We start from the raw sequence: 72,089 nt of genomic DNA on the forward strand, positions 1-72,089 counted from the left end.
AACGGCGACTGGTGCGGCGCGGAAGGTCGCCATATGCGTCGCAGAAAAATTAAAAAAATATTCAAAAAAATATGTAACCTATTATTTTTCGAATTAGGGATAGAAATTATGTATTTTCTGAATCTGAGGCAATAAAATGGGTAGATCAATTTATTAAATGGTGTGATATTTTGTTGGTCAAAACAAAAATTCTGTCAATGAAAGGTTGTGATGTCTGTTTTCATCATTTGAAATTATTGCAGTGTAAAGGCTTTATTTCTTACAAAAAATTTTGCTTTCTTTTTTGGCTTATCTCATTGAGCATACAGTGCTTTAAAGATAATGCAGCTATGAGGCTAAGGTCCTGTAGCGCACCCAGCATGGGGCTAAAGGGGCTCAAGCCCCCCCAAACCTGCCACTAAAAATGAAGTTTTTGTATGTTCCCCATTCATACCTTTTGCTTACAAGTTAGATATAAATAACATAAGACACAACAATACAACAGGGCTGAGCATTATAGCCTAACAATATATTTTACATATTTACAAATACTTTTAACAGTCGAGCGTTTCCGGCTTAACTTAAGCCCTCATCAAGAACCTGAAAATATTAATAAAAATGCCATAAATTTCAACTTGAGGGTAAAATTACATTAGGAAAAGCCAACTACATAAATAACTACAAAAAATTTGTACCACAGGGAACGTGATACATCATGAATGTTGAGAAGAATAGACGCGCCTCCAGCAAATAATTGTTTGTTTAAATTTGGGTTGTAAGTAGTGTTTGATTAACAGTGCTTCCTGAATTTTGGTGTCAAATTGAGATTTGCCTTGCGTAAAAATTTAAATGAGTCAGCAGAGAATTTTCGATCTGTACAAAAAGAACACTCCATGATATGGTCTTTGATGACACTTTTCTTTAACTCTCTAAAGTTCAGATGCTCTCGTGGTCAAATGTCTGGTGGACATACCGATGTACCTTACGTCAATGCCGAATCACACGGACATGTAAAACTGTATACGACATTTGAGCAGAGAGACGAATGCGTCTGGGACTTTAATTGAAAATGCGAACTAAGTTTGAATGTTTTGTAAGTAGGAAAAACGTCCACATCAAACTTGCTGCTTACAAAATTAGTGTTTTGTTTCAAAGTGTTTTCGTGATAATTGTTGTTATCGCACTTATTTGTGTTAGCAAACGGAAAGCTAATTCTATTTTGTCATACATGACGAAACAGTCGACATCTATAAAAGATTGTGAGAGTGGACGTAGGGATGAGGATGTTGATGGTGCTAGTAGCATGGGGTTCACTAGGCCAACTTCTAATCTGATTAAGAGAACGAATCCTGATGTATCGGCAACCGGTGGGTTGTGGGTCGTGAGTGCCATTAAATAGGCTATTAATCAAAGGGATGGCCTATTGTCACTGTCACTATTGTCGCAAATCATTCGGCCGACATTTCTGAATTCGCCCCCCCCCCCTAACTTTTTTCTGGGTGCGCTACTGCTAAGACCTAGCCCTATGCAATAAAAACTTGCAAGCAAATCAAGAAAAATACCGGTAGCCTATATTCAAATTTTTTTTGCGCTCGCCATCACATTTTGAAAGGTCTGCAACTACGCCCCGAGGTAAAAAAAAGGTTTAGAAACACTGAGCTAATGAGTAATGACACAAAGCAATGCTACAGTTTAGACCTACAAAACTGGGTGCGGAGCTATTAACGTGCTGAAGCCACGTTGAGCAAACGAAAACTTGTCTTCTTATTCTACTAAACGAGAATTGCCACATTTTTGGTTATTTTTAGTTATTTGTTTGCCAGAAATTTTTTATAAACTAACTTCCAAAACTCGCTCTTTTCCAAAAACAAAAATGCTACGGAAATCTTTTCTCCTTCACCTAAAATATAAAGTCCACACCAAGTGTGATGGGATTGGATGCCACTAGGCTACATTCGACATAGTAAACATTTCATCACAAAAGGGTATTTCACTAAATAATAAGTATCGGCGACAGCGTTCTTACAGCAAGAAGCACCCGTTGACTGATGTTTAAATTACAATAAATAAAAAAATGATAAAAAACACACCGTGCTCATCAAACCTCGTCAGCAAACAAAACTTTTACATTTAGCGATTAAAAAGTAACGAAATAGCGTTTTCTTTTGCGTTGCAACGCGTGAAGTTTTACACGCTTGACTAACTTCCGTGACAGTTTTACATCTTATCAAATTCCACAATCTACGGAAGTTGTTAGAAATAAAGAGTAAACAAGGCTACAATTGGCTAAGACCACTGTTGATTGACAGATGGGCAAGAGTCTCGACGTACATTGAAGTAATAGACGTCATTATGCAAAGAATTAAAAGGTGATGCTAGTTCAGAAACATGAAATCACTTCAAAATTTAAATTTCTCGCTTTATTTTTTTAAGCTCTAAACATTCAGTAATACACCTTCATATATAATACATATCTGAGTGAATACTGAAAAGCTTGAAAAGATATATCTGAGCCAAGAGATATACCTGTGCATGGAAAGACGCAAATTTTCTGCAATGAAGAAATGACGTCTTAATTGAAACAAGGCTAATCAATTGAAGCACGTTTAAATTAGTTAACAAATCACTGCAGGCTGTCAAACAATGAACAGCTCGATTTAGTGCATGGTCTCATAGGCTATAACATTGGCGTTATAGCGAGGTCATAACTTATGCAGTGCCGTATTTATTCTTCAACAACGGTAGCTTCCAGAATCTAGCATATCGTTATAGCCTACCAAAACTTCAACTGAGCTTATCCACCATCTAAACTAAACACACGCACCAAAAGACGTTGCGTTAATAAATTTGACGAATTTTTACTATATTAGCCTACCAAGTCCAGAAAAAAGTGGTAGATGAGCTATTTTTTAATTTATCCTCAAGTCTTCTACGAACAACTTAAGCTTTTGCTCCCTTGGCTGATTTGATATTGCCAAAAAAAAAATTCAATATTCTATGGAAAAAGTTCAAAACAAAAAATCTAAGGTAGACCATATTGCGTTAAAAAGGTGAAGGTGGTTCCATTCTTGATTCCAAGTATCGGTAATAGAAGATGAGGTTCTCACTGTGATAAGCCTTCGGGGCTAAGGAGCGTAGGCCACTTCATGTCTCTCGGTCGCCTTGCGTCACCTACACAAAATAATTCCGGCGGTGGTGACATTTTCTTTCATCAATTCAGTTTGCTGATCAACTTTGCTTCGAACTGCCTGATTAATCTACAGCGGCATCTAGCGTACAAAACTCGTAACTTAATTCAAGCTTTGGTAGCCTATTGAGCAAACTGCAAACCAAGTGGGTGTTTACTGTTTAATGCCTGCTGAAAAAAGTAAACACCCAAAAAAGGTCACCGTACGCCACTGCCATTTAGTAATAGAAAAGTTTTGCTCAATGGGTAGTGAGTATAATGATTAATGAGACAGTATTAAAAATAACACCGGAGCCATTGAGAAAATAATTTTGACCAGGCACCAAAAAGATCACTCAGCAAGCAAGACACCCAAGAAAAAAAGCAATACAACTCCAGAGAATATGCGGTGTTTTATCTGTTCCTGGGCTTCCAAGAAAGAATTCGGCGAGAAATTCAGTTTAAACGAACTTGGACTTTGTAGGCTATATGTTTTTTTTAATAAAATCTAAAACACTTATGAAAAGACCTTTTTGGCACAATAAGCAAGCCTGTATTCGAAATTGGCTATTTCGTTTACCACCCAAGTAGCTTCTAATCCTGTTGTGCGACAACCGAACCTGTAAATTGCACGTTGCAAAACAATGTCACAATTTTTTTTTTTATTAATGTTTATTTTCGTGAGAAGATTAATATTTAGCTGACAACGATATAAACAACGATCAATTGTTTATAACTTATACCATGCGCTCGAAGTAAGACAAATGAAATTCAGCTAAAGTAGTTAAGAAAAAAAACAATGTCCACAAACTTTCAGGATAGAAGCGTTTGTAAAGCTTGGTAAGACAATTCATATTTCTCTGTTAGTTCAACATCTATGGAAAGTTTTAGAGTGTTTCATATTTTCGATTTTCAAAAAGCCTGGGCTCTGATGTGGCATGGTTTTGGGTAAAACTTGACACCTAAAATATTTTAGCTCGTTATGGCGTCGTAAAGATGTGAGACAAAGTGTCGATTTTTACCCATAACCCTACATCAGACCCCGGGATTTTTAAAACTCAAAAATGGTGAAAATATGAAACACTCTAGTAAGTACACAGAATAGCATAATGAAACTGCCAAGTAACTGTTCAAACATCATCATCAAAACTCAATTTTGTCTCCACCAGTGGAGGTGGCCGATTCTTTTCTTGCAGCGATTGCCTTCACTTATATTCTCCATCTCATTCTATCCATCGCATCTTCTTTCTTCAGTCCGACTTCATCTGTCTCAACAACGCTTTTAAAGTGATGGAAGACAACCCAACGCAGATTCAATCGAATAAAAAAAAAAAAATTGAAAAGAATGGTCATCATAAGAAGTCTTTGACAAAAACCTTCCTCCGAACGGCGTTAGTTAGTCCTTCGTTGTAGCGAAACCAGAGTTGGCTGTTTCCAATGCCAGGGTCTTTCACTTCCAGAGGCTTTTTCGAGACTGATAAAAATAAATAAAATTTAATAACCACTCTGCATCAGGAATTTCTCTACGTCATCGTGACGTATCAACGACGTTTTTTTACACTGAAAACGATTCATACAAACTGAGACAACGCCGCCATTTCAAACAAAGCAAAATAGCAGCGTTCACATTTCTGTAACAGAGGCAATTGATAACCATTAACCACGTAAACTAAGAATATCAAGGGTAAAACACGTTGGGAAAGATATACGAGGAAGTAGGACAGTGTTGAGTGGTTCATCTATCATTGGAGCCAATTATATCTCTAATTGGCAAAATTTCCCGCCCCATAGTTCCGCACCGCACTGTCTTCGCCACTCGTGAGAGTCCAGGCTACCGGTATAAGGTAAAAAACACTTCCGCATGCGAAGCTGGGTCAAGCTTCATGCTGTTGAAATACAATTGACAGAGGATAGAGAAGATTTCTCACGACTCACCTCTCTCGGCGCCATTTTGATCCAGTTTCTTAATTTTCGTGAAACGACTGAAGAAATTCACAACAGGCTGAAAAAGTCATGAGTCATGGTGACAAGTCGCTACCAAGAGATTTTCCGTATAGGGAACGTTCAAATATTACGTAACGCCTTCGAGGGGGAGGGGGGGTTTATGCAAAGCGTTACGTTAGCGTCACATCGGGGGGGAGGGGTTCAAGCAAAACGTTACGTAACGCTTTCGAGTACGGGATGGTAGTTTTTTGTGCTGAATTTGTAGTGAAAAAGCGTTACATGGGGGAGGGGGGGGTCAAAAATTCGAAAAAAAGCGTTACGTAATATTTGAACGTTCCCATACCAAAAAACGTCTGGTTACGTTGAATCGACGTAAAAAGGGCAACTTTTGTTTGCTGGACACTTGGACAGTTTATCGTTTAAATAAAGCATACAGAAACAGCGATGTCTATTTATAATGTTAGTCGCATTTAAAACTTCTTTCACCATGCATCCAGATACACAAGGGTAGATTACAGTATTTAAAGTCACTTTTGTTTTGAAAATGGTCAAGTCCTACACGATTACTAGATGAGTGATAAGACGATCTTACTGTTAAACAATTGCGAACACCACCGAAGTAAAATAAACCAATTTCCATGTTAAAAAAATGTACATGATGTGACGTCACCACAAAATGCTCCAAAACTAAGTTTATTGCAAATTTAGACCAAGCAGAATTTCACAGCAATTCAGTAGACAATGTAATATGGACAGCAAGTTGGTTGTTGAATGAGCCTAGTTCCTAGGTTGATGCAGAATGATTCATACAACCTTGAGCGAAGTATCAGTGACTTGGCTTTGACGTTATGGGGGATACGAAAAATTATTGTATATTAAGTTGAAATTAGCTTTAAAAAAAACAAACTTTGCTTACCTTTTCACGTGGGACTGAAATCGTTTTTAAATTGTTTTCTAATCGCTTCTTGTGATTTGGGACGATAGCCGTGGTAGCGGGTTTCATCTTCTTCTCAGCTTTATCACAGTTCTGAAAAACAACATCGAATGACAGTTTTTTGTATTGTTGCCAACCCAATGGACTATATTTTATACAAAGTGTGAAGAGGCAAACTTCGCTGTTCACAGGCAGACAGACAGGCCACTCAACATGAGAGTTAATTCATGGCCTGTATAATCAAAATTGGTTGATGATTACAGTCAGGTTATTTTTCTTTTTATTTCAAATCTAACCACTTGGTTGTCCCCCTCCAGTCTTCCAGTCATTAGCCTCTCGCTTCTCCGCATCCTCTCCATCTCGACCTCTTTCGATATTATCTGCTTGATGGCGTAAGGCAGCTGCTTTCGAGAACTTTTTTCTTTGTCGATGAAATTGCACACTTCACCCATGTCCCTGCAAAGAAGTTACCGTTCATGAACAAATCAGAAAACGATAAATTGAGAAAAGATTCCTACCACTACAAGCCACTGCGACGTCTTCTGATATATTGCGCTGCGGTCAAGTCTAAAATAAAGTCTAATGTCGTAACATTGCTTTCTCACCTTAAGGAAAACATGTACAAAATTAATTAAACTTAAAAATATGCAAATAGCGTATACGTTCATGATAATGCGCATTGTTCATTGTTTTGGTCAACTTTGAAAACAAACACTGTAACGCAAACGAACTTACGGTTCAAGAACATAACTGAATTGACCTTCTTGATTTCTTTCCTGTCTGTAAGTTAGGTTGTAAGAAAGCATTGACAGCACCAGATCTGATAGCTGCTTCTTCTCAAAAGGACTATAGAGTTGTTTGTTGACCTACATGTAAAGAACAGATTAATAATTAATATATCAAGAAAAAAAATTTGGATTTTTGTTTAATTTTTTTACGGTCATATAAAGCAATTTTGTTGAAAGTTCGACAGAGCAGATTGATCCAGTCCTGCCATAACGTGAGTTCAACTAGTATGACAGTTTTGAGGAATAAATTTGATACAGCTCGCAAACATTCGCACTTAGCCTACAGCACGAGATAACTTTGTTATACAAATTGGTCACTCGAAGTTACAAAAGCAAGCAAATCTTTCCATCGTCTCCACTAATTACAGGAGTTCAAGACATCTACAGAACCTTTACGCTCTATTTCTACCTACCGGACGAAGATTTGGCGTCATGATGGCCAGCAGGTAGGGCACTACATCCAACACAGCAACGGTTTGGGACGTAAAGCAACGGACTAATGGAGACATCTCGGAGTGCAAAGTTGTTAGTATGTTTTCACTTTTCTGAAGGTTTTGCCTGTTCTGAAAAAATAGCACAAGTTTCAGAAAAAAAACGTTCTTTTGACATTATTTTAGATCTTTTTTACGTATTGGAAATGTGGAAATTGATAAATTAACATTATAAATATGACATCCTGTTTAAATACAGTAAAGTGTAATTTATCCAGCTTATTCGCCGACTGCGTTCTTTCTACTAAGTGTTTCAATTCACAAATTAAGTTTCACGCAAACTGCACTTTCCTACCAGTTCGCCTTTTCTTTAGTTAACATTGAATCAGCGTCTTCAGTGCGCTTTACATCATGTTAGCAGTTTTTTGGTCTGACCATGGCTACCTAAAGATACGGACTGATTTTGATTTTTGCTAACTTTGGGAGAATGTTTAAATAAAAAAAATTTTAAATTATATTTTTACACTTTCTTTACTGTTTTCCCCAGATGACGCAATAGGTTTTAACATCATCAGATGCTGAAAAGCAAAGAAAATTTGATTTTGAAGATTTTAGTCAGACTGTTAATTTTTCATTAACAGTCTGATTGAGCGTTTTTCAACTTACTTTTTCTCATTTTCTATTGCTTCCCCAAGGCAACAAAAATCTTTTATATCATTAAGAGACAGCAAAAAGTAAAAAAATCTCAGAAAATGTCAGTCAAACACTAGCAGTAGCTGTAATCAAAATCTGCAAAATGTGACAAATCAGGCCGCATCTCCAGGTGGCCATGGTCTGACCTAGTATGGGTGCTGTAGCGGTGACTTAGTGAAAACTCTACTTACATGAGATAACATGAAGCAAAACACAACACACCTCTTGTGCTTTGTGTGGAAACTGGATCCTGGGAGGAGAGAGGCAAGAAAAAAGCAGATGGAAGTTGACAAAGAGGTAAGGAACGTACCGCATCAGGACCCACTCTTGGTGGCTCAATGTCTCCATGGACAAACTGTCGTACAGGAGGAGCCACTCCATAGCATAGTTAACCACCTTCATTCTGGCATCTTTGAATTTCATAAAAAGGAAGTTCTCGTGCACTCCCTAAATGAGATGAGGGTTTAAGTTTGCAAACGTAACAATGAAAGCCGAAGTCAAACTCAAAACAACAACAACAAATTTTAAGCCAAGGCTTTTCCGGAATTATATAATTTTCGGTTTACAGTTGTTTTTCGTCATCAAAATTTTCACTTGAAAACCATTTTTGAAAGCAAGCCGATGTGAAATTGGAACTAGGTAATGTTTACAGCCTGTTTTCATCACTATCAATCAAAAATGAATGCTTTGAATATATAATAATTTGAAGGTTGTTTAAATTATCAAAACTATTTCTTGTAACACTGAATCAACTTTTTCATTTTGTAAATATATTCAAGAACGTACAAGCGTAATGTACATAATAAAAACGCAAAATTACATAATAAATTACATAATAAAAACGCAAAAGAAACTCAGAAGACTTTTTACTTCGACTACGAAAAGCCGGTTTTTAAATGCATCGCTGATTCACGTGTATTGGTAAAATTCATAATTGATTCCAAAATGTCTTGCACGAGTGTTGAGAAACGTAAAATTTTGAAGACGTTTCATGCAAAACAAGTTTCAGCGAATTGTATATTCTGGACCGACCACAATCAAACCTGCAAGGTCTTTTCGTATTCCCCATTCGACAACACTATGTTCAAGATGTGATAGAAGCGAGCTGAATACTGAGTCATTTTCTGACCATCCGCCAAAGAATGCTGCAGGGCTTGGGAGTCTCGATCCATTTTCCTGAATAATTGGAATTTTACGCAAAAATTTTTGTGTTTTGTGTAGGTTGTGTGCTAAGGCTGATGCATCAATTAATCTCATGGCATAAGAGCGTTTTCGCTCTAAATTTTAAACAAAACTAATTGTAGGTTACTACGTTATGAAGACTCGCTTTTGAAAAATATGTGACGCGTAAAAATCGAAGCCCGTCTTCTCTTATTCAATGACAGTGGTATCATCAAGTAATTCAGTTAATACAGGAAATAAATCCGCTATAAGAAACATCTTCAATTAACTGATTTTGCTGCCAATCACCCACCTTTGGTCTTTCGGTTGTTGAAACAACTCGTTCCAGACGTAGAAGATCGACTTGTGTTGGTCCTTTTGACCAATCGAAAGGTTTTTTATCGTCCCAAGATCCAACCTGCAAAAGTTGCACAATTACCCGCTTAACCCCAGGCATCTCTGTTTGAGTGCATACTACTGTACAGGTGTGTTGTATACTAGTTTTAAGAGAGTTTTGAAAAAAATGCTATAACCAAATGTACGGTTTAACCCAAAATCCCACACCCTCCCAATGCAATGGGATAAAACCTTTGTTGACAAACTGAGGTTTAAAACTATTGTGTGTTGCTTGACTAGTCATTGAAGCGCTGTAAGAGTAACTACAAAGCCCATTTTAAATTGGCCAATAAAAGCCATTCACATACCCCTTTTTTCCTTTAGATTTCACAAACTGCAAGGTGTTGATACAGGTCCTTATGTCATTTCCCGATTTCTCGCACAGGGCGAGCAATGTCGTCATGCCACAGCGCAACCCTTGATTGTAACACATCTAAAAACATACGAGGACAGGTGGAGAATTACAACATTCTCACTAGCATTCATGCTTTTCCAGCGGTAGAATGCCACAACAGACAGTAACAAAGAATAGCACGGAGTCGGTCCAACAGGTTTGCACACAAATCCAGAATGAGTCAAAGTTTTATTGAAATTAGTAAGTTTACAATCGTTCACGAACGGAAACCTTTAGCGGGAGGAATTAGATTGGAAATACAAAATGTAAATTGAAAACAAACACATTCTATGCACTACAAAAATTCAGGAGTCGATCTTAACTTTTTTTTTCACTAGCCCACCGGACTAGTTGCTCCCCGTTTTCACTAGCCCGCACGATTTTTCATTAGTCCGACCAGTTTACTGACTTTTCACTTGTCTGATGACGTATTAAGATAAGTGCTTTGGCTTAGACTGAAACTAACTAAAGTAAAGGCTTTCAGATTTCAGGACGCACAAGAGAGCAACAATACGCACTAAAACACCTTCTCGTACTACAGACGCAAACAATGCAATTTTAAAACATAAAAAATAAATGTGGCATGCGGTGTGTGCTTAATATTTATTTATGTTTTAATATTACATTGTGTGCATCTGTAGTACGAGATGACACGCCACTCGCCAGGGTGGTACAATACATAATATTCGTTCACTGTCAAAAGAAGTGGACTATTGGATGGATTGCGTTTGGTTAGGCCTCTACCGTCAGACCTGTCTGGCTTGTTGGGTTAGCATAACTCTTTAGGTCACGGAGGCACACGAGCTCTTCAACTACGACAAGGTAGCAATCCAAAGAAGAAGGAAAAAAACGAAATAAAAGTCAAACAAAATATTGTTTGTAAAAATGTTCAAGCTTGGGGTCGTATTAATATTACACAGTGACAACAAGCTCTTCTTCGCTGTCAGAATCAGAGGACATGTCAAAATCAGAATCAGCATATGTCACGTGCTCAGTTGAGCGACTTTGCAGCCTTCTTCGTGCAATTTCGCCTCTGGCAGGCAAATTTTTGCAGTATTTCAGAGTGACGTCGCCAATCGCCATTTTGTAAACCAAAACTTTTCACCGGCGAATATTTTCACTAGCCAATCGGACTAGTACTGCAACATTTCTACTAGTCCGCGCAAATTTTCACTAGCCATTGGCTAGCGGACTAGCGTTAAGATCGAACTCGGCACATGTAATTAGATATGAACTTTTATCATTCATTTGATTCAACATGTTAGACTTAGTTTTGGCTTTTGTAAAATTAAAATATTCCTCAACTTACATTAATATTCATTCACAGTTTACAAAAGTGACCATTTTAAGATACCTGTCTCAATCTGGAAGCAAGCTTGTCAGAAGTTGTGGGAGGGAACTGAAGGACGTGGCTTTGCTGTCTCAGTTGGCGCAACGCCGGAACATATCTAAACGGATAGAAACGAATGCTTTTGATTCATGTATTTTTCAGATGATCAGACTATGAATAAATCATCATGTTCAGCCTCTGGATATCAAAATACGCCGTTATTACGTTGATTAAACGTCTAAATACATATTTTGCTAACAAGAGTAGGAGTTAGAACAACAAATCACTTACAAATCGTTGCAAATGCATATGATCGGTCGAAGCAAAATGCTGTTGGTATCTTTTTTCGATTTCTTCTTCTTTGGATCGGACTTCCTGGTCTTGTTCAAAACGTTCAATAGCACATTGATGGCAGCCTTAAATTGAAGAGAAAAAAGTTATTAGTTGGGCAAAAAGCAAATTATTATCAACATTACTCGAAGTACATAAAGTTTGAAATTATTATCAACCTCAGTAGCTGAGAATGCGTTGGTGGTTCAATTCCCAGCAAAGTCAGCATATCAGAAAACAACTTAACATGAATTAGATGCCAATAACCCTACAAGAGAAAACTTTAAGCTGTTAACTCAGGTAACTAAACCTATACACGATGCAAAGCCTGCACATGTTGAGATCAAGCATAAGAAGAAGCTTAGTCAGAGGGTAATATTCCTTCTATGAATCATGTAAAGGATAGAATTTTGTACATTCGTACACCAACCTGCGGGGCTCCGTCAATCTCATCGATAATGAGACAATTGGGCCGTTGTTCTGACCCTAACACGGATTTCATTTGCGTTGTTTCATCCAGCTTTTTCTGAAAAGCTTCGACACTTCGATCGTCACTGAAAAATCACAATAAATCATCGTGCTCATTGGCGCTGAAGATTTGGGTTAAATGACGGGTCCCCGCATGGCAGTTACATACAATCAGATCGTGATTTTAAACTCAGCTTTTAAAAGTATTTTCGCAATTATTGGATAAGCGAGTAGTGCAGTTCACGGTCACTCTTACACCAAATGACCAACAGCTTGTTTGTTGTTTTCCAACTTGAACAAATCGTTGTATCTGGATGACCCCTTGAATTTATCAAACTAAAAAGATGAGTGCTTCCGGTAGGTATTGAACAGACGACACGATCTATCAAGTGTCAGACAGGCGCTCTCAAATCGCGACGATTTTGAAGCAGACTGCTCTGACAAAAGTGCTTGCCGTTGCTGCAGCTTATTTATCTGGTTTTAATTTTTAGACTTAAATTATATTTCAAAACCGGTTTTCATATCATGCAATTACTATTTTTGATATGTCCACAACTCTCCTATCCGCTAACAACAGTAAGGTTTGCCTTCAGAAGCTTTGTACAGCTGACAACGCAACCGAAGGCAACATTAAGCGAAATCAAAGATCAATCAATCCTCTTGGACGTCAAAACAGCATAACAGGAAAGCAGCCGATGGATACTTTAATCATTGGGTTAGACGGAAATTTACACTGCAAAACTAACATGTCTTGAAATGCAAACATCAAACACACCTTGCGTTCATCTCTACAACATGGTAGCCTGCATGCTTGGCGATGACGTGGGCCAAGGTAGTCTTCCCCAACCCAGGGGGTCCACACAACAATGCAGTCTTTAGGGTAGGACGGTTGCTGCCGTCTAGCTCCTGAGTGAAATGATTAATGTCAGTTAATACCTATACAACAGAATTAAAAGTTAGAGCACTCTTCAAGAATTTAGTTTGTGGAATTGTCGATATAGCTGCAAAGCAGTTGCACGATTTTGCTTTCGGTGAAGTTAAATGAAAAAAAAAATTATGTAAAACATTACCATACTCGAAACTTCACAGATCTGAAAAAAGCTTCCTGTTTTTGGATTTTTTTTATGGCAAAAGACTACAGTAGTCTTTGTCGTCGAATAATATAAGACGTTACTGTCACACTCACACTATGCAAACACGTCATACTTCAATGGAGTTTTCATCGAAATTCTTCTTGAACTTTTTAGAAAACTTTTGCTGCTTGGAATGGCTTTCGGAAGGTACAGGTTTGCGTAGAGGTGGATCACGGCCAAACACAACCTTATCCCAAAGTTTCAACCATCTCAGTAAAGCTCTATTCACGCTCTAAGTAAACATTAAATCATATGATTAGTAAAATTGAGGTGTTTGCAACGTTTTATCGATTTGCTAAGACTATCGATTTAAAGTGGAAGATGACTATTCTTCTAGAATCTAGACAGATTCGATTAACGAAGTCTAACGTAGCATTCATATTCCATAAGATTGATACAAATACATCGAACATAAAAAAAATCATCTTTTCAATTGACAATACACATCAAGTTGGTTTAACATTACAACGTTTAGAAAGGAATCTTTTTATGAATCCGACAATTTTTCAAAACAGCAACCGGTCTTAGTGATTCATGCAAAAACTAAAAACAGGTGTTAACATAATGTGACCTAAAGCGTAATCTGAATCAAGACTGAACAAACTGAAATATTTGAATAACAGTTGCCACAGTGCGACCAGTACAGTACATGAGAGAACATGGTAAGAACACAACAGCCTCATTTGAGACAAAAAAAGTTTAAGTAATATATACCTCATCGCTCAATAAATGAGTGTAACGCGTAGGGGCGTATTTGGTGACCCACAACCCGTCTTGGGAGTTATCCTCTTCACTGTACACACCCTCATCTTCATTGCAAGTGTCGTCGGCGATTAAAGCGCTCTCCGACAAGACACCATTGCTCGACGACAAAATATTTTCCCGACGAGTTTCTTCAGTGATTTTGCGTGACTCTGCTACAGCGTCGTATTGTTTCTGGACAAAAGTAGCATGAAATTATTTTCAACTAGTTCATAGACAAAACAATTGCAAAATTATCAATTGGTGGAACAGCTTGTGATCTAATTGAAGCTCTTGGACGAACTCACCTAATTAAAATACGATGTTTAAAATAACGGGTCTAGTTAAATGCAATACCTCATCAAAAATAATTTGCCTCATTTCCGTCATTGTGAGTGGGAGCAGTCGACTGGGTTTGGGAGCGTTCTTCAGATGACTTATTTTCAAGGACTGAAAAGAAACAAACGGCTATAATACTACGTATGCAAAGTGGGCTTACGTTTTCGTATCACTTTTCGCCATAAATATATAGAAGGCAAACGAACCGTGCATAACTACACCCACCGCAATGGGCAGCAAGTTAGTGATACACGATTTAACACTATGCCTATGGTTGTTTGGATAACTATATGATGTACAAACAGCTAACACAGATGCAACATTTAAACCATCAAATGTTAGGTCCTGATGCGTACAAATAATATCAAAAAGAATGAAATAGTGAACAAAACAACCTGGACCAAAAAAAATCAGAGGAATTGCAGCAAATTCTACCAGCCTGACCAGTGGCCAGAGTGAGAAAGAGGTCAAAATATCTATATTTTGTGTCATAAAAACATAAAGCAAAAAAGAAACATATCAATAAACGAGTTTTAACCAAACGCACGAAATCTTATGATTACGTTGTCGTACTAAAGTCGTACAAAAATACATTAAAAATTATTTTAAACGTGATTCTACCTGAAATCTACGCAAATACTACCACGATTTTGCACCTGTCTGTTGTCACGTCTTATTCTCATATAAACTCTCTGGCCTTCAGAGGACGTGGCAGAAATTGAGTCACTATTCACAGGCGGGTATACCAGGACCTTTGTGAGATAGAATGACGACTGTGGATTGGTCTGGGGTAGCACTGTGAAAACAAGTTCAAGTTACATCAAACTACCACCGTAAAACTTAAATGGTGCGGCAAACATCATATAAAAAGAGTTATCCGCACCACATGGTCAGAATTTGCAGAATTTAAAAAACGCTCAACTTTTAAAATAAAACATATGAGCCAAAAAAGTACCTTCTGTTGAAAGAAAATCTTGGGTTTTATGTCGTTTTTCTCGATACTTTCTAATTTTTTCCAATATTTGAGGTGTCCCAATACACTCCCTTCGTTTTCTTTCTTCTAACCTATAAACAATCACAATAAAAAAATTTCCACAGATGCAGTGCAAATCGCAGCAATTAGATGCCAACTAAAAACAACTCTTGGCGAGATTGTGCGATACAGTGCCACGTTTGCAGTATGTACAAACTAGGAGTACATATAACGCTTTAGTGCTATGGGAATAAAAAGCACAACGATAGACTATTTAAATTGTAGAATAACAAGGACTTTCATCAAATCTTGAAGCGTTTTATAAAGTTTAAATGTTAACTAAGAGTGATATTCGAATGCAAGAACGTAACAAATCGAATTGTTCAAAATCATATTTTTGGTCGTAACAAAACATTTCTAAAATGAGAAATGGTGAATTTTGACAGTTTTTTCTAAGACATAGGCCACTGTAGCTGTGGTAACTGTCTTGCCAAAGGCACAGCGGCATGCTCTTGAACGATGTCAACCAAGCACTGTTTTAATCCACCAAGAGCTTTCGCCTTTCATCACCCGGTTGAATAGCCATCAACACATCAACATGTTGATACATCTCTACTAGGAAAAATACGCTCATGTGAGCATTACATATTGGTATTAATAGGCAATGTCAATTGTTAATTGTCCAGTGAAAAGAGGTTTTTAGGCAAGTTTCAGCAATTTTACAACTTTACGTTCTTCACATTAAGAACTGTAAGTATTTAATAACACACAATAGCCTTAACAAATGATTTTAAAAATAGCCATTACCTTTCCAATGCTTCATCTCTATCAACATCCAAGGTGGTAGGAAGACTGGGCTTGTTCAAGTTCATTAAAAGATCATCTAACTTTGATCTCTTGCTTTTGGGGGCTACAATGCAAAAAGCTTACCGTAACTGGTTAAGAAAATAGGTATATATCTTTGAATTATAATACTGCAATTTGAAAGTTTTGTGACTTTCATTGTTTGTAAACTACCCAAACAGCAAATTAGTCGTTTTTCAACATTATTACCCAAACTTTGCAGATGTTAAATCAACGTAAAAAAACAACATTTGCTGTTTGGTTGGTCGCTTTTCTAATATTTCACCAATTGAGAGCCACAGAATGATGAGCTATTGAAATTTAGTTTCCTGACATGAAAATTTCTTTGCTTAATAAACTACGTATTTAGATGAATACTTAGTGATGATTTAATACACATTAGGGTGTGACAGCCGCCCCATGATTTTTAAAACTTGGTTTCACTGAGCCTACCTTTTTTTTGGTGGTGAGGTTTTACCTGTATAAGATTCCTGTAAAGTTTCAAAAAAATTGGTCAAGGTTTAGAGGTGGCCTGTGGCCACTAAAGTTTTTGGGGGTGAGCGATGCATTTTTAGGGGCGTTTTTGCTATATCTCAGCTCGTAGACATGATAGAAGGTCATGCTATAGCTCAATCGATGCAGTATAGGCAAGTTTATATCAAACTTGTGAACAAATGTTCAGTCTAAAATGTTTAGTTTTTGAGTTATTTGAGAAAAACCTGTTTTTTGCATATTTGTGAGAAAAATGTTCTTAGCACCTTTTCTTCTTGGGCTAAAACACATGGAAAATCAATGAAATGATGAATTCACATGTTTAGTTAATGTTAAACAAAATCACAAAATACATTTGAGAGCAAGGAACAGCGATGATAAAAATCACAATGTAAGAAACCAACACCGAGATGGATGTAAGTATTGTTTACGCTGATTGGGCATAGAATTTCTGCTGTTCTCAACTACTTGAAGAATATTTTGAAATGAAACTTCTGTCTTAGTAGTGTCTATAAAGTCTTGGCACAGTTTGACACCCCTTTCTGCTGCATCATTAACAACACAAAGATTTGAAACCCGTTTCTTTGCTTCACAGTAGCTGCCGTTCTGGCACCAATCGACAACACCAACACTTAAAAAGGTCGTGTCAATCCTCAAGATTCTGAAGAAGCTCCAAGAATCTTCTCCAACAAAGGAGCTCAAGTCATCTGTTGGTTTTGTAGCAACGGAAGGAAAGGAGGGTTTGCCAAAATCACTTCCTTCTCTTTTCAAAGAATGTTCAGGATCTTTGAAGCTTGGCAGCTTTTGAACAATTTTCTGCTTTGTCTCGTCAGACACACTGCTATCGAAAAGGGTAAGGGAGATAAGTTCTTCACTAAGATATCACATGTGCCCCTTTAGAGCTTTAAGAGCTGCTTTGGCCATACTGCTTTCGATTTATTCATACTCGTTGACGTTGATAAGTTCTAGGTGCGTTGCAAGGAGCAGAAGTTGACACAAAAGTGGTTAGCCACCATGGCACATAGGAATATACAACAAGCTGAACAATTTTTTGGATTTTCTTTAGCTGTTGCTTTGAACATATAAAACCTGCAGGAAGATCTCTAGTAATAACTTTAGTGAGAAGAACGATCTTAATACAGTATAAAATCTTGGCCATCCATCTGGCGTGGTGACAAGCACCCGGATGTAGAAAACCTCCAAAAGTCTCAGCTCCCTCACCAAGATGCAAAAGCACTAGTTTGACTAGCTCCTCATAATCATCCATCACAAATCCCTGTGCTAGGGCTTCATAGCAGATCTTCACAATCATCCCCTTCTTGATCCTTATATCTGCTGGCCATCGCTCTGATGGTAAGATGGACTCGCCTATTCAAGCCTGAAGACAACATCCAGTTTGGGACACTTCTATCAAAGCTCAAAATAAAAGACATCAGTGAAGTCCTCCAATTAGGTAGACTGAGATGGCTTGGTCTCGTTGAGCGCAGCTCAAGCTGGATCTCACAGGTCAGATGTGTTAACATCACAGCACAGCGGGGTCAAGGTAGACCAAAACTTTCTTGGGAAGAACTTGTAAAACATGACCTTGTAGCCCTGAACATGAACTCTGTCAACCCAATAAATGAGGTGTGGAAGGGAAGACTTCGTTCTCGACAGACAGGCCACACCCTCGACATGAGGATTAATTCATGGCCTGTATAATCAAAATTGGTTGATGATGATGATCTTTAAACTGTGACATAGCATGTAATATAAATTAGCACTTACCACCATAAAAATTGCCTTAACAGTAAACACAGTGTTAGTGTTCAGTTTCTATGCTTCTAACAAAACAAAACATGAGGTAACTTAGGTTTAAACTTTGAAGAGTTACAGCTTCTGTACTTCTCCAGGTGTTCCTAAGAAGAAAAAAAAGTGAAAATGATAAAATATTCAATTCATATGTAACAATTTTTCACAAAATTTGTGCAAAAAACGGGTTTTTCTCAAATAACTCAAAAACTAAACATTTTAGGCAAATAGTTTCTTCACAAGTCTAATACAAATTTGCTTATTCTGCATCGATTGAGCTATAAAACGACCTTCTATCATGTCTAGGAACCGAGATATAGCAAAAGCACCCCTAAAAATACATCGTGCACCCCCCAAAAACTTTAGTGGCCACGGGCCACCTCTAAACCTTGACCAATTTTTTTGAAACTTTACAGGAATCTTATACAGGTAAAACCTCACCACCAAAAAAAAGGTAGGCAAATTCTAAAAAGGTCAGGGCGGCTGTCACACCCTAATACACATAAATGCCAACTGATACCATATGACAAAGCACAGTCAACAACTGCAGGCATGTAATACCAGCTAACATCACAACAAATAACATACAGATTGAGACTGTTTACCATGCATGATGCATCTAATTATAAAATATTTTCTTGCATCATCTGGTGAGTGTGAGGTATAACACAAGATGTTTAAGATGATAAACAGCCATATTTTGACGTTTTATCAGTTAGCATAACTGGCTTGATCTAGAAATAATGAGCATAAAATTCTTTTAAATTACAATGTCTAAAGAAATCTGCTATGATTTTCACCTTATTTAACCTTATCTCACATTGATTCAACGTCTGTTGATGTCAAACAACTGTGATTTGTGAATGTATAGACTTATTGGCTGGGAAGTTAAGTTTTTTACTCAATCAAATTGAGTGGCAATGTTGCGTTAGTTTGAATTTTGTACACTACAAATTTCTTTAGTTTTGTTTTAAACATTTTTGTGCTGTGTTATTTTGCTGCAAAATACTGACAAAAATCAAACATAAAGCTAGTTATCTTTTTAACACCCTCTGGTAACCTAGCATAAAGTCACCATAACAAAGCAAGAAACTATTTCATAATCACAACATTTACAAGAAATTGAAGCACTTGAAACAAAACTACAATATAATATATATATGCTTTTTCACATTGATTTTTATCTTTCAATTTTATTACCTTCAGTAATTTCATCTCCAGCAATGATGAGATCACCATCACCTTCCATTGAAAATAAATCCGTCATTGAAATATTTTCATTTTTTGAAGGAGAGAACAATTTTTTACGCTTGCTTGCACTTTTTGGTTTCAAGTTGGGAAGATCGGTCTGGAGTTCTGCTGTAACTCTAGTTTGATGTGACGGAATATTTCCTGCAAAAAAGTTATTTTATCAAAACATTTATAAAAATACTGTTTAGCATGGTCAGTGAAATCAAAGTAATTATAATTTAATCCAAACATGATAAAATTTGCATTGCTGTTTTTTTTCACAAAACCACTACAGGAAAAAAGTGGGTGCAATCAGACCAAGTCCAATTTTTTCAGAGGTATAAGCAACACCTTAGCAGTCATGCACACAATTGCAAGTTTCATATATATAATAACTTTTCAGCTTTTGTGTCAATACCAGACCAGGAACAATAGAACATGGCTGTCTTACAACTTTTCTTCATATGGAAAGTTTTTGCTATTAAAAAGTTTTGTTTAAACTAATGAAAGTATTTATGGATAGAAAATCTTTAAAGATTTTCTACAGAAAAAAAGCTTTGATTAGTGATTTCATTTTTTAGAAAGAAACTTTGTATATCCTACTCGCTCAGTCACCACCACCCAATTATCTTAAAAACATAAAATAGTTACATTTTTTTGCATTAGGTTTTAAAGCACAAACTTGCACAATTTAATATCACAAAAACTTGTTTTCTGTTATTTCACCTCAATATAAGTTGTTTTTGGTACTTCTGGTAAATTATCAAATAACTTTATATTATACATGATCAAAACACTATTTCCCAACTTATTAAAACACACAAACAAGTTGTAAGACAACAGCACACAAATTTTACTGATTGAAACTTTAAAGCAAAATCTTATAAACATTGCTTGTGACTGTTCACATGACTAAGCTAAGCGCAATGACAAAAATATATAAAAATTGCATGATTTGATGTGCATATTTGGGACCATTTTTTTCAAGGACCTCTGAAAATCGTATTTGTTAACTTAAACATTAAATCGTTATTGTCATACTCTTAAGCGTGTAATAATTTGGTAGCATTGTTGCATGTAATAAAATTACAGTAACGCATTTTGTGATTGCTGCTTTAATTCCAAAATACAGCAAACACCACTGTCATTCTGCCGGAATAATTCTGCACAATCCGTTTAATAAAACAATCTGTAAAAAATACACGGAAACCGGCAAGTAATGCGATGACAGCAACAACATGCAGACCCTCATAAAAGCACTGCTTGTTGACATATTTATTTTTATGTCGCTTGAAAGTCAGGATGCCTTCTTTTTTTTATAAAAAACGAAGTTTTTCTAAAAATGTATAGGCTAGACCAGTGTTTCTCAACCTTTTTTGGTCCAACGCCCCCTTCATGAACTGGTAAAATGTTACCGCCCCCCCCAACAAAAACGATTAATTACGAAAAGCGAATATAAAACAATAAATGCTATTAATACTAGTTACAAAAAGTGCTCCATGCCAAGCAAAGCGAATTAGCCTACATCAAATATAGGCTAGTTGCCCGTCTCTAAAACCCTTACAGCCTATTTTACCTTAAAAGGGGGATTATCAGAAGGTCTTTATTCAAATAGAATTCTATATCTATTAGAATAAGGACCTTTTGATGATCCCCCTTTTAGGGTAAAACAGGCTGTAAGGGTTTTAGAGACTAGTAAGTAGTAACTATATTTGATGAAAAGCAAATATATATTTGCGAGCATGAAAACGGTAGGCAAAAGGCCTACTGGTAGTCAGTGTGAACCTTGGGCTTGGTGAGAAAGAGCCAGTTTCTTCACATCCGGTGTAAAGCCAGTGAGAAACATTCGAAGATCACCTCTTATGGATACCGTAATTGGATATATCAAATGGGCTTTGCTGTTTGGTACGTAGCAGAACAATACAGCTGAATCCCTTTTCCACAAGGTATAATATGAGGTAGGAAATGCTACCACCAAGATACGAGCTTTGACGAAATCGTTATGCTAGGCGGTAGATGTGTTAAACCAGAATGGTCCTAATAATCAAAACGCCCCCCTTTAAGCCGAGGTAATCATACCGCTCCCCTGCAAAATCAAAACGCCCCCCCCCCCGTTGAGAACCACTGGGCTAGACTATAATAATCGAAAACCAAAAAAAGTCACATTGTTGGCGTAAAAAAATAAAACTTACAAAAGTTGTGATAATATTGATTGATAAATACGGTAGCCTAAACCGTTAAAGTCTTTTCTGTCAAATTGGTTTCAATTTGTGCCGTGGACAAAATTATGTCAATGGTTGCAAATACGCACATGGACGCTAGGTAGGCTCTGTGGCACTATAAATAGAGCTACTTCTAATCAAAATTGTTAAAGCATGTAGGCATATATAAAGGCATTTTATACCTTCTAATTCATCCAGAACTTCAAGTTGATCAGCAAATTCTGCTTCAAACAAATCATATTCATCAAACCCGTCATCAACATTCATCTTCTTAGAGCTTTTTTTAGTTTAAAATAGATGAGAAATAAAGCTCTGAAAAAAATTAAATGCCTTCACACAAGCTTTAAATCTATACTGCATTGTGTTATAAAATAAAAAAAATTGAAAAAAAATCTACTCTAGCCTATATTGAGGCAAGTATAAAACCTATGAGACCAATTTTTCACAATTCGAAAAAATAAATAGGCAGTGGCTATTTGACCGGTGCCGGTCTTTGAATCTGAAACACTATTTGACCGGTCATGACGTCACTACATAGGCACTTCTTTCTTTTTCTCTTTCAAAGCAAAAGACGAGAAGAGTGCCTATATAAGTTCTAAATTTGACTATTGTGTTTAACTGATTGGGTGGTGCGTAGGATACGTCTCCGGTTGGTGTTCCAGAGGGAATGAGTTCGATACTACGCAGAAGCGTTTTTTATTTTTTGTGACCGTGTTTGCCGAACGACGCATTACATTTTGGCAGTGGCTATTTGACCGGCTCCGGTCTTTGAATCTGAAACACTATTTGACCGGTCATGACGTCACTACATAAGCACTTTTTTCTTTTTCTCTTTCAAAGCAAAAGACGATAAGCGCCTTAAGCTTTAAATTCAACACGTTTTTTTCAACTGAATCCGTGGCGCATACGTAACGTCTCGGGCTGCCATTCTAGAGGGAATGAGTTCGGTTCTATCCCGAAGCGTTCTTTTTTTTTTTTTTAACTAAATTTTTGAAAGTGGAAAGTTGTCTTGAAGGGTTGGTTGAGATGATGATTTGAAACTTGACTGATTGTTGTGCGACAATGAGACTGGATTTAATTTTTAACTTCGGACTTCAGCGAAACGTAATCTTACAGCCTATTAGAAGGTGTGATTTTTTCAGAGAAATTGTGCTAAGAAATGAAAGGAATTTGTTAAAAATAAAGACTAGAAAAACTTTTTTAATTCGTTTTGAAACTTTTTTATTCACTTGTTGATTCATTCATATCAGTTTGTATCCTTTTGTAGTTAAAAAAAAAAAAAAAAAAAGAACGCTTCCGGATAGTATCGAACTCATTCCCTCTAAAATGGCAGCCCGAGACGTTACGTATGCGCCACGGACTCAGTTGAAGTAAACGTGTTGAATTTAAAACTTAACGCGCTTATCGTCTTTTGCTTTGAAAGAGAAAAAGTGCTTATGTAGTGACGTCATGACCGGTCAAATAGTGTTTCAGATTCAAAGACCGGAGCCGGTCAAATAGCCACTGCCTTACATTTTTGCATTGTTCGGCAAACACGTTCACATCCTCTTATGACGAACGGAAAATTATCCAGAGAAATTCTCAAATTCAAGAAAATTAAAAAACTCTGACTTTATTACTCATAGTTGAAAAGACATAAAAAATTAGGCTGTAGACTTCTGAAATTAAAAATTGACCACAAAAAAGCAGCAGCCTAATGATTGAGTCACTTCGAGTCAAAATTTAGTTAAAACTTAAAAAAAAAAAACGCTTCCGCGTAGTATCGAACTCATTCCCTCCGGAACACCAACCGGAGATGTATCCTACGCGCCGCCCAATCAGTTGAACATAATAGTTGAATTTAGAACTTATATAGGCACTCTTCTCGTCTTTTGCTTTGAAAGAGAAAAAGAAAGAAGTGCCTATATAGTGACATCATGACCGGTCAAATACCGTAGTGTTTCAGATTCAAAGACCGGCACCGGTCAAATAGCCACTGCCAAATAAATAGGATAGTAGGCTAGGTAAACGGGTGCAACCTAGTTTGTACCCTGAACAGTTCGTACCCTCAGTTCGTACCATGAAAAGATCGAGAGAAAAAATTTAAAAAAGCCGAAGTCGCTGTTTGGAGTTTTCGCAAACAAAGTGAAAACATTGATAGAAAAAAATAGTACAAAGCCAAAGTCGCTGATTGCAGTTTTCGTTTTTCCGCAGTTTCCGCAAACACTTTAAAAGGGTTAGGGTTAGGAAAAGATCGAGAGAAAAAATCAAAAAAACAGAAGTCGCTGATCGGTACGAACTGTTCAGGGTACAAACTTCACTAGGATGCATCCTAGGTAAACACACCTATTATTTTTGTTGTTACTTCTTTTTTACAACCACTGCTATGTTATGGCAAGTATTATTTTTTCTTCAACTAAAAGTCGGAGACAAACTAAAGCTTACAAAATAATGTTGAAATCGAAACACTAACTCCAATCAATACGCTTACCCTGACAAACAATAATAACAACCAACTTAACAAATAAACAAAATAAGAATTATTAAGGTTTCCCGCTAAAACTGCTGTTAACAGTGTTGCCAGATTTAATCAAAAAAATTTCCCCCATACTCTACGTTTTAACTAGTTTTAACTAATTCGAAAAATTTGAAATTTACAATTTCATTCAATCGGAACTTTTGCATGGCAGTAGCAAGCTGAAAAACGCCTATCTGCAAAAAATGGCAGGAGAATTAATTTTAACAAGAATAATTGAAATGAAATTAACAAAACAGTAGCTTCAGGTGTGAATAATAATAATGGAATGAGATAAGGGGCTGGCCGCTTGAAGGGCTGTGCAAGAAAAAATTGACATGTTTTGCCTTCTCTTTTGATGGAATTTTACGTCGTTTTTGACTTTGAAAACTTTTTGTTTTACTCTGGAAAGACGGACACAATAGGACATTTGGACAAAGTAAAGTCCCTAGGACAAAGAAAGACTCTCGAAATATTTTTCCGCTTGTTGACTTTATGCAGCTGTAGGCCTACAAAGATTTTTGCTTAACGTGCGATGATGTAATTTTGAACTTAGGCTGTAGGTTAGCCTATACATCGCATCTTACAACTTAAAATGACACAAGGTTCACAACAGGATCAACTTATACATTTGTGATATTATTGAAAAGCATAATTCGAACAAAAGCTAAAACACAAGCTACCGGTATTCTAAGCCTAGCCTTCTGCTTTAGGCTACACGTAGCCTAGTCTGCTAGAAGCAAAACAAAAAAGCAAACACACTTAGGCTATTCAGTGTGATGAGTGCGACTGCTTTCAGCCACAAAGCAGCTTCAGGGTGGGCTCAATGCTGGTTAATGCTGGTCTCAAGGCTGTTTCAATGCTGGTTAGGCTGGAGCACTATTTTGTTTTAATTGTGTCAACGTTGAAAACGCTGATTCGCACAGATTCAAACGACAAGCTGCACTGCTATCATGTCAGAACTAACTTTTAGTATTAGGTTTAGTATCAACTGACTAAACTAAGCAAGATATTTTACCTTGGTCGTCTCCCTCAAAGAAGAAATAGCCTCCTTTCCAAAAGACGTTGCCGTAATCTCTACGCCTTAGAGTAGAGGTTGGACCGTTGTTGAGTCTAAAAATTGATCAGATAGCTTTCCCATCCCCAACCGCTACAAACCTTTTGTAGCCTATCAGGATGTTTAACTTTTTGAAGACAAATCTGACAAACAGCTTGAATAGGCTACAAAAGCCAGATGTCATTGCAAAAATGGAGGACCAATGTCTGAATTTTTTTCTATTTGCAAAAACCATGACTTCATATTTAAACAATAGCCTTTTTTAAAGCTTTAGCTTTTGAAATCCACCTTCCTTCACAATGCAGTAAAAGGATTTTAAACTTCGATTTCATTTCACCACGCAAACTTGCAAAAATAGACTACTGGTAGAATGGTAGACTACCGGTAGGCTATTGAATACGCGACTCTTGATAAAGTTAATGACTCTCACAGCATCTTGCACAAAACTGTTAATATTGCAGTATTAATACCCATAACCTATAGAATAGTTTATAATATTTATGTCATATTCTTGCGTTAGCTACTCAGTGGCGCCGCCACACCTTCAACAATGGGGGGGCAAAATATTGACAGTGCAAGACAGTAGCGTAGTCAGAAATTTTGAAGGGGGGGTGTTGACGGCCGGCGGGCGAAGCCCGATGGCGTGTTTGCCGAAGGCGACACTTAGCGGTGGGGGTCTGGGGGCTTCCCCCAGAAAATTTTGAAAAATTACTTCCAGTTTGGTGCATTCTGAAAGCATTTTCAACAAAATGGTGGGTATGAATATTCTTGTAAAATGGTGCTGTTCGGTGGCATAGCAAAAGGATAACATCATGTTTTCTTCGGCATTTTTCGGAAATAAAGCTAAGTCTCTATGTTGTCTTGTTGCTAATTCCAGGCTGAGATATTTGAATGTTTGGGACTGGCAAAACTCGCCCTTTTAATGCAGTTTCGTTTAAAATTAGGCAAACTTTGTTTTAGAGACATAGGTTGATTGCTTTTTGTTGCGAGATTACTACAGTTTTATTATTTATAAATTTTCTCCGTGGTTGATCCAAAAAGCAATCTTATTCCTGTAAGTCACTAATTTTTATGCTTTAAAGTCAACCCAAAGTTTAGAAAATGTAACGTCATAGACGTCATACATCTTGATGAGTGTCAAACAAAAAGCTTTGAGACAATGAAGTTACTTTATTTCTGATATATTCCAGTTTTGTATAACGAATAGCTGTTTAGACGTTAATCTAGATCGAACAAGCGATCTCAGCAGTTACAGATGGCTTGCATCCTTGCACAGTTTGACGTGAAATTACATAATAGGTTAAAGCTTTCCTTGCAAACAATGTATTAACATCCGTAAGTTCAATTTGAAAGGTTGGAACCCCCAAACCCCCCTCCCTTGGCTACGCCACTGGTGCAAGACATGTAAGACAGTGATATATTATTTAATTTCTCTTGTTTTCTACTGCTATTGTCTACTGCAATATAACCTACCGAAATTCATACATTTTTGACATGTCTGATCTGTTGAAAAAAATAAAATTCAAAATAAATCACAGTTTGATTCTGTATGGGACCTGCAACTGCAATGGCTAGCGAAATTCTGCGTAAAACGCCAACCCCAGCCAGCTAAATCTGCTGATTTTACATCGATTCAACATTGTAGGGCGTTGAATCGCTGTAAAAAATCCACAATCTTGCTCGCCGGGACGCAAGTCTTCCGATTTAAAGGCAATAAGCATCAATATCCCCAGAAATAAAAGAATGAGAAAAGAATTTTACTACAAGTGAAACCTATTTTAACGTCCAATAAACGTAGAAACATCTTGACTTTAGTTGCATTAGTTCGTCATACTGCATTTTTTGCATCTTAATACGTTGTTCCAGACAATTGTTCACCTAATCAAACGTCATATAAAAACCGTTCAGGTCTACTGAATCTTAGCGTATTACGTCATGGAATTTTTCCTAAAAATGTGCCAAAATTGCACCATCGTTCGTAAGACTTGTATCAAACCTGTTTAAACATGAAACATGGCATCACCACCTTTGAACACCTGTTTGAATTGCGTGACAATGTCTTTCACTATTGCGTCACAGTTACTGTTTACGTTAGTTTGAGATATCGCAAATTATTCTAGTCATTTTAAAATTGTTGCTTGAAGAGGTTGGTCGCATGTTTAACTGTTTTGCTTAGTGCTTGTCAGCTGGACGAAAATTTCCGTCTTTTATCCAAGTAATCTGTTCTGTAGTGACAAGTTTTTAGTGGTGTATCGCGTTGCACCCCATTTTCGACAGCTATGAGGCTATTTTTACAGAAATACAATTCTCGAATAGACGTTTCCTGAAGAGTGTTTCTTTTCGGTCATTACATACAGACGAACGGATCTGGGAATCTTATGTTACAATTTTCCCACGAAGAGATTATATGGTTTACCGCTGTGACCATACGTATATAATATAATTGTTCGCTCATTTTGTGTTTTAAACTTTATCGTCCTTATCTTGCGCATGAAATCTTCGTGGATAGGATAAAGAAACATTAAGAATAAAAAATCATTTAACACCGGTGGAGCATAATTGCAGTTTAATAGAATAAACTTTAACTAATATTAACAGGACTATAACATACCAAGCTGTTGAAAACTCGACAGGGAAAGCAAAATGTGGCATCCTTAGCTTCTGAATACTCCAGCCAGAGATAGTCATCAAACCACTGGTTACTTACTGTATTACTTTAGTAGACTTCGTTGAGTTAAATCTACATTATATCCTTGAAACATTGAATGACCTACTGCTGTATGCACTGCCACCACTCAAGAACCAAGCAAGAGCCAATCTGCTGAACAGCCGGGTTACGTGACAGGCAGCAGGCGAAGTACGTAAATAGAATCACAAAATATCGTAATAATAACAGCAGCAAGAAGAGCAAGTTTAAAATAAAAGAGAAAGATTTTACCCCCCCCCCCCCCCCCCTTGCAACTTGAGTTGACTTCAGGTTGGGATCCAAATATTAAAAAATTAATAACAATAAGTATTATTATAAAAAATATATAAAGATGATGCCCAAAACATTGAAGGGGGGCAGCTGCCCAGCCTGCCCCCCCTCTGCCGGCGCCACTGTAGCTACTCGCACACAACATTTTGAAATAATCTTTTTTTCAAATTTCTCGTTTGTTTGCTTAAATAAGCGTGTTCTCATTTGAAAACATTGGGAAGTCCATAGGTTAAAGGATATTCGTTTTTTGTGCACTAGCCTATATGCACTGAGATGTGTAAAAGAGTAATCAAAGTCACTCGTGTTTATTGTGTTATCATTCCAATGTAGGCCTATAGGTTTTTAATTTGATGGGTCTCCGCTCGGTAAGATTTTGAGATTTTATGTCGGCAACATACGCCTTCTTTCGATAAATTTGCGATAGACCGCCGTGAAATGAATGACAGCAAATGTTTAATAAGATCTTTATAATCTCGCTATTCAGTTCTTTTTCGTCGCCGCCAAGAATTTTCTATGCCTACACTATTAGCGTGTAACTTATTATTAGAATGATTTTCGTGGTTCACTCGGAAAGTGAGGTTTCTTGACCCCAGTTCGCTAGTCATGTTATCTTTTAAAGCTATTCATTGTACATTTCATGCACAAACAAGAAAAATACGCTTTTTGACTTTTATCGAGAGTTGATGGGATGTCAGTGCACGAAGTCTGATTTGTAGCATACTTCCTCTGTCCTTATAATTGTTGAGGTCACAATTCGTGAAATGTCTACCTGGCTTGCTAAACTTAAATTAAAGTTTTGACAAACACAGAAGTCAATATCATGCCTCGTTTATTCAAAACGTAAAAAGAAAACTCAATAATTGTGTCGATATAAAGTTTGCTGCAAGTAAGCTGTGTGTTGTAAACATATATGGTTAGGGGAAGGTTTGGTTAGTTGAGCCGGGTAACGGTTGATCCATCCGGTTTTATCGCAACGTCGTGCATAATTAGTCAACCGTTTAATAACGAAAATATGGAAAAACGTGAAGTCCATCAGCACATGTAGTGTTTCTCGGCAGTCAGGAAGATCGCTCCTTTTCAACAGCACATGTAGTTTTAGGGATTTTCTACAAGCAGAAAAATTGTGAAGCAGTTAAATGTAAAATGGTAGGTAAAAGTAGTTTTGAGAGAAATAAGAAATGTGTTATTTTTTGTTTCATCGTTGTCTTAATCGAAATTCTGGGATAGGTAAAGGTAACTTACTCTTTGTTTTAGTAGTTCTCGTTGCTTGATTAGCCAGTTTGTTATTGGCAATTTTTTTATCAATTTTGAAAATGGCGGCGATGTTAACAGTTGAGCCACTTGCAATGTTCACGGTTGAGCCATATCTTTGTCATAAAGAAAGTAGTTTATGAGCCGATGGTCCTTACGTACTGCCCTAATTTTGTTGTACCGTACTGTAATTGATGCGTAGAACTGGTGGCGTAGCCGGGGGGCGGTCCACTGCCCCCTTAAGCTTCCATAAGAGTAATTTTTTCTGTAATGCGCCAGTTTGAGGGTAATTTTTTAGCACTCCTCCCCTTATATTTTTCGATAGCAACGCCACTGGTTGCTAATGTTCGTTTTCTTCACAAACCTCGCAAAATCCTTTCAGAAAGGTAAAAGCACCTTCGTCAAAGTTTCCTATTCAATGATTCTCAGTGTTTTCAGTAATATAAATTTCTGTTCGTTCAGTTTTCACTGTTATTTCATTTTAAGACACTAGACACAATACACAGTTTAAACATTTTTTGATTGTTTATTTGCAAGATGTTCAAGAGAAGAGTTTATTGTGTTTGTTGCAGATTGAGCTCTCTTTTGGTATATCTTTTGGAAGTAAAATCATAGTGGATCAACCGTGAACAATGGGTGGCTCAACCGTGAAATTTAGGGTATCATTTGAGCCGGCTGAATTTAAATTTCAAAATGCCGATAAATGATATGAATCGGGGTCAGTCGCAAACACAAACAAGCTCACAAGAACCGCAAAAGACTGAAATTTATCATGATGGATTCGGATTTTTGGTAAAGTTTGTCGTTAAATTTTTATTGCAGAAACATCGATTTCTGGCTCAACTAACTAGACCTTCCCCTTAGGAAGAGTCGAGGAGATATTTGAAGAAATCAGGGAAACAGTAGATCTTTGAAAAACCTTTTAGTTAAACTTGATAGCCCTTGGCATCTCTTTGAGGTCAAGATTGCTATTGATTCAATTCGATATTGGTTTCAAAAGTAGTGGCTAATTTGCAACTTTACAATCACTGAGTAAAGCACATAGCATAGGGGTGATAAATAAGACCAATTGTAGGCTAAGCAACAAAACAAAGATTTAACAATAGCTAGCAGACTTTGTCTCTTCGCTGCTTTCAGCTGTTTTGTTGGCTGGCGTCAGTCATTTGCCAGTCTAGGCTACTGGTGGGCCTATGTATTTGCAATGGGCGTAAAATAAATAGGCCTAATGTTGATTATTGCAAAACAGACAACTAACATACGGTACTTTATTTTCACAAACAATAGCCTACTGTCTTAAATAATTTATTTAAAATGCAGGAGATGAATTATTTTTCAAAGTCACATATTTTTTAACTTTTAGAAAACAAACTAAAACTGGAATTATTCTTTATAGTTTTTCATATCTTTTTTCCACCCTGCGTTTTCTGTTTTAGAGCTAAAGATCACAATTGTATACTTCAAATAGCCTACTGCTTGATAAATGTCAGACATGGAGACTTTCTCTGTCGTTTACGGAGTATTTGTGATCCTTTTTGTTTCACCAAGAGGTAAGATAAAATTTGCAAGTCATACCGGTAATGATATTTTTAGTTATGCTAAATAAAAAATTGCATTGAATTATTACTGTGGAGGTAAGAGCACTTGCGCAACGCTGGAAAGGGCGTTTTACAATAATGTAGCCTACGCCGCTGTGTTTGGAAAGACTTGACGTTAACACGATAATTCACTTCTATTCTTTCTAGTACTTTTTATCTTAGGCTTAACGACCAAGCTTAGGCTATACTGTAGCCTACATTGAAAAAAAAATGGTACCTGTAAGAAAATTGTTTTTTCTGGTAGAAGCGTTTCTACATAAAGAAGACAAAAACCAAGCATGTATTACCATCAGTTCTTGCCCGGTCATCTCCACCGCTGTTATTGAACTGTTCTGCACAAATGGATTTAACGTTGGGACCAACTGCACGTACGTAACATGCAGTAGCATAGGTGTATACAGCAGAAGTGTTTTGATCTAAAATGTAGAAGCTCACTTTAAAAGTTAAGCTAAGCTATATTTCTGACTAATGCTTTTAATTTTTCTAGAGCAGGTTACGTTTTTGTTGAAATAATGTGTGATTTGTTGTATTTTTTGCCTGCACAAGCCTCATTGAAATCTATATAATCTATATTAACGTTTGGTTAGGCCGCTCAAGACTATCTTAAACACATATCTTATGTTATTTTAGAAAAGTTTTTAATTGAAAAGCCGTAATCATAAAAATATAATCAAGTCTCTTTTCTATAAATAAAGAATATTTGTCTTCCTGCCTTATTGTGCAATGCCGTTAATAACCTTGCTCTATAAGCCTAGTGATCATGAACTATTGACACCCATTAATTTTGTTTCCATCCTTGGCGCCATTGTTTCAAACCAGAATGTTTTAATCCACTGAATAAATCATTACACAATTGCTATCAATTTAATGTTGATGTGTGTGAATTACTTCTCAGTGAGTATTTCCTCTAAAGTAGCTATTTTCTGCAGTGAGAAATATGACGGCACCCGTCAACTTTTATTACTCCCATGGCTGCTCTAAAATAGAGCAGTAGCAGGCTACCTGTTGAGAAGGAGCGATCTTCCTGGCGTCAGCACTACCTGACTACTCACTATAGAACAGCGAGCATTGTGTTTCGCTAACCATACCGGTGTAGTCTCCACACTAGCAATCAAGACTTTTCCAAAAACATGTGTTTTTCGACAGTCGAGTGTAGCAAGAATTGACAGTTATAGACACGTGTTTCGCCCATAAGGCTGACCTCATCAGTATCGCACCAATATAATTCATGCCACATAGTTCTCAACTGCCAAAATGCCTTCTTGCTTCCGAGAAAGGTTTTTAAACCTCTCTGAGACCTCGCAGTTGATGTTGCTTGTAAACTGCATATTTTTTTAGTCCATTTTATTTGCATAGGTTTACGTGTCCTCCGTATTATGTAAGAGTAGGAGAATCTTCCATACAATGCCAAGAACGTTCTTCCTGTGGAGTGGGAGTTTGGTCATCAAGTATTCCGTACTGCAGAGGTAAATAGATTAATGAACTATTTAGATTGTTTCTGAGACATGAATACAAATTTTTGTAGAAAATATTGTTTTGAAAAAAAATGTTATCCTATCATGATCATCCTGCCCAGTCAGCAAGGGTTCGTGGGGCCCACGTGGGATTTCCATGGGCATTCGTGGGCTTGTGGGCTTAAGGTGAGTTTATCTGATGTTTCCGATTAGGCTCCAAGTGCGCGGCCTACTTCATATTTTTTTCTTTACAACCGATTCCCGACATCTTTTATTGAATTTATCTTAATAATGTTATCATATCATGAAAATGTATCTGGGAATTTATTTTCATTTCTTGAAATAAACTTTCTGGGCTTTCTGTGGGCATGAAGTGGGCTACCCACCATGATGAAAAATTATAAAATATACGTTCGCACCGGTCCATTATGCTATATTAAAGTGCAATAATCATAAAAATTGAATATATACAACGATACAATGCGACGGCGGTTTACATTTTAATAATGGTTTCATGGTAAGCTGCCCACCCATTAGACGTAGGTGGGCTGCCCACTTGGGACATTTCTGCAAACCGTGGACACATAGGTACTGGGGCCCACGCAATACAATGTGGGTAACCCATATGCAGCCCAAGTGGGCCCCACGAACCTTTGCTGACTGGGTGGTAGAACGGCTAATGCAAAATATCTGTTTGCAGTGACTTCAATCGGTAACTATAAACGTGCAATATGAGTATCTAACTAACAGCAACCTTATTTTGGAGCAAGTAAGGAGTTCTTGTTGGTATTTTTGATGTCAAGGTTTTAATTAAAGTTTGTCAAACGTGTGTGTGTAAACTAACGTTTTCAAACCACTTGTTATCATTATGAAAATCGTTGCTTTCTCGTGACAATAATACACATATTAAAATTCGACAGTATTTCATTTATCATCATCACTGCAGAAAAAATTTGGTCAAAAAGTGTATGGCCGACTTTTCACTGTTATAAAGAATTATTTCAGCTTGATAAAAATCAATGCTGTTGCAACTTGCAATGCTTATTGATTGGTCTCTTAACTTTATTGTCGGCTGCATAGCCGAATGGTAAGAGCTTTATATGGCACTCGAAAGGGCACCGGATGGTCGTCGGTTCGTCGTCGGTTCAAAACCGTTTAAGAGCTTGTTTGCTGAGTCTTTGGCAGGTCACTTGACTAAAGGTAAAGATTGACTTTCTTGCTTTTCCATCCACTCTAAATCTTTAACCTCCAGGATAATGACTTCATATTTTGTGTTGTTTTTCAGCTTTGTATTGTTCCGAACCTCTTCCCAAAGTTGATAATGCAATATATGTTTGTTCAAGAAAGTCAAAACTTGGATCAGTGTGTAAATACAAGTGCAATGCAGGATACAGGCTGGTCCCACCTGACCACACTGGTTTTCTCTGTTACAAAAATGCAAGATGGGTCGGTGACCCTAAACCATGTTGCTATGAGGATGTTGGTAAGTTCGAACTTGTAGGCAATATGCAAGTAGTTTGAAAAACAATTCGTAATGGAATCATTACGATTCTATTCTTAATTTGACACGAAACTGACACTAACAGTGCACTACTGCACATGAACCCCAAATCCCTCCTGCTTTCATGTATAAACATAAAGTCGGCGATTGTGTCATCAAAATACGCCAATTTGTCCAAATTGCAGAATAAGCAAGCAAACTGTTGAGTGTTGACCATTTGAATCTAGTTCTAGAGTGTCTTTGGACTGCACTGCTCGGTGGTTACTGGTAGGCTAACACAGTTCACCAATGCGGAAACACATTTAAAAATTGATTTGAAAACGATAAATATTAAATAACGACAAAAGAAGATGAAGTTCAACTTCGATGCCGGTTAGTTTAATTTCTCTTACCAAGACAACAAACTCGATGGATTTTTATTGAAGTATAGAGTTCGAGTTTAAAAAATGATTTCAAGGCGCCTTAGAGTCTGACAAAAAATCGCACATTTGAAGCTTCAGAACGTCATCAGTTAAAATGCAAGTTTTAGGTAATATTTATTCAAGCTTCTTGACCTTCTATGGTGAAAGTGAGACTCCAACATATAGTATATATAGGATCGTCTCAATGGCTGCTATACCGGTACTAGACTTCTAAGAAAGTCACTTAACATTTGCTGAAAGCAGCACTTTACCAGTAAAAACCTCCAGGGTGATCTGCCACCTCTCACTGATACGATCAAAACACGAAGCTACAGTAACAGCTGACAGATCGTTTGCTTGTGAAGTCAACAACAAATTTCGAATACTCGTCTATGGGAATCAAACTATGGCATAAAAAAGGGGTCGACCATCAAAAAGTCTTCTACATCAATTATAACAGGACACTGGAGTGCAAACAGACGAACTGTCGTCTTTGATGAGGGATGTTTCGAAAGACAATGTTAATCCATGGTTAATGGTGTCCGGTTATACGCCCGAACTGATAACGATCGTAATTCACATTTTTAGTTCATTTTTTATGCTGCTAATATTATATAGCCTACAGTAGTGTTGCATAGTGCATAGTTTTTTTTGTGAAACTTTAAAACTCGTCCGAGGTATTCCCACGTTTTCCCTATCGTATGATATACAAGGCAGATTTTACATCTTGCATTGTTTAATTCAATTGATGACTAACTGAGTGAGTGAGCAATGTGTTTACGTCGGTCGACGTATTGTCATATTTTCTAAGTTTTTGATGGAAGCAGGCTTACGCCCAGTAGTTGAATATTTAGATTAAATGGATGGGTAGACAAGGAAGCAAATCTTCGGGTCCCACCTTCAGGCATGCCTTTAAGTGTCTTGCCAAAGACACAGCCACCGGCGACCTTTCGAACGCCGAGCCAGGGCTTTAACCGCCAGACTATGCAGCCGCTATTGGTGAAGGTAAAGAAAGCATTGAGTTTCCTTGACAAGAGAGGCTACTAGTAATGGTTTTAGGCTTTTGGTTCCTTGGTAGCTTAATAGGCTACTTGGTCGGAATGTTCTTTAGATATTCCTGGGTCGGAATCAGACTCTTTGCTGGTGTAAGTATAGTTGCACAAAAAAAGAAGTCAGTCATTTTTTAAACATTAATTTAGAATGCTACTTTCAGGACCCTGCCCTCCTAATTTGAAAGCCGATGTTGTATATCTTGTTGATTCATCTTCTTCAGTCAGATATGACAATTTTGAGTTGATACTGTCATTTATTACGGAAACTATCATGTGAGTACACTAATAAAAGTGTAGCAATGTTGCCAAACAAGTTTTTCTTCCGGTTCAGTTCTCGAGAAAGTTAAGATTCGTTTCTTTGACGCATTATTATACTTCATTGTTTTAAAGCAATATCAAACAATCAACTTAATATTACTTGGGTGCCCAGCCGACTTTAATTACTCTCTCGGGAATAAAAGGTTTGACACTTAAAATTAGTAGTTTTCATGATTTGATCAAGAATAAACTATTCTTGATCTTTTTCTAACTGCCTAAAAAAGCCTCGAATAACTTTATGTTTATTCCAGTAATTTCAAAACACAAACAAAAAATATTTAGGCCATTTTCATTTATGGGGCGTCAACATTTTGTACAGGCGTAATGAATACATAATTTATATAGTGAGTGAATTGAGGCGAAATATTTTTCACTATAGGCTATTACTTCATTAAATAAATGTACTTTACCACTTGTTAGGTATTTCAAAGTTGGTCCAAACAAAGCAAGGTTTGCTTTCATAAGATTCAACCGCGCTGTTTACAACGAGGTAAGAACAGTAAGAAGCCTATAGACTTTATGCCGTCAGTATTTCAACTTAGTAGCCTACTTATCAGAGTTGAATCAATTACCATCGTAATTGAATGTAATTAATTACACATTTTCATGTAATTGTAAATACAATTATCTTTGAGACTTTTGTTGTGTAATTGTAATTTAAAAAAAAAAATGGTCCAAATTACAATTACATTTGGTAGACTACTGCAAGTTGCACGCGTGGTATCAGTACTATTATTGAGCCGCTAGTTGGGGTCAAAGGGATTTCTTTGTAACCTAATCTTTATCAAATGCAATTCTACTTGTCTTTCAAAAAAACAAACTATAAAATCGTCGATGGCAGTGGTGCCGAAGTTAGTTGAGGATTGGGGGAGATAAATCAACATTTATGTCAAATTTTAGACGATTTTGGACATTGGGGGGGGATGCATATTTTTTATAGACAATTTTAATGGCACCGGTATTGAGTTTATTAAACAATCACCGGACCTTGGTAAATTAGCTGCTAACAGCATAATATACAGATAAGAAATCATGGAGATAAAAGTACTACCAGTGCTCTTGTGAATGACTGCTGCAACATTAAGAAACAGGCAAAGAAAAATTGGTACCTCCTGCGGATTTGAACCTATGACCTTCCAATGAATACTTAGTTTTTTCCAAAAAAAAAACAGAAGTTATACTTTTCTTCTTGTCCTCTCCTTCACTAGAATCACTACACTTAGTGCACTATAGGACAAAGTCACTAGTGAAGAGACTGAAAACAATCGAAGCTACAGAAGAACATCTGCAAATTTATGACAAAACTAATTAATAACTTTCAAACACATCACAAGAACTTGTTACAACCGAACATATTGCGTCTTACGGTAGTGGGTATTGAAAACTCATCAGCAATGTCATTGTCATTTATGCTGATGTCATTAAGAATATTTTGGTGAATGTTGCAAACAATGCTAGCATTCAACTTTTCCTGTCCCAAAGTATTTCTCAGCCAGGTTGTCAATCCACGAAGATTAGAAAACGACCTCTCACAAGCAGCAGAGCTAAGATGATCTTAATCAGCTGGAGCATTTCAGAATAGAGAGGTTTTTCCAACTCGGACAATACCTGGTAAGCACTTTTAGAATCGTACAAAAATTTTGCTTCTGTTGCCTTTCTGAATGAATCAATTTGATAACTCATCGATTGTCTATTCAGCTCTGGATCATTTCAGGAACTAAGCCGGTCTTGAAAATTCGTGCAAGTTCTTTATACTTTGCCGAATCGGAATTCAGGCTACTTTCAAACCGTTCGGTCAGTTCAGACATAACTCTGTCAATAAACTGATTTCAATGCAACAATTTCTGACAAAGTTTTCGTGATGACATGATAGTTGACCACCGTTGACTGTATCGGTGTCACCCTGCACAACCATCTCGTTGGGTTGGCCGCAGTTTGCTTGTTGAATTGTCTGCACAATTAAGATCCTGGCAAACAGCTTTCTTTAAATACCTAGTGCAGGGTTACCAGATGTAAATTTGGCAAGGGGCCAACTGCACGTTCAAAAAGGGCCAAAAAAGAGCCAACTTCTAAAACAAGGGGCCAAAAATACGGCCAACTCAATTTTCAAGTACTAAGAAGCAATTTCACTGAATTAGCAACACATTCTTAGCAATATAGCCACATATTTCACCTGTAAACAAAATAATTGAAGTAATAGGTACCTTAGTAAATAGTTACCGTACTATGTACACAAAAATAAGGAAAATCGACAAACATTATTGTTTAGCCACATATTTATTGTATAGCCACATATTTCACCTGTAAACAAAATAATTAAAGTAATAGGTACCTTAGTAAATAGTTACCGTACTATGTACACAAAAATAAGGAAAATCGACAAACATTATTGTTTAGCCACACATTATTGTATAGCCACATATTTCACCTGTAAACAAAATAATTAAAGTAATAGGTACCTTAGTAAATAGTTACCGTACTATGTACACAAAAATAAGGAAAATCGACAAACATTATTGTTTGAAATAGGAATCAATCAGCCAGTTTAACGTTATTTCCAGAAGTAGCACAGACATTGCAGCACTGAAACATAACATACCATACACATAGGCGTAGCCAGGGGGGGGGCAAACGGGGCCATAACCCCCCCAAATTTTCAAAGTTTGGATTCCGAAGTTGAACCCTTTGTTGAAAATATAATATAATTTGTATAAATTTATATTGTTTTCCAAGACATTTGGCTATTAACACCCCCCAGGACTTGTTTTAGACACACAGAAAGACACCAATAAATTTTGCAAATCGTACATCGCGCAAAGTTTACGCGATTTACGCTTCTTTTAACTAATCTGTGGAAGCAATTTCAGAATCGCTTACTCTGTAGGGTTTTTGTGTAGCTGAGTTTTTTGTGTTTTCTAATTTTAGCCGCAGTTTTTTCCCGTTTGTGCGTAGATAAGAGCTACCTTTAATAAGTTAATAGCTGTTTATCTGCTAATAAGTTTCATACAAATATTACCCTGAAAGTGTTTCCAGAAAGCGTTATAATCCATTATTTAAGTGTAATTTTGCAAAAATTTTCTGGGGGAGCATGCCCCAGGACCCCCCTAGAATACGCGTGCCTTCGGCACGCTCTAACCCCCACCAGCTTTATTGCTTCCCTTGCTTAACCAACCAGGATGCGCCACTGCACATCAGGTGGCGATGTCTTAAATCAAACATTTCGTCGTTCTCTTCAATTCATCAAATATTTGGCCCCCCCCAAAAATTTTTTCTGGCTACGCCACTGACCATACAGCATGTAAGATCATGCTTCTGGAGAGACACAACAATAACAAATAAACGGTGATGAACTGTTTTATTTTGGTCAACAACGCACGAGTACAAAATAATTGACACGGCGAGAAGAACACAATAAACATAATTTACAAAAAGGCATGCAGAGAATGTGATCCGAATAAATTCCACCAAGCAAGTTATCTAACAGATAAACATTTCCTCATTCAATTCACCATCATCCTCCCATTCGAGTTCACAGCGTACACAATGTCTGTGGTAGGCTAAGTTTTTCCCCAATTACCGTACAATTGTATTTCCTACCGCTCTCATATCCTGCTTTCTACTTCTTTGGCATCCTAGTCTTCCTAGATCAAGTCCAACAAACACAATAATAATAACACTTTAAAAACGGCCAAACAAGGTCCAAAAAAAAACTAAAGGGCAGTGGTTCCCAACCTGGGGTTCGCGGACCCCTTGGGGGTCCGTGAGAAAGCATTTGGGGGTCCATGATTACCTTGATGAAAACGAAAAGCGATCTTTTTACTTTCATTTCTCTCTTTAAATGCAAATGTGTCAAGCTCAAGCCCGCAAGAATAAATTGTACGGGTAAGCCATGCATTAAAATAAATCTATGCTGCTGCCTACAGTGTGTACATTGACCTTAAACTACATCTACCACAATATATCTACTACCGTACATCTTACCTTTGCGAGGCAGGATTCTCAGCTCTTGTTACAATAAAAACTAAACATCGAAATCGCCTGGACGTTGTAGATGACATGCGTGTTGCATTGTCAAAAACTCAACCACAGTTCAGTCGTTTAGTTCAGGAAAGGCAACAACAGCCCCCTCATTAAATTTGCTTACGTTGAAAAAGTTTGTTTTTTGTATCTTTATCCTGCTGGAACATCATTGTACATCGAGGGCTGTATCAGCCATGATACCTACAGAGAGAGATCCTGCATTGTGGGAAAGCGGACTTGAGCGCCATGCATCGGTGTACGCCTTCCGACGTAGGCTACACCTGACCCACGCTGCAGCCGACGGCAATGTCTGTTTCCGGTTGTCTATTCTACTTATGACTTAAATTTGGTACTACCCATTACTCGAAATCGATCACTGGGTAGAGGCAATTATCGTAAAGTTTCTTGCCCATAGAAACAACAGCAAGTGCGGGGGGCGGAGTCGAAAATGCAGGCTCTCGACTGCGAGCCCAACGCGCTAACCACTCGGCCACTGCATGACACTTTAGATCTCCTTAATATACAAATACTGCTGACATGTCTTGAACAATTAATTCATTTTCTTATTTGAGCAACTGTTTAATCTTATATTTGCCGCAGGAGTCATAGCGGCAATGCAATATGACACAGTACAGTAGTTGAGTAGCATAATTATTAAAATAGTCAATAGTATGTTAATTGAGTTTCAGGCAAAATTTAGGTAGGGGTCTGCAGAATTAATAATTTGTCTAAAGGGGTCCGTGACAACAAAAAGGTTGGGAACCACTGCTAAAGGGCTAAACTAAAATTTAAAGAACCAACTGGTTTTCAAAAAGGGCCAATAAGCCAACCCAAAATTGGAGAGCTAACTGGCTTTCAAAAGGCCAAATTTCTGAAATTGGCCTCAAAAAAGCCAACCTGGCAATCCTTCAACTCACTAGAAAAAGGTCATGCTGATGTTAGACTCGGTCAGAGCCGCGTATGAAAAGAAAACAGGATGAAAAATCAGAAAGTCTAGAGTTGCCAAAACAATACGTTTTATTTCCATATTGCTGAAGCTTTACAGAAAAATCTAAGAAATAGTTCTCAGCCTGCTCAAAAAGAGCCAACAAAGAGCCAACGGCCAACCAAAAATTTGGGGGCCAAACAGCTTCAAAAAGAGCCAGATTTCTGAAAGTTGGCCCCAAACAGGCCAACCTAGCAACCCTGACCTAGTGTCACGACTCACGTGTTGAAGCACTGCAGCGGATAGAATGATACAAAACATGCATGTAAGTTAACTAGACGAAGTTGTTGATGCGATTATCGTAAAAGTAGAACAGCAGACAATACAGTTACGAGCTGCGTTTAAACGCAAGAGATTAGTCCATTGCATACCAGAAATACACAAGGCCTGCACAGGAGATTAATACAATGAGTCTCCTCATAAGCATTACTGCAGTGGCGTGTCCAGTGACCTGGTCCAACTAGTCCTTAATACCTTCAATGAAGGTCCTTCATTGTCTAGCGTCAAATCCAAGACAAATTAGAACTGTGATCAAACATCAATTTGTTTTTGTTTGTTTGTTTATCTTTATCCTGCATTGCGGGAAAGCGGACTTGAGCGCTATGCATCGGTGTACGCCTTCCGACATACACCTGACCCACGCTGCAGCCGACGGCAATGTCTGTTTTCCGGTTGTCTACTTTACTTATGACTTAAATTTGGTACTACCCATTACTCGAAATCGATCACTAGGTAGAGGCAATTATCGTTAAGTTTCTTGCCCAGAGAAACAACAGCAAGTGCGGGTGGCTGGAGTCGAACATGCAGGCTCTCGACTGCGAGCCCAACGCGCTAACCACTCGGCCACGGCCGAGGTTAATAAAAACAACAGCAATTTGGGATGCTTGCAAACAACTAAATCGAAGTAAGTTAGGCCTACAACTTCATAGCAAATAATTTTTTTCTAAATTATTGGGGGGATGCTGCCAAAATATTGGGGGGAAATATTCCCCCCCCCCTACTTCAGCACCAATGGTCGATGGACACAAATTTTGAAACATTTAATTTTTGCAATGAAAACGTGCAATTAATTGCATTCGAAAGTAAGCGTTGTGAAAACTTGAAAATTTCAGAACATTGTAATTATAATTTTCCGCTATGCATATAGCCCTTATAAGCGTTTGCTATTTTGTTTTTATGATGTTAAATGTTGTGTTATTGCTCAATAATGTCTGTTTATGGTTGAAAAAAATAACATCTCTCTTTAAATTGTAATGTAATTGTAACATAATTAAAAACTTTGATGGTGTAACCAGGTTTTTTTTAAGGTTTGGTTTGAATGACCGCTAAGTAGTTTTAAGAGACCGCAAGTGTTTCATTTAAATACCAAAAAATAGCCATATTTGCTTAAACGAATTATTTATTAGGCTACTGGCAGGCTTCTGCTTGTTATGTTTCCACACGTAAAAACTGCTCAATATGCGCCATAAATCAGAAATAAACATTGACGAGTATCTGAAGGTGCACTTCTTTTGTGAATAGCCTAACTCTTTGATTCAGCTGTTAGCTGTAGCCTATCTCCACTTATTCTTTTTTCCGGACGTGAACTATTGATCGTAGGCTATATTCGTATTATCGACAAGACATAGCGAGAAACAACCATTACTTTTCTACTGTAGTTGCAAGTCCAAATTTTGGGAAACCGCTGGAGAAATTTGGGGGACCGTTTCGGTCCCTTAAAACACCTTAAAAAAACACTGGGTGTAACTGTAATACAATTAAACTGAAAATTGTGGGTTTGATCCAACTCTATGGTACTTACACCGACTTACTGAATATACAGTATAACAGTAGTAGGTAGTGTTCGTTTGTTTAAAGAAATCAGACTAAATTAGTGAATTTTAAACGAATACAGGGTATAGCCCCATTTATTTGTCTGAACCGATCCATTACATTTAAAATTTAGATTTTGCACCGAATAATTTTTTTCCAGCAGTTAAAGTAGCCTACATTTTGTTTGAATACGTAGTTTTCCACGTTTGAACGATATAGCTGCACTTGTGTGGTAACCTACAATACAATGCAAGAAAAAGGGTTATAGATTAAGTACAAATGAAAACGAGAAGTCAGGCAGCCACTTAAATTTTAAAGTTAATTTCAATAGATTGTAACATTTGCCATACCTTTGCTTTTTACTTTCAGTTCAATTTCAACAGCAATTTAAACGATCGAGAGTCTTATGCTGAAGCTATAAGAAAAATTAATTACGATGGGAGTGGTAAGTGCGTTTTAAGGATTTTAAAATTTAATCGTGATTTCACTACGAGTAGTTAGCACCGAGCAATATTGAAGTCCTTAGTAGGCTTAGCCTACCATAGTGACTAAAGCAGAATTCTGTTTATGAGTGAAGAGGGGAATTTCAACTGTGTTTCTTTATAATAAAAAAAATAAAAAATGTTTATATTTTAGTATTAGCCGGCACAGAATATATCAACGATACCAGTTTTCCATTTCGAAATAACTGCTTAGGACTGATTTTGCATTAGCAACGAATAATTTGATATGTGGGAATCTTTATCCTCAGACTGGAAAAGCTTCTTTGAGAGCTTAATTCTGGCAGTTTTGTATACTTGTAGAATGTAGAGGCTTTGAACCGCTTCTGCAGGCTCGACAACGAGCTTGACAGAGTGAAGTTTCTGCTTTCTGCTGAAATGTTGTTCTCTGTGAGCTATTCCATCCATTACCTGCCCTTGAATGGAGAGGTAGCCTAAAGGTAAAAGTGAGTCCCATACTTGAATCTTACCATCGGGGGAATAAGAAGATACGGTTCTCATTATACTAGACCTTCGGCACTAACGAGAGTAGGGTGGCCAGTTCTTTTCTCTTGGCTCCCTTTCCTTCAGTAACTATAGACCCACCCAATTTATTACACTCTGGATAGGCCAAGGGTGCGAGCGGTGTCAGTCGTCTTTGAAATGCGTTGCTCAAGCCCACACCACGAAAATCAAACCAGCGCTCTTTGATTTTGCAGTTTCTTCGTTCGTAAAGTCAGGCGCTTAAACCATTACTAGCGTTGCATTGGTTACCTTAGGCTTTGAATTGATTAAAACATTGTCCTTATAATTGCATTCAAAATCATTTCGTTTGGAATTGACTGGTATTACCAATTGGTTAGTTGCATAGTCTGTAAGCTACCATTCCAAACAAATTCCTGTGATTACTGCAGCAGCTACCGTGCTGCAGCTACCGTGCCCATACCTTCTTTTGAACGCCACATCAACGGTGACTGAGGTTTTTGTGGTTCATTCGAGACCAACACCAGCTCAGTGGCCGATAAGGTATCGCTTTCGGCTTTAGTGCTGGTAAACCAAGGTCTGAGATAGATTCCAGCTCGGGTCATACCGAAGACTTTAAAACCAGTACGGTACCAATTGTGTTCTTACTTGCATAACGCAATGAGAATAAGTCGGGTAATAATGTGATGACATCATAAATATGACACAAAACTTCAAAAAAATGAGCTCTGTCGCTAAAAGACCTTAGCAGCTGTAGAGCGACAGCAAATAAACCATAGCTTAATAATTATTACTATTCGAGACCAACAATAGCCTACATGGTGTCAGAAGTGAGATAAAAATGTCGCATTAGATAATGTTACCAGATGCGCTTAACTGGCAGCACGAGTCATGGAACCAGTGAATTAACAACTAATAACTTTAGAATTAGGGGATTTCTTTTTTGGTTTAACAATGAAAAAGTTTAGCTTAGGCTACCTAAAGACACCACCTCATTAGGTAGAGGTAGGCAGGCTACAATTTTGGTAGAGAGGTAGCTATATGTTGAACCATATCAATGACAATAACCAAGCAACGATACAGCATTTAACACAATATACCAAATCGCCAACGGTAGGTTGGCGCAGAGGATAAGGTGTTGACTTTCCAACAAAGTATAGCCTACCTGGTTTGCCTCCCGGCTTAAGCTGGTTGTCGATAAACACCGCTCACATTTTTCCAGAGTGTAATGAACTGGGTGGGCATAATTGCTGAAAGAAAGGCCGCCGCGAGAAAGGAACTGGCCACCCCACTCTCGTTAGTGCCGAAGGGTTAGTATGATAAAAACCTTATCTTCTCATTCCCCAAAGCTCAGTAACTAACTGAGTATGGGAGTAGCTTATCTTTATACCTTACCAAAACAAATTAAAAATTGTAAACGCTTTCGGCTGTAGGCCTACACATATTAGTCATCTGCAGACAGCTTTAGTTCAATTTACAGTAAATGTTGTCAACAATTAAAAGTCGTTTAGTCGACAACGGCTAACCATTTTGTTGTAACTCCATGTCACTAATCTTCAAGATGATCCATAACACGTTTTCAAGAAATTGTGTCATGAAAGAGAACGGGGCTTTCAGGATAAGTAAGTTGAATGATCCATGTACAGCAGCTGCTCAAGTTAGCCTTTGATCGCAAGACAACGTAAAACATCACAATAATCATACTGTAAATATAGTCATATCTTACATAACATTGGCCATGGAAAACTCAGTCTATGACTTCATGCTGCAATAAGCTATGCTATTTTTTTTACAGGAACAAAGACAGGTGCAGCTTTGAGATATGTCGACAGTGTCGTTTTCAAAGAATCCAATGGAGACCGACCTGATGTTCCTAACGTAATTTTTCTTTTCACGGATGGACGACCTAACGATAGCATAGCTTCTCCTTCGCGAATCTTATTGAGAAAAGGCGTTCTGGTAATGTCAATAAAAACAATTGTTTTTATTTTCAATTTGGACTTGCATATTTTTGCGGAAGTAAATGAAAATCTAAAAACAATCATCCCAACATACTATTTAGAATAAATTGTTATAAAATTATGGCACTAAACCACTCAACATTGGCACAAATTGGTAAAGCGTTGAATTTCAAATTGAAAAGTAGGCTATGTTGTTTGACTCCAGGATATCTAAAACAGGCGGATGCGAAGACTGTTGATACGTCTGACAAGAGAAAGGATTTTGCAGCTCCAATTTGTTTTTGTAGGCCTACATGACTTCAGCGCTCAACCGTTGATGGCCTGGGGCTACTTATTTAGCAGGACAAGCTTGGCACATTCGCAGCTAATAATTAGGCTATAGCCTACTGCAGGTTTGAAAGTTCAAGCTTTTTGCACCTAACCTTCTGTAAAGGCTTTGTCAAGAAAAAAAGCTTCCTGGTACTGTAACCTAAGTGTGTTTCCAAATAAATATTCTTTAAATATGCTCTACATCACATTTGCTCACTGTTTTTCTATAGGCTATCTGGCTATGCCAGTAGTAGCCTACTACACAACTTTTTGTAATTAAAAAAGAGCGGTATGATCGCAACTACCGTCCTAGCATCATCAAAAAAAGGTAGGCTAATCGCTGCGAGCCGTCGCATCGCTCTGTATTAGATGTCCCTGGTTTGACTCTTTTACTAAGCTTCATTAAGATGCTAGAGATTGCTTGTTCACTAAGTCTGTTAGACACTGCAAATGAACCAGGCCTGCCAACATTCCTGACACAAAACTGTAAAATCTCCTGTCACATCCTACAACTGACTAAGTCTAAGAGCCTTTCAAACTGTATTTGCTTGTTTTTATACCTTTAAAAATATTTTGATGCCTTATTACTTCAGCAAAAATTAATCATAGGTTACCTTACAGTAGTCTGCTTGAGGTCATGGTCTACCAATGGGGTGATTACAAAAATCTTTATTGTCTTCTTTTATTAGACTAATTAGAGGGATAGGTTATAGGCTAGCCTACTTTTACCAACCTCTGTAGTAGGCTACTCCAGAAGAAATTGTATGCATGATACATGTTTTAGTTTTGCTTGTTATGAAAACCTTGTAGAATCATCTTCTGCATGTAGGCTACGATGTTGCTGGTGACATATCCGTATTTTTACAATTGACGTAAGGAGGCCCTTGAGGAATATGCTTTGCGGGCCCCCGCCCCCATGACAACGATCTAATTTGTTTTACGAAAATCGGTTTACTTTTAAACCGATTTACAAAGTAAATTCTACATTACCCAAAGTAACTTCTATACAAATTCGTTAGACATCAACTTACTCGACAGACTACATTAGCAATTGGAAACTTCAGACATGCAGTAAAACAATTTTAAGGTTATGGTGTAGCCAGTGCCGGATTAACCATTAGGCAAAGTAGGCACGTGCCTACAGGCCAGTCAAAAATCCAGGCCACTTTAAAATCAATAAAGTTAGTCATGTTTTCAAAATAATTGTTTTCTAAATTAATAAGTATTTATCTTTTAGGAATAGCTCTGTTTTTCCAGATGAATTAAAGTTTGCAAAATCGTTAAAAAAGACAAGTTGAAACATGTTGCCACTTCCTTTTTGATGTTTTTAAAAATTTGCATTTCAGTTGGGTGACGCAACGAAACAAACGTGGCGTTATGTTGTGTTAATGCATATTCCATGGTGCTGCAGAGGTTTGGGGTTTTGACTGAGTACGACTCCATGTCTGTTAAAGACATGGATGTTGCTGTTGCAGGTCTGGTTGGTGTGTATTCAAAGGACCTGTCTTCCGACTTCCCATCAGAATTTCGTCAGTTTATGTGCTGGTATAAAGACTATAAATAGCAAAGACGCGATGAAACAGCAGCAATAGGAAGTGCCCAGAAAATGTTTAAAATGCTGCACACTACTGGTGTTTATAATGCATTTCCGAACACTGAAGTAGCACTTAGAATGTAGCCTACTTGTCTCTAATGGCTACGAATTGCTCGGGGGTAACGCTCGTTTTCACAACTGAAACGAATTAAAGACGTTAAACGATCAACAATGTGTCAACAACGTCTTGGTACACTGGCACTTTTGTGTATTGAAAGCGATCTACTCCTTAAGATTGACCTTCAAAAACTAGTTAACGCGTTTTCAATGCAAAAACGCGCGAAGGTGTTATTTAGTTAGGCATATGACCAAGTTTTTGCAAGGTACCCTGTGTGACAATTGCAACAACGATCTTTGTGACAGATTCGGCAACACTGATAATTCTAATTTTTTTTAGTTGGCAACCCTGATTTTCGGGCCACTTATAAAATGTGCCTACAGGCCAGCAGACCCTTAATCCGGCACTGGGCATAGCCCACGCTAAGCATGCCATTTAGTTCATTAGAGCTATATAGTAAATGATGTAAAATGCATGCAAAGATGCTATAGCGCCAAAATTCTTGTTGCAGACTTGTAGCAACAATGCACAAATCCGTCATGGATCAACTATTGTAGCCTTCAGCAGCATACACAGATACGGAAGCATTAAACGGTAGCCACTTTAACAAGTCGAAATTCTGCCACTGAAATTGATTAGGATGAAACCGCTAACCAATCACAAGCTACGGTTTAAGTGACGTAAAAAATGGCGAAAAGAAGATGATAGAAAGCAAATTAAGTGATGGATTTTTTGTCAGCTGGTTGGCTTAGGGGTTAGGGTTAGGGGTAGAAAATAGTCATTTCATTGACGCGGGTTCGATTCCCACTACTTCTATTGCTCTTTTTCTTCTGTAATTACCAAATAAAGTTCAAAACAAGCATTAACTCTCTGGATGAGTGCGAGAAGGATCACAATTGGACGGTAGCCTCTTATAACATGTTGTGATTGGTTGGCGGTTGCATTCTAATCAATTTCAGTGGCAGAATTTCGACTTGTTAAAGTGGCAACAGCATTCAGGGTTTCAAACAATATAAACGTAATAGGCTACGCCTAGAAATATGTAATTGCTACAAAATGCGTGTGAAATGTTGTGGGTGGCCTAAAAGCACGTAAACTTGTAAATGGGGCCCGAGGCGACAACCTTAGCACTTGCCTCACCTTAAAGTCGCAATTGACTTTAAGACACCGGTAGCCTACTTGCTTGCGAATCCAATTAAATTTATTCCTTTGGTAATGACAAAAACTGATGTATTTTCTAAGTAAATTGCGTGCCCTGTACATTGTACAATCGCAAAGTTCGCACACTTTAAAGACTGGCACTGGCCTTGTCTACACTACAAAGTATTTTGAGCTGAGCGTGGCTTTGCCTTATGCAGTTCCTAACCCGGGTGCCGCGGTGCCCAATAGTGTGCCATTTAAAATACTCTGGAGTGTCGCGAGCTATTTTTCATATTTATTTTTATTTGTCTTCGAATGTTTAGCAGGGATAATTGTTGATGAGAAAAATTTTCATGCACGATTGTTTTTCGTCATATCGTATGCGTAACTTACAGGGCCGTATGTTGAGAGAATGTTTGCGGCCGATACTAATAAGATCCTTGGGCCCAAAATCAAAACATTTATGAGAAAAGCGCACTGTATCCAAAAATTACTCTGTTGTTTTTTCACGTTTCTGGGCCCTTAAAGTTATTCTGGGACCCTGTCCCAAAATGCCCTCAGGGCTCCCTTGTCAACGCTACAGGTAGCCAATACTTGGTCACAAGACAACTAACTTGTAGTTTGTATGATCGTTTTGTTGTGTCCTTAACCTGTTAAGTGCGTATGACGACAATTGTCGTCCGAGACAGTCGCTCTTGCTGTGCGTAAGACGACAATTGTCGTTTTCGTGATCGCAGCTATTCATGGCACTTTTAATTTCGCTTTTCTTTATTCGCTTTGTCTGGAAGGCGCAATTATGACGTGTGAAGAAACATAGATGCATTGTTTGCACTACAATAACGATTGCAGCCTGATGGAAATCATTAATCCCTAAATCACTCTATTTCTATATTTTTGTTTGGTAGCTTCTGGACAATATTAGGTAGCTTCTGCACTCACCTACAATATAATCACAATCGCAAGAATAAAAAGATTTCATCTTAAATGTTTTTTTTTCTGAAATGGCTTCCTTTCGGTGTATAAAATTCGAACCACATCAAGCGCGTTCAGTCAGTGTGAAGTCATTTTGATGTAATGTTGCAAGCAGTTTCAGATATATTTTCTTGTGTTCGAAAACGTATTTTGTAACATATAGTCAACAAAACAATAGGGTTGTTGCTGCTAATGTTAGAACAAACGTCAGAAAATGATACAGTTTGAATATTTCCAAACTACACTTACATGATTGTACTTTGTTTAGTGTCCTATAAATGCTTAGAAATTATTCTGTTCTGTGAACTGATGTATTTTTGTCTTCATAATAAACATTAAACAACTAGTTGAATAATTTCACAATGGTGAAAGGTATAATCAGTTGAGAGTAATGTGATCACACCACAAAACAATAGTCCAGCCGGAGACTTCTCTGCAATAGTCGATGAAAAGGTAAAGCAATAGACACAAAGGGGAAATTAAACAAAAGCGTATTGTGCTGCGTCATGGGGATTCCCCAATATCCTAGCAAGCAATAATGCGACGAAAAATACTGCGAGTGATCAAATTAAATACGCACAGTAAGAAGAGTTTCAAAAATTTAATTACGCACTTAACGGGTTAACAAGGCCGCTAAGATTAGCATGATATCTAACAAGAGTAAGCCGACTGAAATATTTGGTTATTTGCAATAGAATATGAATTATGATGCTCTGTTTGAGTCTTCGGTTATTAAGCTTAAATAACAAATATGAATGCATGTATTTACAAATTATTTTGCTTGCAGTTTGTTGTTTTGGCCATTGGATCTCCAAAATACATACCTGAACTTGCGGGACTGTATGGAGACCCTGAGCAGCGCAACATCCTTTATTTTGAAACTTATGATCATCTTTTGGAATATGGACCTTCCAAAGTAGCAGAACTGCTTTGTCCATATCGTTGTGCATAATTTATAAAATAAACGTTAAAAAATAAGCTGCTGATCTGTCAGTTGCTTTGAAAGGACTGCCTAACATTGTAAGAAAGCTTTACAAGTTCAAGAAAGCTAAAAGTATAGTTAAGGCTTGATTGTTCGTCGTTGGCGTCTGAGCCTCTGGGGCCGGGAGTCTATCCTTTTACCACCCCAGGTTCACGATGTTCCCTGACTAAGCTGGAAGGCTACTAGAGAGCAGCCAGTCTTTTCATCATCCAAGACATGCAGACCTTCCACTTTGTTAGGTGGCTTGAATGTGGTGCAATCGTTGATGATGTGGTCTGCGGTCTGTTCCTCAACATACTAAATTTTGGAGGGGTGCAACCCTATTCGGACTGACGAGTGGACGGGTTCCGTCCATACCTTTAGCAAAAAAACTTTTAGCAAAAAAGCAATAGCAAAAAACTGGTAGAGTATGTGTGTCCACTTAAAATTTTAACCAGTTTGTCAACAACTTTGCTCTAACTTTGCGAAAAAAGCAACCTCGTAACGTTTTGATATCAAAAGTTATTCGAAAATGAAAGTGTGGATGGAATAAGTCCACACGTCAGGCCATTAACTGCCAAAAATAGCTTGGTCCAAATGGGGTTAACCTCTAAAACTTTTAATCTTGTTTTAAACTAAGATAATAGTGTGTAGCCTAGCCTATCAGTATCATATCATTGTAAGCAGGGCCATGTTAACCACCCCGTGCCCCCCTGCCGGAGAGAGGCGCGGTTGTTTGGGGGGATCAACTCATTTTGATATGTTTTTTAATCATTAATTGATCTCGCATCACGTTATTTTGTTGAAAATCCAAGCAGATTTAGACAATCAATGAGGACATTGTCGCATTGGTTGGCGTGGGGTATACTCCTTGAAGCTTGATTACTGGGCATTCCAATATAAGATGGTCTGTTGACTGATTTGGGGCGTTGCAGACAGTTTGGTTGAGTTGTCATCCCTCATCGGTAAATATTCCTAGCAGTCAACACAAAGTTGAGCAGCCTACTCACTAGAACAAGGGTCACCAAACTACAGCCGCGGGCCGGAACCGGCCCGCGAACTGATTTCATCCGACCCGCCACGTGCTGCGGAAATAACAGCTGCACAACAACTGTTAGGAAAAAAAGTTACCAAACTTTTTGTAAAGGACTGAATTGCTGTTGATCATTAGGCCACCACAAATGGGGACAGCATGTAGGCCAAATTTGGAAAGATGTAATGTTTTTTCAAGAGCACGATGTCCTGTAGTGTATCACAGCAGGGGATAACTTTTCCAGCAACCTTTTGATTTTCATCACAACTTTGCTATTCCACCGCTGACTTTGTTATTTATTGTGCTCAATTCAAGTCAATGAAGATTCTAAATAGTTGTATATCTTTTTGCAATTTGCATCCGGCCCGCAGCTGTTCATCTCGCCGCAATCCGGCCCTCAGAGAAAAAGTTTGGTGTCCAGTATGTAGTGCCGGTTCCAGTAGCCCATCATTTTAGTTCTACTCAATAGAAAAGGTTAATTTGATACCGTACCTTACCTTCCGCAGATCAACCAGTCTCCCACCAGTCTGCAAGGGGTTGCTGAAACAATGAGAAGATCTTGGCAGATAGCAGATGAATGCCAGCAAGAGTACATGAGTGTTACATACGATCTGGCCATTGCAAAACATGCCCTCACCATTCAACACCCTAGCCCTTGTTCATTCCACCGCTCAATACTGCGCGCCGGTCTGGTGTCGTAGTTCTCACACCCACCAGATTGATACCGCCATCAACGACGCACTGCGTACTGTGACAGGATGCCTGCGTCCCACTCCGACGGACTGCCTACCATGGGCTGTATCCAAGGGGGGGGGGGGGTGAGGGGGGTGATCACCCCCCCACTTATTGGAGTGGTTTGGAATGACTAAGACGATTTTAGCCCACAGTCTAAAAATCACTCCCCCCCCAGAATTCCAAAAGTGGATAGAGCCCCTGCTACCTACCCATCCTAGCAGGCATCCAACCAGCTGAGCTACGCCGTAAAAGAGCCACGATTTCTCTTGCTCGCCGCGCTCTGGACCCCGACCATCTCCTCCATGCAACATTCAAGCGACCACCACCTATAAAGCAGCGGCTGAAATCAAGACCCCCCTTTGTGCCTGCCGCACAACAACTACCGTACTTAAGAACGCAGAAGAACTTGGTTTAAGTGCGGTACACTGGACGAACCACATGTGGAACACGGAGTGGCAAAATCACACCTCCACGCTCCGTGACTTCATACCTGACGCCGATCCCCGTCCACCAGGGATGTCCCTTGCAAGGCTTGCGTGGGTCAGGCTTAACCGCCTGCGAACTGGCGTTGGCCGCTTTCGTGCGAACATGCACAAGTGGGGCCTGGCTCCTTCATCAGAATGCGAGTGTCGTGCCACGGAACAGACCGCAGACCATGTCATCCACCAATGCCTAACCCACCGGCCTCCACACGGTGCGCATGGTCTGAGGGTCCTGGACGACGAAACTGCTGAGTGGCTGAAGATTTCCTGCTCTCCAATTTAGCCTGAAAAGATCACTCATACGCCATCATCATCACCATTCAAGAGCAAGAAAGTCCAAAATATGACCGTTTGTTCATATTACTGGGTGGTTTCTACATTTGCATGGCGTTCTTTAAAGCTATGGGTAAGTACTTGGATGGTTCAGGTGGTCCATACATCCTAACAGAAACTGGTATTCTTGCCGAAGGATCCTTTAACGGGTTTCTGTGTGATACTCATCACAATAGATGCAAACGAATACACGTTCTTTTCGGAGCAGCATTAGAAATCTTGCATTTTAATCAATTCTTGTTACAATGCCCTGCTCCTGAAAATCTAGACGAAGAACTACGTCGTTTATGTATTCGTCCATCCCAGTCAACGATTGGCTTTTTGGATGACGAAATTAAAGACTTTTTGAGTTTCTACCAAGAATTTTCAAGGAAAACCGAAACAAGAGAAAATAGCAAGACTGCTCAGTACTGGTAGTCCATGGATACTTAAAACTTGTCAAGGCGTACCTCCTCTTTGCTCGGAGTATTCATTCTGCAAATCATCAGTTGTTTGTGCACTGCATAGGAGAGATGTCAAGCGTGTTCTTCATTTTCAACCAACCAAATTATGCAAGATGGATTTTGCTACTGCAGGATAACATGCTAAAAATGGAAGAAACTCACCCTGGAATAAGTGATCTGCTTGAACAAGGCATCTTGTCCGTAAAAAGAACCGAAAACAACTTCTGTGGATGTGCTGTTGACCAAACTTTGGAGCAAACAATCAATGCAAAATCCGCCAATCGACTCACTGGGATTACGTCTTTCACCAATTCACTTGGTGCCAGACAGAGATGGGCACTTACCCACTTTATGCGCCGATCGATCCTTCACCACGTCTATGAATATCTGGGGATGACATCAGCAGAGGAAGCATCATTTGACCTTCGTCCATCAAGCATCGATAGAGATCGCAGACCTTTGGATAAACTAATGCAAAAACTAAGCAGTACAGTTAATCTATTTAGTGCAAGCTTCGATGTATCCTTTCTGTTCAATATTAGCACAGGAAAAGCAGTCTCCCCTGCCACTTCAAATTTTCTTTTGAATGTTTTTCAAAAAGGAACTGAGGATAGAAACAAATTTATAAGTCAATGCCACCAGGACGCTAGCACCTTCAACAAGCCAATACGTAGAAACAAAATCTGCAACTTTGCTTCTGAAGCTGCCGTTGTGAAACGCATAACCCGCCAAGGTTTTCTTACCTCCTCACACCAGTAGGCTACCACTGTCTTTGTGCCATATCACCCATATGGATGCATGCAACGATGAAATCAACCCAAAAGTCAATGCTTTTAAAGGCTCTTGAAAAGAAAATTGAAAGTACAGATCCGCCTTTTGTTGACTGTACGTTGATCGATGGTATATGTTTCTTCTTCACACTCTTGAATAGACCGATGCCGTAAATGTGTATGGAAATCTGCTGGCGTTTACCGACTTGAACAGAAGGCCATATTTCGCAGGCTTGTTTGGATTATATTGCTTGAAGGCAATTTGTGTCCTCATGGGGTATAGCGTTTCGTCCAACGACAAGTAGTCACCTGGAATGACATCTTTGCCGTAGTTTTCGTTAAACATTTCGAAAACGACTCGAAATGCGACAAACCGGTCATTCTTCCAACGTTGCGGCCTAGTATTTTGTTCGTCGAACGAAATGTTCGAAAATAAAAATTTAAAGCGGTTCTTGCTCATTGTTGCACTAAACACAGGATGCCCTTGCAGTTGATTGAACAATACATCCGTGGAATGACCAGCCTGTCCTAAAAGCCCCCGAAAATACCGATAGCACGACAATTTAAAGCAGACAATTCAAAGCCGAAAATTCAAAGCCGTTTATTCAAAGCTGATAATTCAAAGACGAAAATTCAAAGCGGTTGATTCAAAGACGAAAATTCAAAGCCGTCAATTAAAAGCCGATAATTCAAAGCTGAGATTAACGACAAAAAACAAACCAGAGAAAAGCCGACAATTCAAACCTAAAATAGTTCATAAGAAAACAGTTTCAATTTAATTACATACCAAAAGCTGACAATTCTAACAGAAAATAGTTCGCAAGAAAACTACATGCCAAAGTTGTGAGCAATTCCACGCAGATACTGAGCCGTTGTTCGAGCATCATACTGTTGCACAATGCGAAGAATCCGTTCATTTAGTTGTTCATATTTCCTTTTTCGAGATGGAGGATTGTGGCCTGCCACAAGACGTTCCATTAGGACTTCGTTATGTTGTTGCTCTTTCTTAAGAGCGTTGATGCAGCGAAAGATGGACGGACGAAAGCAACCGACAGTTGATTGAAAACGTCTATGCCACCCTTCAATGCTATTGTTGGTACGATGCTCTCCACGCAAAGTGCGTTGATAAACATTCCAAAGTTCATTTGGGAACACAGCAGGTCTTCGATGCCCGTGGCGAGTTGGTCGACCAATCCAAGTGTCCTCAAAGTAATCAGCTACAGGTTGAATTCGGTGATCAAATTCTTCATCTATCACTAGGGCTTGTAATGCGTTCTCAACGTCTTGTTCTGGTACAAAAGCTAGTGCTTCCAGGCTCCGCGCACTCATTGTAAACTTTCCATCATCTTCTTTATAAGCTGCTACCAATCCAAATTGCTGTATTTTACGCCAAACACATTGCTGTAAATGGAAAAAGCAGCACGTCAGTGAAGTTGTGGGAAAATTGTCTTGAATGGCATTGATTGCAGCCTTCTCAAAGTCTGTCATCCAGGACATTGGATTTATTTGAGGTCGAAGGTTTTTTATAGCCTGCAAAAGTCGACAATAGGTTTGAGCAGCTTTGTTCGGAAGAAGAGCATAGACAAGAGGTACAATTGTGCCTAATTTAATAGCATGGATGGTATATAGCTGTTGAAAGAGATGGCTTGGAGCTGTGCTAAACGTTCCATCAGAGAAATAGCTTTGACTCTGAGAGAGAAGTTCAAGGTTACGCTGGGTACTGAAGATGCATATGCGATCATTTCCAGGCCCAGAATCATAAAGCAGAAACACAGTACCATCATCCAATTTCTTGAATTCTAATGGAATTACCAGTTCTTCAGCATTTGACGGCTCCACAGGAATATTTTGTACTTGCCTTTTGGCTCGCTGAATGCTGCGTTTCAAAACACGTTCCTCAGGAATTTGAGCTGCTGCATTTGGATGCAAATCTGCTGTTGCCGCCGTAATGATTTGCTGAGTTGTAGCATAAGACGTTGCTGCTTGCAACTTAACCTGGGCACAAACGTCCAAAACCTGCTTACGCTGACCATTTGGAGCGTGGTTATGTTCTCCAACAAATTTCACTGCCTTTTCATTGCAGACATGCATTCTTGCTTTGCACTTATTTTCCTTCCAATACTCTTCACACAACCAGAAGCTTAACCCCTCACCAAGCTTACTATCCCTGTCGTGATTATAGCAGTAGCCGCCATGGCATGCTTTATTCCTTCCTCTTTCCGTTTTCGTGAAAGAAACATCCATACTACTCCTTGTACGACTTCTGACTAACTTCAGCATTGCAAAACGATGGACTTTTGAGTACAGTACGAGCTCGCACTCTTATCACATCACAATAAGATTAATTAATTTCAATTATTGACTTTTCCAATCAAGCGGATTGATTATCGTCAACTTTGAACTGCCGGCTTTCAATTGTCGGCTTTCAATTGACCGCTTGGAATTGTCGTCTTTGAATTATCGGCTTTCAATCGACCGCTTTGAATTGTTATCTTTGAATTATCGGCTTTGAATTTACCACTTTGAATTATCGGCTTTGAATAGACGCATAACCGAAAATACCCCAATCCAACAAAGGCCAGCATCTCCTCGTTGTTGGTTGGGCCAAAATAGCAGTAGGCTACCTACTGTCATCTAAAATTCTCTCTGGCAATTGAGAAATGAGTGTGGCAATTTTTCTATTTGTTTCTTGAACAATAATGTTCAAAATGTTTAAAGAAAAAAATAGTTCCCATGCTTGCCGAGGAGTCTTGGCTTCTTTGGCTTCTTCCTCTAACACCAGTCGGGCCAGATATAATGTTAGCCCGGCCCCTTCTCCCATTGTGCACCGGTCTCGCATTAAACCAAGTAATGCTGACGCCGCCCTCTTGTCTGTTCTTTGGCTTTTCTACAAAAGTTGTATAAGACTTCAGTGTGTCGGGAAACTCAACATCATCGTAGTTGTTCATGTCGAGAGAGGAATCTATGCTGTTCACCAGTCTTTTCGATGTTATAATTCGTCGTGGTGGCGCAAACTCCGGTTGAACATCGCCCATGGAAGGTAACTGGTCGTCAATCTCGATCGGAATCGCTGTTGCAGAAGTTGACGGAGAAGAATCTGCTTCTTCATCTGAATCGGAGTGCCATAAATCCTCCAAATCATCCATCTGGGCTTTTGTCGTCAGAATCCAGTAAAACATGTTGCAGTATTTCTTCAGCACTGAATCCTTGCCTTGCCATGTTTTATTTAAAAGTGAAAAGGAAGTAATTTTTTTTATAATGGCGTTGAAATACTAAAGAAAATGTATAATGAAACAAATTGTTAGTCACATAGAAACTAGTTAGAAAAAAACTGTTACACAGAATTATACAAGTCAAGAATAAACCAAAACTTTGCAATATAATAAATTGTCAGACCGTTGTCAAAAATTGTGAAGTTTTGCAATCAGAGGGCACTTTACATATTTACTGATGATGAAACTATATGAATGTTATGGTTATCTATGGTGATTCAGATTAGCTTCTTGAGCAATGCTTTCACGTTTATGATAAACTACACGTAGATGGGAAATCCAACAGGCGTTTGCACAATTTCGTCGTTTAGCGACGTAGATTCGACGAAAGCGGCATAATAACTAGTAGGACTACCTGGTATCAATATTGGCTGTTTCTGCAATGTTGCGTTATGACCATGAACGCCATGTGGCTTGAAAAACAACATTATAACGCTGAATGAAACCATGTGCATGAAACTGATAATCTATCTAATAACTTTCTCTGATGTAAATTCAACGATTAGGCAATGGTATGTCTCAACAAAATTACCAAATATTTCATCATTTTGACGGCTGGAATGCATTGTTGAACCTAAACCGAAAAATATAGATGCGCTGTTCATCCATAATTTTTTATATTTGTTTATATGTTTAGTGAAAATAAGCTGTCATTCTTGTTATTATATTGAAAATGAAAACAGCAGTTTGCAAAACGTCTATATTACCATGAATGCGGTTTCATCTATTTTGATTGTCCCTTGCTGTAGGCCTACTCAGTCAAGTTGTAATTATCATAATCTAACTTTTCCCAACTATGAGCACTATACCTCGATGCGAATTTGTGTATTGTGTGAAAATTTTGATGGTGTCCAAATATTATTTACAAAATAACTCGGTCTCTTAGAATATCCTCATACAGTATGTCACATCAACAAATACTTCCCTGACTTACCAATAAGCCTAACTAAGGTAATAAAGAAACATTCTACTAACGGACAGCTCAGTGATAAAAAATCCAAAAGTTTGATATTTCTTGCAAATGCAAACAATATAAGTTTTTCATAACAAGATGAAGTTCAATAGCATTACAAGAATTCCATCATCATAATTCAAAAAGAACCTTTCCATTACTTGGGTTGACCCTTGCGATTACTCCGCATATGGGTTATGTTATGTACCACTATGGTTCACCGTACTGCCGATTGCCTAACTAAAGCATGAAAAAAGTTGCATCTGTCTGCGGTTATAAGTTATATTTTTTTCTAAATTCAACTAAAACAGCTATTCGCATTATGAAACAGTTTGTTTCACTATAACTATGGAATAAGTTTGTTTCCCTATAAAAACGCCTGCCTGCAAAATGATACCATGTTCATAAAAATTACTAGATGTACATAACGAATATACTTTATGATATTATATTTTCTGTTTATACATTTCCAGTCCTTGTCACAGACTGCACAATGCTTACTCATTCACTTTCAATGTAACTGAAAGTAGTTGTTAGATAAAACCTATATATCACACGCGCTATCAAGTAAAAGCGTTCTATTTTACATTGATTCGATTGGCTCAATATGAGATGGCTACTTCTAAATTACACTTATGAAGGCAGAGTTTGCAATTACTTGAATTTTTGCAGGTGTTACCTACAATAAATAATGCGATTAATTGAATACAATTCTCACACAACTCGGCCAAATCGTGAATATGTCTAGTCAATCAGCGCTGACATAATGCTGGATGATGCATTATTGTTTATTGCATAATTTAGTAAATATGCGTAACTTCATCTGTTTGTTATTGTGAGACAAAACTAGGAAGAATGGAAATAGAAATGGATAAAATAAAGGTATTTTTATTCAATGTCAACGCGCTGCCGCGTGTCATTATCTAACTAAAATATCTCTTGCCGCTAGCCTACGTCGATTCACCGTTCTCTGACGTCACGTCCATTCAACAATAAACGATTTCTTTCATGCATTCTCAGTTCAGGTTGGCAGTTACCCGCCTTTCCGTCGATTCAACGTTGCAAGACATCGCATAAGTTCATATCTTTAATTTGGTAAACGGAGATAAGATTTCATTGTGACATTGCTATGTAAACTTATATTTCACATGAGACAACTTGACAAGTAATTGCACAAGTTTTCACAATTTATGACGAGTTATAGCACATGGAAATGTTACACTACAATTGCTTTGCGAGGTACTGCATTGCGGTTTAGTTTATCAGTGACAGTGAACCTGGTACAAGAAGCCTCGAATATATTGATTCAACTAAGCCGCATCACGTATAAACGTGGTGGAACGATCATCGTTTTCACAAAAGCGTGATGTTCTGGTTTATCCTACACAAATGAGAAGCGTATTGCATTTCAAATCTTTACATGTCGACTTGGAAATAAATGTTTACAAGTATATGTGAGAAGCTTTGGGAACATAGACGCCTTTTCTGCTTTTGATAGTGTGTCGGACAAAAGGAAAGATTTGAAACCAAAATCATAATATGTTACAGCGCAGCTTCTACAGTAGTTAAATTTCAAATTATTCAAAAAAGCGTTGTGGCCCAAACAGAACAATCTAAAAACAGTCCACAACGTTGAATATGTCACGAGAAATGAGAGTGAAACAAAACAAGTCGATCGCTTTCAATACTTATCTCACATTTTACATCAACTCTACTCCAAATGACGCTGAGTCATTGCAATAACGTTGTAGCCTATGCTTTGTTTGATTGAAAGGACATCATTGTCTGCGAAAAACAATTGTCGCTCTAGATCAGTGGTTCTTAACCTATGGGTAATTACCCACATGTGGGTAATTTCAGGATAGCAGGTGGGTAATCAGCTGAACCAGAATATTTAGAATTATAGATGTAACAAACAATGTCACAGCTGTAAGTTGCTTTATTACTTAGCCTACACCTTTTTTGATGTTTTGAGTCCGTTCAAAACAACCAGTGATATTTTATTTTATTAAGAAAATTTTCCCAGTGAAGAAGATGAAGATATCCAAGAAAGGTTTTTAGACATGATTCATGAGTCATCTTTCAAGGCTTCTTCTGAAGATAAAAGCTTGGGAAAATCTTGGGGAATGATAGGGAAAGTAGGCTATATCTAAAAGTTGCGCAAAAACCACTAACATTGGTGACTATGTTCCCTTCTACTTATCTCTGTGAATCAGCATTTTGAAGTGTTGCTTTGAAATAAAAATCCGGAAACAAGCTGTTAGATCTGGAGTCAGATTTGCGTTGTGCAGTATCCAAAATCGCATCCAATATTGCATCGATTGTACACAAAAACAAGAGCAAATGTCTCACTGACACTATTGATGTCATTCTTTGCGTTAAATGTTATTTTTGTTGAATAACGCTCTTCTATATTTTTAACATGGCAAAATAGCAAGATAGATGAAATTAGATTTTGGTAATGAGACTTTGATCTGGACAGAAATGGGTAATAAGGGGAAAAAGGTTAAGAACCACTGCTCAGATGCATTGGCACCAAGTCTTATGTTTAATTTTACGCAATTTCAACCGCAAGCGACGGTAACTCATCGTATCAAAGTTGAAGCTTTTCCTGCATCGACGTCGCTTATAAGCCGTGGTGAGAACAAAAGGTCCACGCATACTGCCAATTTCCTTCACGCTGTGAAGCAGTTAGGGTTAACGAGACATGGGCCAAATTGATTACTTTCATCCAGCTGGTGGGAAAATTTTGAACAATAGAATATGAAATATTTCAGAGGATGTGCTGAGAAATGCCTTATATCTCTCAATTTATAACCTTTATTTGCTCAAAATTTCAGCTCAATAGAGGTGAATGAAAGTTAGGAAAAGTCAAGAAATCTCGTAGTCGCAGCCTCAGTGGTTTTAGAGATACAACTGTTGATGCAAAAAAGTTGAATTGACAACCCCCCCAACCTTCAAAGAGTTAAAGAGGCCCTAAAATGTTGCAATGAAGTTATTCTTCCAGAAGCCCGAGGTCCACCTTCAACACCCAGAAGGTCCGGATTCGGACCGCGGTCCGCCAGTTGAGTAGCCCTGCTTTAGTTATTAAACGTTTATCGAATCTGCTTCAGTTTCAGAAGTATTTTTTCCAGAATTGGACAATACCAAATTATATTGAATCCAAAACCTATTTGCAACGCAAAAACAAAGTAGCTAACCTACTGAGCACTTCTCTCAAAAATAAATTACTGATCTATCTTCTGACTTAAAGTAAGTTTACATTTTGTGGAAATTTTTAAATGTTATGCAAAAAATCTTCACACTTTTTGGCTTAACGTTAGAGCGGAATATCTACCGTGACCTTATTCAGCAGTAGGCTTAATCGCACTCCTGTCACTTGTTTTGACGTGTTTGTCTTGAAAATTTCCAGCAGAGGAAACTGAGGCAAATGCTGGGTAGCCTATACTCGTTGAGGGGATCGTTTCACCAATGACGCAATTACAAAGATCAGTTAAACTCTCCCTCAACCCAGCAAACATTGATCTAGAATCGTGGAAACAACTTGCCAGTGATAAGTCAATTTGGAAGAAGAGAACGAGAGAAAATCTTTGCAACCATCAAACAAAATGTTGGTCGATGTATCTGAAAAACTGATTGCTTTTACGGAAAAGCTGAAGTTGTGGAAGTGGAAGATCGCGTCCCAGAAAACAGCACCATTTACTGTTTTGAATCAGTTACTGGAAGATATGGGGTTAGGCTTTGACGATGTCCAGCTTGTCATGGAAAGGCATTCGGGTTCATTGATACGAGAATTTGATATGATTATCCCTAAAGATGAGTGTGGCTCATTTTTTCCTGCTTACAAAACGTCGTGCGAAACGTAGTTTTGGAAATAGGGTCCCCAACTCTTCGCTATTAATTTAACCTAAATATTGGGTCGCCACAAATAAAGGTTGAGAAGCACTGCCCTATAGTGTATTCAGATGCACGAGAAATTTATAATATTTTTTTCATATTCTTGCGTTAGCTACTCGCACACAACAGTTTGGAATAATCTTTTTTTCAAATTTCTCGTTTGTTTAGTTAAATACTAAATAGGCGTGCTCTCATTTGAGAACATTGGAAAATCGAGGTTAAAGGACAACTATGCGCTGAGATGTGTAAAAGAATATTGAGCTCACTCGTGTCGGCAACATACGTCTTCTTTCGATAAATTTGCGATAGACCACCGTGAAATGAATGACAGCAAGTGTCTAATAGGATCTTTATTATCTCGCTATTCAGTTCTTTTTCGTCGCCTGCAAGAATTTTCTATGCCTTAGCCTGTAACCTATTATTAGAATCAGGCCCGTTGATAGGATTTCTCGGGCCCGGTACCAATTTATTTTCGGGCCCCCTTTCATCGACAAAGTTATGAATATAAAGGTTGTGTAGCCTACAAACTTTTATTGATGTCGTTTAAGCATGGTCATTTAACAAATCTTGCGCAATCTTAAAATTTCTTGACCCGCAAAACTTACTATCTCTGTCTAGCGGTTGCTTTTTTGAACTTTTATTTGTCACATGGCGCTAGAATATTACTTCCCGATTCCATTGATGTTTCACTGGTCATTCTAGGCTCACCGGAAGAGAATTTGCAGCACTGCAAACAGTCAGAAAGTTTTCAATTTGATTTCGGAAAGGTGTTTGGGCCTAGGTCAAACATTTGCTGATTGCTGCAATCGGAAAAGACGCTTTGGTCTAATTTTTAGTGCAGAAATAGGGATATTAATCTTCTTACCTGTGCCATTTCAGTTTTTGAGTTTGAACAAATATTAGCCTGTTTATTTTGAAATTCGTGCTTCGGGTAATGTTCCTGGTTAGGGAAATCACTATACTAGACTAAATTTTTATTTTACTCTTCGATGGTAGAAGTGGCTATTTTACCACCAGAAAGCTGAAGTGGGCCCGGTACCCAGAAGTGGGCCCGGTACCCAGAAGGGGGCCCGGTACTTTACCATCTGACGGCTGAAAAGGCTGTTTTAACCTCTGATGGCAATTCCTTTAGATCTGATTATATTAAGATCTTGATAATGTTTGAAGTCGCGAGGAGTTTTTTAAATCCGGGCCCCTTGAATAATTCTGGCCCGGGTCCAGCAGTACCACCTAGACCCCCCTGTCAACGCCCCTGATTAGAATGATTTTCGTGGTTCACTCGGAAAGTGAGGTTTCTTGACCTCAGTTCGCCAGTCATGTTTTCTTTTATAGCTTATAATTTATTCATTCTACATTTCAGGCACAAACAAGAAAAATACGCTTTTTGGTTTTTATCGAGAGTTGATGGGATGTCAGTGGACGAAGTCTGATTTGTAGCCTACGGTACTTCCTCTGTCCTATTGTTGAGGTCACAATTCGTGAAATGTCTACCTGGCTGGCTGAACTTAAATTAAAGTTTTGACAAACACAGAAGTCTATACCATGCCTCGTTCATTCAAAACGTAAAAAGAAAACTCAATAATTGTGTCGATATAAAGTTTGTTGCAAGTAAGCTTTGTGTTGTAAGCACATATGGTTAAGGAAGAGCCGAGGAGATATTTGAAGGAATCAGATAAACAGTAAATCTTTGAAAAATCTTTTAGTTAAATTTAATATCCCTTGGCATCTCTTTGAGGTCAAGATTGCTATTGATTCAATTCGATATTGGTTTCAAAAGTAGTGGCTAATTTGCAACTTTACCACCACTGAGTAAAGCACATAGCATGGAGGTGATAAATAAGACCAATTGTAGGCTAAGCAACAAAACAAAGATTTAGCAATAGCTAGCAGACTTTGTCTTTTCGCTGCTTCCAGCTGTTTGTTGGCTGACGTCAGTGATTTGCCAGTGTAGGCTACTGGTGGGCCTATGTATTTGCAATGGGCGTAAAATAAATAGGCCTAATGTTGATTATTGCAAAACAGACAACTAACCTACTTTATTTTCACAAACAATGGCCTACTGTATTAAATCATTTATTTAAAATGCAGGAGATGAATTATTTTTCAAAGTCACATATTTTTTAACTTTTAGAAAACAAACTAAAACTGGAATTATTTTTTATAGTTTTTCATATCTTTTTTCCACCCTGCATTTTCAGTTTTAGAGCAAAGATCACAGTTGTAGCCTATCTCTGTTAGGTTAGGTCAGGGATATCTATAACTACGGGATTGGAAACTATGTGGAACTCAAAACCATTTTATACACCAGTAGGGTCACTTTTCTTTGGACGCTGCTTTGATAAATAATCACATAAATTGATCACCTCAAAGGGCAGCAAGTAGTAGGTTAACGAACAACCAAAAGTGTAACAATCAATTCACCTGCTGTAAATTGTAAGGACTACGCTTGCCTGGTTTGTTCATTTGTTTGTATTCCATTAGTGCAGTCATGATGTATTTTGTTTGGTGCTTAAAAAATTTCCAGAATGGCTATTGGTTTAAGTTCTGATGACATCGTAAACGAATTGGTTTCGTACTGGATTGGTCTGTGAACAAGTTGATGATACAACAGCATATTTCACTGATTGTTGAACACTCCTCATTTACTTCTGATCCGATTTGCAGTAACCAAAATGCTAAAGAACAACAGTAGGCGGTTTTTGGACTCGTTGCATTCTTTCATTTTTTGGATTCATCATTTTTTTTCTAGCAGCGTAAATGTACTTTTACAATCAATTAAGTTTTAATGTGAGTGTACATTTTGTATTATTATTGTAAAATCGAATTTTGTATATCTTTTAGTCAGTATTTTATTTTGTTAATCTTTCTGTAATCGTAGTAATGTGATGACCCTACTGATGTATAGCACTGGATAGAGTTTCCAATCCGTAGTTATAGATATCCCTGGGTTAGGTATTATACAATTATTATACTTCAAATGCTGCTAGATAAATGTCAGGCATGGAGACTCTCTCTGTCGTTTACGGAGTATTTGTGATCCTTTTTGTTCCACCAAGAGGTAAGATCAAATTTGTAAGTCATCATGATATTTTTAGTTATGCTAAATAAAAAATTGCATTAAATTTTTACTGTGGAGGTAAGAGCACTTGCGCAACGCCGTAAAGGGCGTTTTAAAATAATGTACCCTATACGCAGCTGTGTCTGGAAAGACAGTTAACACGATAATTGACTTCTATTCTTTCTAGTCCTTTTTATCTTAGGCTTAACGACCAAGTTTAGGCTATACTGTACGGTACATCGAAAAAAAAAATGGTAGCCTAGTAGTAAGAAAATTGTTTTCTTGGTAGAAGCGTCTCAACATAAAGAAGACAAAAACCAAGCATGTATTACTATCAGTTCTTGCTCGGCCATCTCCACTGACATCATTGAAATGTTCTGCACAAACGGATTTAACGTTGGTACCAACTGCACGTACGTAACATGCAGTAGCATAGGTGTAGGCTACAGCAGAAGTGTTTTGATCAGTGCTTCCACTTTTGACAATTGATAAATCCTCTTCAAATTCCATTTTTGTCCTGAAAAATCCCTTTTTTCTCAGTCAGAAATCTTTCAAAATTTCCTTCATAGGCGAGGTTATTTTTGACATTATTTAGGTTAAAAAAGGTGCTAATACAACTTTAAAGTTATCATAATTTTAGTTAAAGCTATTTTAATCTCGATTTTATTCAGTAGCACCGGTATGTCGAAGCAACGTTGTTTTATAGAACAGTAGGCTGTACAAAAGCAGCTCATATTTTACAACAACATGGTTTACTTCCTTTGTTCACTGTCCAGCCAAAAAACTGCTTGTCAGTTAGTCGGTTCTGGGACATTTACCACCTGGAGTCCTGGACATCATTTACCAATTGCCACTCTCATCTTTCCTACCCGGACTCCTAACCTATCCCTAACAGCAAAAATGTACAGGTGGTAAATGTCCAGTTTCAACGAATTTCAACAAATTTATTTTTGTGTTTAGTTTAGTTTTCCTTGCTGCCCCAAGTCGCTAACTTAACACTATTGGCTAGGCTATCTCTTTTTTCTCCTTGTCAGTAACGTCTTCACAATCATCTGAGACTGACGAAAAACTCCAGGATACTAGGCCTATTCATGATACTGACTCAGTCTGACTGTGTACACTAGTACGTATGTTGTATACACACTACATAGCCTCTATTATAATGACACCATAATCAGTTAGCATAAGCAAAAACTAACTTTTCTCGACCGGAAGGATATCACTAGCCTAAGCTTATCATACCTAACTAGGCTAACTGTACGTCGAACTTCAGTGAAATTTATGATTGCTACTCAACTTCAACTGTAAATCAACGGATTACCTAATTTTAACTAAAGCACTGAGAACTAACTCACTGCAGTCTGCAAAAGGCGAGGATGGAATGGGATTGGGAAAGAGAGTAAAAGGGGTTCCGGATGTCGAGGGACGATGGAAACCAGCTGATCATCGTTATTCCAGTCGTTGTTGGAACTTTGTACACTAGTACGTATGTTGTATACATACGTAATAAATCTAAATTTGAAAAGCAAAAGTTTAATATGAAAGCTACTTGGCAAACAATCAACAATCTATTAGGTAAATCCCAGTCTAAGACTAACCATGGCATCAAAATAAATGATAGTACAGTCATTGACAGATTAACTATTGCAAATCACTTCAATGATCACTTTTCCTGTGCTGCCCATTCCCTTACAAAAAAAATTCCCAAATCAAATACAATATTTTCAACATATCTCGATTCTCCATGCTCTGAGACAATTTATATTTATCAAACTACTTTGAATGAAATTAAGAATATTATTCATGCTATGCCAGCAAAAACTAGCAGTGGCATCGATGAAATACCATCCATAGTTGTAAAGTCAACCCCAAACAATATACTGCATGCTTTAACTCATATATTTAACTTATCTTTAACGAGTGGAAAATTCATAAATACATTTAAGTTGGGGAAGGTGATACCTATCTTTAAAAAGGGTAGCTGCAAAGATTCAAACAACTACAGACCAGTCAGCCTACTACCTGTGTTTTCAAAGATATTAGAAAGAATCATGTACAACAGATTATACTCGTTTTTAATTAGACATAAATTTTTCTATAACAATCAATTTGGTTTCAGAAAAAATCATTCCACAAGCCATGCTGCTTCAATGCTAATAGAAAGTATCACCAGTATACTAAACGACAACCATCTTGCATTAGGAATCTTTCTTGATTTATCTAAAGCATTTGACACCATCGACCATAAAATTTTGCTAGTTAAATTATATCATTTCGGAATAAGAGGCGTGGCCTATGATTGGTTCATGAGTTACCTGAGTAATAGAAAACAAAGAGTCATTTTCAATGGCACACTATCTTCTAACGTTAACAACATATCTTTGGGTGTCCCACAAGGGTCTATCTTAGGCCCTCTTCTATTCCTGATTTATGTAAATGACTTTCCTAACTGCCTTCAACACGGAACTGCAATTATGTTTGCAGATGACACCACCATTATATATAAAAATAAAACCGTTTCTGCTGTATATGATATTGCAAATCAAGAGCTTGTATGCATAGATCAATGGCTATCAACAAATCGATTGTCTCTAAATGTCACCAAAACCAAACATATATTATTTTCAAGTGAAGGAAGCAAGACACTATCAAGCCACCCACCCTTAAATATTCGAAAAAACAACATAGAACAAGTTGCCTCAATAAAGTTTCTGGGAATAATTGTAAACGAGCATTTGTCATGGAAATCTCATATGGAAATCTTGCTTCAAAAAATAAGATCAACACTCTGCGTGACAAAAAAAATTAAGCCTTTCCTAAACAAACAAGCACTTCTCTCCATTTACCATTCTCTAGTTGAGAGTCAGATATTATATTGTATCTCAACATGGTGTCATGAAAACAAAACTACATTGCAAAAGCTACAACGTACATGCAATAACTTTCTTCGTACTGTATTTAACATTGACCGCAGAGAAAGCGTAAAAGGTGTAATGGAACTCAATAATTTAAAATCAATTAACCACATGAAAACTACAGAGATTGCAACTTTCATGTTTAAATATTCAAAAAGGCTACTTCCCACAACATTCAATGATATAATTATGTGTAAACAATCAAGTAGCCTAACAACAAGAAGTAATTCTCCTTATATTCCGATATATTGTAGAATTAACACTTGCAAACAATCAATACGGTACATGGGGCCAACAGTTTGGAACAAGCTTCCCCCTACTACAAGAAATGAATGCAAAACTGTAAAAGGCTTTAAATTAAAAATGAACAAGCTAAATCTTCCTTGAAATAATCCCATCTAAGTATTACATCATGCACCAAACATACTAATATTATTTTTTTTGCCCAGAAATGATAGGCCAATGTGTGTAGATTCATTAGCAAAATAGTAAGGTTGTAAGTACTCCTACTGGCCTTCTGGTTCTTGTGTTTTTTGTCCACAGAAGTTCTACAGAGTCTTCAGAAGTTTCTCCATCCTCTTCGACCAATCGCCATCTTTCGGTGAAGCGGTGGCCATGTGCTCCAACCAGTTGTTTTTTTTTTATATCAATATCTTGGACTGGATCGTCATGCTATTGTCTGATTATTTATCTATTTTTCTAACATGCCAAATTGGATTTCTTTATCACTTTTGTTATGGTTTAACGTGCAAAACAGATACACGGTAACCCAAATTTATCATATTTCTGTGACATGCCACTACTACTTCCCAGGAATCCCAGCTAGCGATGCCTGCCGTTTTTGCATTAATTCAACGTTTTCTAACGTTGGATCAGTGTGGAAGTGACGAGTTTAGCTGACTGGGGTTTAAAATTATCGCTTTATCAACGCAACTTTTATCAAAGCACGCTTGATATCTTCAAGACATAACTTCCCTGGGTATAATTGAATTTCCGAAAGATGATGATGTTGTTTTTGCTAGTTTGTTTTATTTGTTTTCGTCATTGTTTTCAGTGTCGTCAAGTTATAGCCTATCTATTTTGTGAGTCGTGCAAGGCCTATGGTGCGTTGCGCTTGAAATGGCTTTGCCCGTGGTAGGATTTCTTTGTGGGGTTTTCTTTGCCTGCCTTGCTCTTCTTTGCTATGAGCTAAACGCATCAAGACGTGTTCCCCTTACGACCATCAGCACTCTTGATAACGCACCATGGCCGATCTTCATAGCAACTGTCCATACAAATCTTAAATATATCAGCTAAAGCTATGTGGGCTAATTAAGCTATAGCCTAAATATATGTTGTCGCGTTTTGTCGCTTCTACCCTTTTCTCGACCTTTGCTATGTTGACGTGTATTGTTTTGATATGATGGTCAGAAATAAAAACAACTGAACTGAACTGAACTGAACTTTTAAAAGGAAATATTAATAAAATTTTCTTTAAAATTGCTAAAAACAACAATTCCCTTTTTAAGACAAAATTTCCTTGTAAAATTGTTAAAAATCCTTCCTAGCTTCATTTCCTTTTTTTATCCTTCGAAGCGTTGAAAAATCCCGATTTCGGGATAAAATCCTTCAAAGTGGAAGCACTGGTTTTGATCTAAAATGTAGAAGCTCACTTTAAAACTTAGGCTAAGCTATATTTCTGACTACCGCTTTTAATTTTCCAAGAGCAGCCTACGTTTTTGTTGAAATAATATGTGATTTGTTGTATTTGTCGCCTGAACAAGCCTCATCGAAATCTATATAATGTATATTAACATTTGGTTAGGTCGCTCAAGACTATCTTGAACACATATCGTACTGTATGTTACAATGATTAAAAATTTACTTTTAAAGGAACTATATGCTCTCGTTGATTTATATGTTGTTTTTTTACCAAGCTACAAATACTACTGATTTTTTGCTTGCGTTTTTTAGAAAAGTTTTTAATTGAAAACCCATAATCATAAAAATATAATCAAGTCTCTTTTCTATAAAAAAAGAATATTTGTCTTCCTGCCTTATTGTGCAATGCCGTTAATACCCTTGCTCTAGTGATCATGAATTATTGAGGCCCATTTATTTTGTTTTCATCCTTTGCATCATTGTTTCAAACGAGAATGGTTTTAATCCACTGAATAAATCATTACACAATTGCTATCAACTTAATGTTGATGTGTGTGAATTACCTTTCAGTGAGTATACTTCCTCTAGTGTAGCTATTTTCTGCAGTGGGAGATATGACGGCACTCGTCAACTTTTATTACTCCCATTGCTGCTCTTAAATGGAGTAGTAGCAGGCTACCTGTTAAGAAGTAGCGATCTTCCTGGCGTCAGCACTACCTGACTACTCACTATAAAACAGCGAGCATTGTGTTTCGCTAATCATACCGGTGTAGCCTCCACACTAGCCATCAGAACTTTTCGAAAAACATGTGTTTTTTGGCAGTCGAGTGTAGCAAGAATTGACAGCGATAGACACGTATTTCGCTCATGAGGCTGCCCTCATCAGTATCGCACCACTAATTCATGCCACATAGTTATCAACCGCTGCTTTTGTCAGTCAATTGAATCCTTTACCTTTGTGGAAAGAAAAGAATTAAACTAACTGTCGCCAAGGATACGCATGCCTCATGGGTGAAACACGTGTCTTTTGCTGTCAATTCTTGCTACACTCGACTGCCGAGAAAAAATAGGCTAGCCTACCTTTTAAGGGGCTAAGTGTGAATTAAATACCTGAGGCCGGGCCCCGGTATGTGTAATGTGTGAACCAGTTCAGTGGCCGGGTAGCTTCGCCTTTGGCTCTGGTGGTGGACTGGTGGTAGATATGAGGTCGGTTCCAGTTTGAGTCATACCAAAGACTTCAAAACACGGTAGGCTACCGATTGTGTTCTTTCTTGCATAATGTAGTGAGGATAAGTCAGGTAATAATATAATGACATTGTAATTCTGATACAAAATTAAAAGTGAGCCCTGTCACTGAAAGACCCTAGCAGTTGTAGAGCGGCAATAAATAAAACCATAATAATATTATTATGTGTAATGTGTAGTCGTGCTGCATAAGGGTACAAGGCCAAACACTCTCAAACCAACTTTCTAGCATTGGGTCAAAATGCCTCCTTGCTTCCGAGAAAGGTTTTTAAACCTTTCTGAGACCTCGCAGTTGATGTTGCTTGTAAAGTGCATATTTTTTTAGTCCATCTTGTTGTATTTGCATAGGTTTACGTGTCCTCCGTATCATGTAAGGGTAGGAGAATCTTCCATACAATGCCAAAAACGTTCTTCCTGTGGAGTGGGAGTTTGGTCATCAAGTATTCCCTACTGCAGAGGTAAATAGATTAATAGACTATTTAGATTGTTTCTGAGACATGAATACAAATTTTTGTAGAAAATATTGTTTTGAAAAGAAAATGTTATGCTACCATGATCATCCTGGTAGAACGCCTAATGCAAAACATCTGTTTGCAGTAACTTCAATTGGTAACTATAAACGTGGGTATCAGGACAATTCAAAGCCGATGATTCAAAAACG

General features: G+C 37.8%; 2 protein-coding genes across 2 annotated transcripts; one reads left to right on the plus strand and one right to left on the minus strand.

The window, feature by feature from the left end:
- Positions 1–3,826: 3,826 nt before the first annotated feature.
- On the minus strand, positions 3,827–22,089 carry LOC145772071 (chromosome transmission fidelity protein 18 homolog). Its single transcript, XM_082583885.1, has 22 exons — positions 21,961–22,089; positions 19,527–19,718; positions 16,008–16,110; positions 15,183–15,292; positions 14,884–15,023; positions 14,246–14,338; positions 13,862–14,083; positions 13,221–13,379; positions 12,790–12,920; positions 11,977–12,100; positions 11,508–11,632; positions 11,241–11,334; positions 9,801–9,925; positions 9,410–9,514; positions 8,979–9,111; positions 8,158–8,382; positions 7,225–7,374; positions 6,759–6,889; positions 6,320–6,479; positions 6,006–6,116; positions 5,081–5,147; positions 3,827–4,619 (listed from the first exon to the last, which is right to left on the minus strand). The coding sequence occupies exons 1-22, from the start codon at positions 22,043–22,045 to the stop codon at positions 4,498–4,500; spliced, it is 2,907 nt and encodes a 968-aa protein (XP_082440011.1). The 5' UTR covers positions 22,046–22,089; the 3' UTR covers positions 3,827–4,497.
- An 8,822-nt stretch (positions 22,090–30,911) lies between these two features.
- Positions 30,912–50,643, plus strand: LOC145772400 (matrilin-3-like). The gene is made up of 9 exons (XM_082584277.1): positions 30,912–31,104; positions 31,397–31,520; positions 32,509–32,618; positions 33,892–34,089; positions 35,722–35,833; positions 36,299–36,368; positions 43,065–43,140; positions 45,453–45,616; positions 50,479–50,643. The coding sequence occupies exons 1-9, from the start codon at positions 31,038–31,040 to the stop codon at positions 50,641–50,643; spliced, it is 1,086 nt and encodes a 361-aa protein (XP_082440403.1). The 5' UTR covers positions 30,912–31,037.
- Positions 50,644–72,089: the final 21,446 nt, after the last annotated feature.

This window comes from Aplidium turbinatum, chromosome 6, assembly GCF_918807975.1.
Source record: "Aplidium turbinatum chromosome 6, kaAplTurb1.1, whole genome shotgun sequence".
Lineage (NCBI taxonomy): Eukaryota > Metazoa > Chordata > Ascidiacea > Aplousobranchia > Polyclinidae > Aplidium > Aplidium turbinatum.

Excerpts from the sequence above, each read along its gene's own strand:
- LOC145772071 (XM_082583885.1), bottom strand. The coding sequence starts at position 22,045 with ATGAATGTTGATGACGGGTTTGATGAATATGATTTGTTTGAAGCAGAA. Across the intron at positions 11,633-11,976 it reads AGATTGACGGAGCCCCGCAG|GCTGCCATCAATGTGCTATT; the intron begins GTTGGTGTACGA and ends CTTCAATTTAAG. Across the intron at positions 5,148-6,005 it reads TTTCAGTCCCACGTGAAAAG|CCTGTTGTGAATTTCTTCAG; the intron begins GTAAGCAAAGTT and ends TGACTTTTTCAG.
- LOC145772400 (XM_082584277.1), top strand. The coding sequence starts at position 31,038 with ATGTCAGACATGGAGACTTTCTCTGTCGTTTACGGAGTATTTGTGATC. Across the intron at positions 31,521-32,508 it reads AACGTTGGGACCAACTGCAC|GTTTACGTGTCCTCCGTATT; the intron begins GTACGTAACATG and ends TTATTTGCATAG. Across the intron at positions 32,619-33,891 it reads AAGTATTCCGTACTGCAGAG|CTTTGTATTGTTCCGAACCT; the intron begins GTAAATAGATTA and ends GTTGTTTTTCAG.